The 72,089-nt window shown below is 44.9% G+C and overlaps 1 protein-coding gene and 1 long non-coding RNA gene across 2 annotated transcripts; one reads left to right on the top strand and one right to left on the bottom strand.

Moving 5' to 3' along the window:
• Positions 1-37,767: 37,767 nt before the first annotated feature.
• On the bottom strand, positions 37,768-52,823 carry GDF6 (growth differentiation factor 6). Its single transcript, XM_045006147.1, has 2 exons — positions 52,496-52,823; positions 37,768-40,230 (listed from the first exon to the last, which is right to left on the bottom strand). Exons 1-2 carry the CDS (start codon positions 52,821-52,823, stop codon positions 39,332-39,334), a joined length of 1,227 nt encoding a protein of 408 aa, XP_044862082.1. The 3' UTR covers positions 37,768-39,331.
• LOC123364226 lies at positions 44,591-48,213 on the top strand. The gene is made up of 4 exons (XR_006577043.1): positions 44,591-44,696; positions 45,147-45,255; positions 46,828-47,018; positions 47,983-48,213. It is a non-coding gene; the product is annotated as an uncharacterized LOC123364226 (long non-coding RNA).
• Positions 52,824-72,089: the final 19,266 nt, after the last annotated feature.

Genomic DNA, 72,089 nt, shown 5'->3' with positions numbered 1-72,089 from the left:
CAAAGGCCTTTTAATCACTGCCCAGAGGAATGGACATTCTGTAACACAAAATGAATCACATTTCAAAGTCCTTGGGGGTCAGACACAGCTTCTGGCAAATCACGATGATGTGGACAACAACTCTTTACAAGTGACCCCAGAGAGACTGTAACGCTGATGACTCCGATCAGCTAGTACCCCCAAAGCGTTAACCATGGTCCTGTATAATGACTGATTAATGTGATGCATGTGATCAATGATTCCACAGGGACAGGGATACAGACATCATGGTTATTCTTACTATTAACATGCGTGAAGAAGGGGGAAGAAACCTCTTATAAATACTCCTATTTAGAAATTATTAGGATGCAATTCAATCTATCTGGTGGCCAGATTCTTTGGTCCAGGTGAGTGTGCATGGCTCAAGAATAGGTGGGCAGGGGGCAAAAGGTGCTTTAGGTGCCGTCTTTGCAGCCATATGCATCTCAGCCTGTTCAGTGACAGGCTGGTCTCCTAGCTGTGCTGGCTACCAGCTGCCCTACGCACTGTACTGGCAGCTGGGCGACACTGAACCTTGGAGAGATAAAGCCACCCTTGATTTCCTCAGACACACCCCCTGCACAGAGAGGGAAGTTAGTGTAGGAGCTCTACTACTTTACCTTTTATCAGGCTGATGTAGGTGGGTCCCAAGATCCAGGGAGCTGCAAACCACCACAACCACACACAAACTCCATTCTTGCACCACTAGAGAAGACCAGTGGATTTGGACCAAAAGCTCTAGAAGATTGTGAACTGCCCATGTTAATCTCAGTGGGTTAACGCTGAATTTACCGATGGCTATTTAAATATCCACATTTTTTATTGCTGATAATTTTAACAGATATAGCCCACTGCAACAGTTCCCCCCTGCTGGACCTCATCAGGTTGCTGTATTTGGGTCCCACATGCTGGACCCATGTGCTTTTTGTTGGGATTCTTTCCAAGATCTTTTCCACTCAGCTTATCCAGAACACCTTGTCCAGTTCTGGGAGAAGACTTCATCCAGTTCTCTGGGATCCAAAAAACTCAGTTTAACTCCAGAGTTTGTCACTCAGGTTCCTTTATTTGGACACAGCAAAGCATGTGAGTTGATCAGACTCAAGCATAGAGAGTGGGTATTGGGTGCACCGCACATCCAAGGTTACACAGAAAACCTCTTCCTTTGTATACATTTACACTTGCATTGCATCACACTTTTTTTGGATTGGATTGATTATGATACAGGAACCAATCCCTGTATAGCACGCTCTGTCCATGTAGAACCTGATCTTTACATTCCAGGTTTATCTTGTCCATTGTCCCTAGCATCTGAGTATTCCTGCTTATCTTAGCTGGCTCCAGCATTCTGTCTTTTTAGCCTACTGCTTGTTAAGCCCTTATTTACAATTTAACCTTCCATTCACCTTCCCAATCATTCCCACTAAGAAATGAGGCAAGTTACTTATGTCAGGTGAGGCCTACCCTTTTAAGCTTCCATAGGTCTCAGTAGCCTCAAGCCACTGTCTCTGGCTCCAACCTCTTTAGTACAGCTTACCCCTCACAGTAGTGGGACATAGCAATCCAGTAGCCCTAGGTCCTCAGGACCAGTGCTGATACCCCCAGGACACCCCAGTTCTTTAAGTAGAAGAAATACAGCTTTATGGGCACTCTGGCTTACAATTTAACCCTTCAGGGACATGTGATAGTGGACACACATAACACAGAGACTTTGCAAAGATTTCAAAACTAATCACTCTACTTTAGATAGCACAAGAGATATACATATCTAGACAAAACAATAAATCACCTATACACAGTTCCATGCCTCAGTTTCCTCACCACTCTTCAGTGTTCCTTGGGCTTAGCTGAGAGTCTTCCAAGGAATCTAGGATCTCCCTTCCTGCATGTGACATCTTTTCCAAATCATGGAGTCTCTCTCTCCTCGGTGGCCAGCTTTCCTGCTTCTGCTTCTGGTCTGCTCTCTCTCTTTCTCTAGCAAATGGCCAATGAGAGACCCTTTCTCTTATACCTCCTGTTCCTGTTGTCAGGTGACCCCCACCCCGATCAGTATCATCGAGTGATCCAAATCCCCCACCAAGTGATCCATTGCTGAGTGACCACCCCCATGGAGTTCAGACTTGAGAAACTGATTGGCCCTCGATGGCAGCCATTTCTTCATTCAAGGATACTCCATTTGAATGGCTCATCATGACCCTTCATTGTTTAATGACCCTTCATTGTTAACCCTTTGCCAGAATTTCTCCTGCCACTTCCTGTGGGCTTTAACACAATATGGAGTAGAAAGGCAGCTGATAAGGCAGACAACCCCCACATTCCAAATTGAGTTTGCCATATGACCCAGACACACATAAAGAGTCCCCAAAATCTAACAGAATTCATAAGCTGTACAAAAGCAGATTCCACAAACTGTCACACCAGCTAATGTCTGTATCCATTATGGTTGGAGAACACCATTTTCCTTCTCTAGAAGTTAGAAATGGAAAACATTACGAGAGTGCTATGTCTGTCTGTCTGTCTGTCTATAAATAATGAATGGAAAGTGTGATAGTAGGTGGCATTCAGGAATATGGAGCATTGTTTATGGCTTCCTTTGTGCTGCTCTTTACATCAGCTTTTAAAATACAAGAATTTGCTGGTCCCTGCTCCACACCCCACAGCACCTGAACTGCTCCCAATTATAGTATATCAAGAGACGAGACGAGATGAGAAGAGAATTTCTGTGTGTGCCCTAAATAGTTTGACCTGATTTGAGGTCTTATCAGAGCAGCAGCAGACCTTATTTAAGGGTCTGAGCAGCTCAGCAGCATCCTCTGGCGAAGCTTGCAGAAGGCTCATTCTGTAGCTTATCCTGGATGGTGGGACTCTCTGCAAGGCTGAATGAGGACTCCCCTCTCAACAAGTCTTAAGCCCCTTCTTGACTCTCAATAGCTGACAAAGCATTACTTTCAGGAACCTTAATGTATTAAACTCCGCCAGAGAGCAGGACCTTTGTGAGCAGCTGCTAGGGGAGCAGAAGTGAGCGGGGACCTTCATTTGCAGGTGCTGTTGGGTCTTTGTTTGTAGTTGACAGAAGACTACAGGAAAACAGAGTCCGGTGCTTACCAGAAGCCCCAAGGGAGGAGGCCTTTGTCTTCACCTCCAAGAGGGCTGGGGGGTTATAAATCTTTCTTTGCAGCTGCAAGCTTCATCATGGACAACTTCCGCAGAAAGATCTTTCCTACTTGCTAATAAATGCTCAAGAAACCGTTCCTAATTATTCTGAATGAGATAAGAAACTTCAAGATTTGTTTGACTGACAGCTCAGAAACTTCCAGAGGAACAAATTAAATGTTCGTGATGTCTGCAAACTCATTTTTGACTGAACCCAAAGAAGATAAGGACAATGCCCAGTTAGAATGGATGTGATCCACTGTGCTGTCAAGTGTCAAGAAAGAAACTGATTTTCTATAAGCACCTGCAAAGTGACAGTTCCCCTGAGCCATGTCAGAGGGTTGCCATTTGTGTAAACCTCATTGGAAGCACTTATAGTGTGAAGAGACCTTTTGTGGTAAGAATCTCAACAACTCAAACCACTGCAGTTGCCTAACAGACTCACACCATAACACCATTGCTGATAAAGCAGCATGCTTATTGATCCTTCTTTCACTGTAATAACAAGAAACCTCGTTTCTCTTTTCTCTTCTATGATGAAAGTGCTGAGTATGATCACAGTGCTCTATCTATAAATAAAATAGTGACCTGTGTGTGGCTCACTAATTAAACTCCTGTTGACAGTCACATACAAATTACATGTGGCCCTGAGTCTTTCAGCAAATTATCAACATCTCCCTGGGTGCTGAACCACGGCTGAAAACTACTGACTATGTAGTACGTAAACGTCTCAGTTGGGTAGTGTCCCAGGCCTTTTCCCTGTGAAGATTTTCTGAAATGGCAGCCTTTGGGCAGCAGTCAGAAGAGAATAAACAAGCACAAAGGATAGAAAAAAACCATGGTGCTTCAGTGAAGCCTCTTTTAATTCCTTCTGCTATTAAGGGTCACCATCAGAGGCTTTCTCTAAAAATGGCAGAGAGATTTCTCCCCTTCACTTCAGTGCTGGCCTCTCAGAAAGCCTTCTGCAACATGTGAGGATTTCTACACAGGAACAGAGGATTTGCTCTCTTCGCAAGACTGTGTGGGAGTCAGTCAGCTCAGAAGGCAGAATGAGCCGCAGTTATTAGTGTACTGAGGGAAGACAAAGGGTCCTGCTCTAAGCTTGCTGTAGTCTTGGATTTGGATTGGATGTTCAGGGGAGCTGAGCTGATGCTGACCCGGTGGGAACAGACCAAGTATCGGGCTAGAGATGGAGGAGAAATACAGTTCAGTACTACATGGCAAATGCTGGATGATATTTTGAAAGAGTAGCTATGATAAAAATGCACGTGTATAGAAAGAAAGGGCCATTGGTAAAAGGAAGTCAGGAAGCAGATTTGGCAGCCAAAGACGCAGTGGTAACTGGACTGCCCTGGTGGCAGGACACCACTTTAGAAGCCGTTCCAGCCGCACTGGTCACCCAGGGCCAGCAGCAATCAATACAAGCTAAGGCAGAGTGATTGCAAAGCATCCAGCAGCAGAAGTCAGAGTTAGATCCGCTAGGGAAGGAAGCTCAAAGCCTGGGAGTAAAAGTGGATGGTCAGTAGTTAATACTAGAGCAGGGGCGCTGAGAGTAAAGTCAGAAGATGATTTGGTATGGGTCCTACCAAGGGGTATGCAGAAAGATCTCTTGACATGAGAATATGGATCTACTATGGGTGGTCACCCTAAACAGAAGGAAGTTCAGGAAAAATTGGTGAAAATACGGTGGTGGCCCAGATGGGAACAGGATTTGAATGAACATCTTAATTCTTGCCTATTTGTGCTAAATAAATCCTTCAAGTAGAAAGTACAGAGGGGCACTCATGAGACAGGCTTCCAGAAGACCTTGGGAAAGGATCCATATCAGTTACACTGGGGAACTACCCTTAACCCCCTGAGGGAACAAATATATAATAGTTGTAGTGGACATATTCTCACGCTGGGTGGAGGCATTCACCAGCTAAACATATGGCTGCATTGACAACAGCTAAACAACTATTCCATCATTTGTTCAGTCGTTGAAAGGGTTCCTAACGTAATTGATTCAGACAATGGTAGTGGATTTGTTGAATCAGTGGTCACGAAAGCATGCACACTGTTGGACATTGATCAGAAATGATGCATTGCTTATAATCCTAAAGCAATGGGGCAAATGGAAAGAATTAATAGAACCATTAAAACTGAACTCCAGAAGGACTAAACAACGTGGGTAGTAATTGGGATGAAATGTGATGGGTCTTTATGCACATCAGAGCAAGAGAATGTAGATCTGTGGGGTTTTCCCCATATGAGGCCTTGATGGGGAGACCAATGAGATTGTGGGAGAATATGATGAACTCTCAACCAGGCCATTTGACTATGGTAGCCTTGTCAGAGGCCTGGGTACAGGACTTGCAGAAGCAGAGTTTACAGGTGCAAAAAAATGTGGTGCCTGTGACATTGTCAAACCAGGTGCTAGCTCATGCCAAAAGCCCAAGTCAAATGCATAGCTTGAAACCAGTCTGGCTTATCTAACTGTGGGTTAGTATAATTAAAATAGATGTTAGTGTTATAAGAATGTGTTTAGTGTTTAGACTTTGTGGAATGTTTGTAAGATGTTGCATATATTCATCCTACTTACAATATCTGTATCCCACGGTATAAAGTTATATTGAGTGTTTGCATTGGAAACCTCTGTCATTGTGTAACTCACCAAACAGGAAAAGAAGCATTAATTTAGGTGAAGTGCTCATCCTGCAAACAAGATGGCCCATGGAAGGCAAATGACGCTTTGGGTAGCATCAAAGGACAGAGACCTTGTTGACTGCACTCCTCACTCCCTCCAGGAAGGGGAAGCCTGCATATGATCTCATCCCATCAGCTTGGATTCTGGGGTGAAGGGGATAAAAATCCTTACAAGGAGAAACTGGGATCTTCATGATGCCTGGACTCTGAGGAGCAAAGTTTCCTAAACATAAGCAAGAGATTCCCATTCTGCTTGACATGGGTCAGCCCTAAAGGCCATATAGAGGTGCTTATTATAGAAGTTGATATTGCCTTTTTAAACCTAAGACTGTAACTCATTTGTGTGCGTATGTTTCCTGTTTTAACCTTGTCAATCTCTCTAATTTCTTTTCTTATTTAATAAATCTTCAGTTAGTTGATTACAGGGTTGGCTACAGGCATTGTCTTTGGTTTGAGATCTGAGTACAAATGACCTGGGGTAAGTGACTGGTCCTTTGGGACTGGGAGTAACCTGACTATTGTGATTTTTTGTGCAAAGTGACCATCTATCACGTAGTCCAGCTTGCTTGGGTGTCAAGCTAGACTGGAATGCGCATGGTAAGACTGTTAGAGTGCTTTAGGAGTTTACACTTGTTACTGGGTTGGTGAAATCTAATTATAGAACATACCACCAGTCTGGGGTCTCTTCCCAGCTTTTTGACAGTCTGCCCTGAGCTTGACACTCACTGTCGTGAGCGTGATAGTGGCAACAAAGGAGGCGGAGATACAGAAGATCGAGGCATGGTTCAATTAACACAGCCGGTTTAGTAAAGAGAAACAAAGAGCAGTTGGTCCCCATTACCCAACTGCTAGCCAAGCAACAGCAAATTGGGGACAACGCCATACAGGCTCTGGAAACACTCATACCAGAGGAGGTGAGCTTGCACCCCTGCTGCATACACTATGTTTAGTCTTAATGGGAGTTCAAATAATAACAACTGTTGGGTCATGGGAATGTGTTGCTGGATAATAAAATTTGAAAAGCAAAGCTCAGAGAGAGAAATGTGATGCAAATGAAACAAATGCTAACGTAAAAGAAAACGAAAAACAGTGGAATGTAGGACAGGCTTAGCTGACATGAGCAGGCCCAAGTTAAGACAAGACGAGCCTGAACACGTAACTGCTGATCAAGCCCCAACAAGTAATTGCTGAAACAACTAACTATGGTGAATATGTTTATAATAAATAGGGGACACAGAACCTAATTAAACTATTGTTGGCATGTTTATCGTAAATAAAGTATTCAGGAACATCCTGAACTGAACCTTACTCAGTCTGCAAAGCAATTGACCCATATGCAATCTGCAAAGCAATTGGTCTTTATATGCGAGAAGTATAAAGTAAATTGAGTAATGAGCTGGAGTCGAACTGAGTTTTTTGGAGCCCCCCGGAACAGGAGGAAGTGTTCTTCCAGAACTGGACAAGGTGTTCTGGATAAGCCGAATGGAAAAGGTCTTGGAGGGAAACCCAATAGATTGTAGCTCACATCCTCTCCTTGTGTACTATTCAACCTCCTTGTCTTCATTCTAATATCTTCATAAAACACATGGCTTCCACCACCCCATGAGAATTCCCCCCTTATAATAGGTGATTTTAAAAAAACAACCTTCTCTCTTGCACTGTGTTCAGTCCAAGATTTTCAAAAATGGATGCCCAAAGTTAGGCTTCTGAGTCTGTATGCAGACACGTCAGAGGCTTCAGTAGGAGCTGCTGGATGCTCAGCAGTTTTGAAAATCAAGCTATTTGTTTGGGTCTCTACATATAGTCTTTGGAGCAGGAGTTCATATTTAGGTCACACATTTTTGAAAATCTTGGCTTTTGAATTTAGTTTTTGTGCTTGAAGTATGTTGTAAACATCACAAGGCAAGGACTATGGTGCTCCCTAGGTCAGAGACCACAGTGCACTGACAACTTTCAACTAATAATTAATTAATGAATTAATTAATTGAGCCCAAGCATAAGGTTTGGTTCTTGGAATTTAGTTCTTAACTGACCCAAATTTGTGAGGAGCTGGGAATCCAGGCTTTTGAGGTAGACAAACCCATTCAGACCACTGATGCATGAGTTCCCTTGTCCTGCTTCCAACAGTGACTTTGTGCTTCAGAAGAAAACGGGGGAAAACATCATGGATTTGCCACTTGGGCAACACTATACATAAGGGGGAAATTCTTTCTAGATCACTGCAGACAATCAGCATGCACCCTGAAGCAAGAGATCTGATTGCCTCGATATTAGCTTGCATAACTCCCAGTGTGATTAATTGTCATATAATTACTCAGCCATTTTTCAAATCCAGCCCCATGCTATATGAATCAGTGACCTCCTGTAGTAGTGAATTCCACTGGTTGACTACATGCTGTGTGAAGTAATATTTCCTTTTATTTGTTCTCTATTCATGTACTGGTCATTAATTTCTAGCCTTTGGGAAATCAGAAATATGCATGATCATGTTGAGGATCCACAGCCACTTGTAGTTTTGCCACTGTGTGGAACAGATATTCATTTAAATTAACTTTCAAACTTGCTCAGCTTTGACATGAACAGTAGGTGAGACAGGGCAGAAATCAATAGGAAGAGCAAGAAGCAAGCAGGCAGGTGTTAGCTGAGCAAATGAAGAACCTATAGAGAATCCCAGGGCTAAATTTTGACCCCAATTACATCAGCGTAAATCTAGAGTAACACAACTGAAATCAAAATTACTTTAGAATCCTGGTGTAAATGAGATCAGAATTTGGCACCCAATTTATAAGCCATGGGCTCCATACAGCTCTCACTGATGCCAAAGGGAATTTTGCAGTTCATAGATACATAGATTCAGAGATTATAAAGCCAGGAGAACCACTCTGATAATCTAGTCTGACTTTCTGCATAGCACAGGCTATAGGCCTTCCCCAAAATAAATCCTGTTTGAAGTAGAGCATGTCTTTTAGAAAAACATCCAATCTGGGTTTACAAATTGCCAGTGATGAGAATCCACCATGATCATTGGTAAATTGTTTCAGTCGTTAACTGTCCTCACTAAGAAAAAGTTATGCCTTATTTCAAGTCTGAATTTGTCTAGCTTCAACTTTCAGCTATTAGAGCTTGTTATATGTTTGTCTGCTGGATTGAAGAGCCCATTACCAATTTTTTGTTACCCAAGTAGAACTGTAGGACTCATCTACCCAATGCTTTAGTGCACACCAGATGGGTATGAATTCTAGTGTGCACTAGTGTATTACACACTAACTGGCCCCTGTGCTACTTATTGGCACACTCTCAAAGTTCCCTGGTGCATGTTATTGAAGCCCTGTTTCAAACACAGGCCAGTGAGTGTGCAGCACACTAGTACAGGCTAAAATTGACACTCTTGTATAGACTAAAGCATCTTATAGATAAGCCCTTATAAACAGTGATCAAATCACCCTTTGACCATCCCTTTGTTAAACTGAATAGATTGAGCGCCTTGAGTATATCACTATGAGGCATGTTTTCCCAATCTTTATATTTGAGTTCAGTGAAAACCGGATTGGACCCAACTCCATTGTCCTACAAGTTTTTCAAACATTTCTTCAAAAAAAGACCAAAATCCCAGCAATTTTAGCAACATTTTCAAGTGGGGTTTACAATAATAAGAAAGGTCCACAAAGTTTAGTTTCAAATTCAAAGATTTCAAAGCTGAAGTACCTTGCCACAGCTAAAATTGTAAGTGTCCTTTGTATCTGTAATTGGTCCATTCACGTGTGTCACAAATTTCTACTAAGTATCAGCCAGTCCCAGCTGTGGTAATGAATGTGATGGGTGGGAAATGGGAATGGAGATCATAGGAAGAGATGCCAGGACTGAAGGAGAAGCAGTTGCAAGTGCTCTCACCAGAAATGCAAACACTCTGTCCTTGGTCTTTTCTTTCTTTTAATTGTCTGTGTATCATACAACAAGATGGATGCAAGGCATTCATATTTCAACTGGAATATGGCCTGAACTGGTACTGCTGATTTATGTAATAATGTGGTGTTACAAACCAGACAGTCCTGAAAAAGATATTACTGCTTCCCTCATTTCTACTAAGTCCCAAGTTTCATTTTTAACACATACTATTTTATTGCTGGCGTATTTTATACAAGACTTGTTTAATTTGCGAGAGTTGTTCTGAAAAGTTTTTTAAACAATTACCATGCAAAACATTCTGTTATTCTGGGACATTTAATTGAAATGGCATCATCCTGTTTTAAAGCATTGCAGTGTTAAATAAACTTGACCTGTAGCACCAAAGCACTCATTTTTCTCCAGCTACATCATACAATTGAAATGCATATGCACATATATAACAGTCTGGCTTCTCCATCTGCAAGACGAAAGTCAACCCTATTTAAAAATAATTAGGACATTGCCTTTCCTCTTGAAAAATACACCGAAGTATGAATGACAAGGAGATTCTAACAAGATGAATGTTTCCATCTGAATTGCCGTAGAAAAATGAGATTGAGCAAGACGGATAGACAATTTAAATGTACAATCCTCTTTACAAATCCTGCACCCATTCCTGTGCCTGCAGTGATCTGCTTGGCACCAGATTTGGTGTAATTCAGCTGGGGAGAGAGGGAAGGGGTGGGTCTAGCTAGTGGTGTGTGTAACATAGGACTGAGTTTTGTGGGGGCATCTTACCAGTGGCGGCGTGTCAGCCCGGGCAAGAGAGACCCAGCCTGACCAAGAATTCCCAAATGCCACCCAATACATTTTCCATGTTCTCCTTAGTTTAACTGATAAATGTATACAGATGTCAGGACAAATTGTGATTGGATTTAAATAGCATGACTCACTTGCTCCAGAAGCGAAGCACAATGCCAGCAAGTTCAAAGAGTGTAGTTCCTCGTGAGGGTCAAATCTTGGAATGGCTACTAGTGCCTCAGAAAGCTGCCTTGATACCATGGTGATTTACCGTACCGTGTCCCTTTATAAGGGTGTGTTGTGGTAACCACTGCTCGGTGAGGCCATAGCACGATTGTAGCAGGTAAGCCCAGGCTGCAGGGTGAGGGGAGGTTTGCAGGGGGTGGGGTTAGGGCCTCTGGCCTGAAAGCTGCAACTACCTGCCCCGCCCCAACCCCATGAAGTGGGCCCCATGCATAAGCCTGAGGAACTGCCACAGAGCCCTGGAACCACCTCATGCTCTGCCCCCTGCACATGCCCGGGTAACTCCGGCTCCCGGCTCCACCTGCTGCTACTTTGCTATCAGTAAGATAAGCTTTTCATAGCTATTGATTGATACATTGGGTGGGGATGGCAATGACTATTTTGTGATTTGTGCCTCACCTGCCAAAAGAGACGCGAATCGCCACTGCACCTTATGCAACAAGGGGTTGATCAACCACCGCATGGATCTCATGGGCCTGCCTTCTGCCCCCTCCCACAGGCTGGTGAAAATGGGGGGCACACAGGGCTTGAGTAGCCTCCTCTGAGCAGCTTTCCAGCTGCCTCAAGGCCTGGGAGGGAGGATTTTTCCTTGCCCTTCCCCCCACATAATGCAGATACCTAGTGGCTTCCTAAATCTAGCCCTTTATGCACTTTTTTGGCTTAAAAGAAAAAAAGCAGCAGCAGCGGCAGCAGCTCAGTGAAGTTCCCCAAATCACATAGCTATGTTATGAGAACCAATAAAACTATTAGCTGCTGGCACCGAGCCAAGAATCCATTAATGGCAGACTGGTATCTCTCCAGGAATGTAAAATGTTTTACTAAATAAACATTAAAGCAGGAAGCATTCAACTTCTGTCACTAGGTAAAACTCCAGTGTGGTTCTATCCCAAAGAGGAATAGCTAGGAGGTGGGCAAAGAAACTGTGTTTCACTGATAAAAAAGCTCTTTAGTACCAGGAGGAACCAGCAAGACATATTTTACAATGTCTTACCAAGCATGATGTATGAGGTTTGATACTTTTATTGGATCAAGTCACTGGTGATAGGTAAAGGAGAGAAGAAATCTGTTCAGAAGGCAGCAGGGTTAGCCGCACTGAATAATACTTTGTAATTAAACTGCAGAATTTGGCACCTTTTCTTGGCTATCAAAGCAAAACTTGAAGGTTGATGGAAATAGAAGCTTAACCCAAGGATTTGTTCTTTGGGGATCAGAGCAGTTTGCTTACATGGTTTCGCATGGGAAATGATCTAGAAAGGAAAATGTACAATAAATCAACAATCAGCTCCCTCATAGTGTCAAATGTTCAGTAATATAATGCTCCAGAATGAAGTCCTAGAAGTGACAATGGGCCAGATACTCTTGTCTTTACTCGGGATTGTAAATTATTCCTCCCTGTGCCAGCCAGCTCCCTGGACCCTAAAGAGGCAAAAGATGGCAGAGGCAGTGTGGCACCACCAGTGCCCTCCTTTGGGATTTGCTAGTGAAAAAGATCCCCCTGACTTTAGCTTAAAGTTTAAACTGGTGAAAAAGACCCTAGGGTCAAAAGAAAGGAAATTAAAATCCTTAGAGTCAGCATGGAGGCTACCTAACCACACTTAATAGAACTACAGAAAGAATGCATGCTTCTAAACACGAGAGAAAATAGGGAGGCAAGAAAAAAATCATAAAGTTAATGACAAGGTCCAAGAGGTTGTTCAAACCAAGCAGGTATCCTTCAGAAAATGGAAATTCAATCCTAGGCAAGGCAGTCGAAAGGAAGAGAAACTACCACAGGTAATATGTATAATGGAAATTAGGAGGGCAAAGGGGCATTTTGAAAGACAACTAGCCAAAGACATAGAAACAAGTCACAAGCAATTTGTTAAGTTTATCTGAAGCGGGAAGCCTGCAAGAAAACAAGTGGATTCTCCAAACTACGATGGAGTAAAGGGAGCAATTAAAGAGGATAAGGTGACTGCAGAGATGTTAAATAATTTCTGTTCCCCACTCTGTGGGTATGTCTACTCTACGAAATTAGGTCGATTTTATAGAAGTTGATTTTTAGAAATCGATTGTATACAGTCGATTGTGTATGTCCCCACTAAGTGCATTAAGTTGGCAGAGTGCATTCTCACTACCATGGCTAGCATAGACTTACAGAGCAGTGCACTATGGATAGCTATCCCACAGTTCCCACAGTCTCCGCTGCCCATTGGAATTCTGGGTTAAGCCTGATGGGGCAAAAACATTGTCGCTGGTGGTTTGGGGTACATGTCGTCCATTGCCCCTCCCTCCGTGAAAGCAATGGCAGACAATCATTTCACACCTTTTTTCCTGGGTTACCCATGCAGATGCCATACCACGGCAAGCATGGAGCCCGCTCAGCTCACCATCACCACTGCTGTTGGGGGCAAGTCTACTGTGGGGGCTGCTGTGAGCCGAGTAGCCAGTGCAGTCATTGACGTTCTGTTATCAAGGGTAGTGACTCTGGGAAATGTGCGGGCCTTTTTAGATTTTAGGTGCATCATATTCCTGTCCTTTGTCGCTGGTGAAGAAGTCTTGCAGCTGTACATTCCAGTCCGGTCGGCGCTGTAACGCCCCATTGCACTTCTGTGGTTGACACACGTAACAGCTCCAGGGCTCTTGGTCTTTTTCCTTGGTCGAGGTACCTTGCCCTACTCGGACCTTCAAGCATTCAACACAGAAGCACCTGCAGCAGCTGGCGTTGCTACACAGCAGCAGCTCCTTGCCTTCGCAGCAGACTGTGCGGTAGGACTGCTAACCATCGTCAACCACCGCTTCCGCTGCAACTCTGCTCTCTTGCTTTCCAGCGACGAGCTCAGGGGATCCATACTGGTCCTCCTGGGTGCTGCTGGCAGCAGACAGTGCAGTAGGACTGGTAACCGTCCTCATCGGACATGTAGCTTGGCTGGGGGTTCTGGGAATGTCTTCCCTTCCCGGCTCCTAGCAACCTCCAAGGCATGGTGTATGGCTCCATCACTTCCCCTGCAACTCTGTTCTCCTGCTCCCCAGCGACGAGCTTGGGGGGTCCGTTCATGAAGCCTGGACAGTATTAAGGAGCAGTTCCACTATAGGCTGAGCAAGTGCAGAATGGTGGTAGAATGTGCCTTTGGACATTTAAAAGCTCGCTGGCACTGTTGGTCAGACCTCAGCGCAACCAACATTTCCATTGTTATTGCTGCTTGTTGTGTGCTCCATAATAGGAGAGTAAGGGGGAGACGTTTATGGCAGGGTGGGAGGTTGAGGCAAATCACTTGGTGTCCGATTTTGAGCAGCCAGACACCAGGGAGATTAGAAGTGCACAGCAAGGCATGCTGCGCATCAGAGAGACTTTGAAAAATGGTTTCATGACTGGCTAGGCTTCGGTGTGACAGTTGTGTGTGTTTCTCCTTGATGCAAACCCGCCCCCTTTGTTGATTTTAATTCCCTGTAAGCCAACCACCTTCCCCCCTTTGAAATAAAGTAACTGTTGTTTTGAAACCATGCATTCTTTCTTTATTAATTTTTTTAAAATGAGATAACGGACAAGGTAGCCCGGATGGGGTGGGAGAGGAGGCAAGGACAAAGTGACATTGCTTATTGTAGCCACACTAAAAATCAAACGGTTTGAATGACAGCCTTCTTTTGCTTTGGCCATCCTCTGGAGTGGAGTGGCTGGGTGCCCGGAGCCTCCTGTCCCCCACCCCCATGCCCAATGTTCTTGGGCATCTGGGTAAGGAGGCTATGGAACATGGGGAGAAGGGTAGGCGGTTATACAGTGGATGCAGCGGGGATCTGTGCTCTTGTTGGCTTTCCTGCAGCTCCAACAGACGCTTCATCGTGTCCGTTTGCTCCCCCATTAGCCTCAGCATCGCGTCCTGCCTCCGCTATTTGCACTCACTTAATTCTTTCCTGGCCTCTGCCACTGAATGCCTCTGCGCATTAAACTGTGTCCTATCAGTGCAGGAGGACTGCATGAGCTCGGAAAACATGTCATCGCGAATGAGGTTTTTTTCGCCTTCTAATCTGGGATAACCTCAGGGACGGAGATGATAGAGGGAGCATAGAAACATTCTACACTCTACGATTCTGGAGGGACTACATGATCACCTGTGCTGCTTAGTTCGCCACGCTGACCAAACAGGAAATGAAATTCAAAAGTTCCCAGAGCTTCTCCTGTGTACCTGGCTAGTGCATCAGAGTTCAAAGTGCTGTCCAGAGCGGTCACAATGAAGCACTCTGGGATCAGGGGCGGCTGTAGCCATTTTGCCGCCCCAAGCACGGCGGCACGCCACGGGGGCGCTTTGCTGGTCGCCGGTCCCGCGGCTCCGGTGGATCTCCCACAGACGTGCCTGCGGAGGGTCCGCTGGTCCCGCGGCTTCGGTGGAGCATCCACAGGCACGCCTGCGGAAGGTCCACCGGAGCCGCCTGCCGCCCTCCCAGCGACCGGCAGAGCGCCCCCTGTGGCATGCCGCCCCAAGCACACGCTTGGCGTGCTGGGGCCTGGAGCCGCCCCTGTCTGGGATAGCTCCCAGAGGCCAATACCGTCAATTTGTGTCCCCACTACCCGTTATTCGACCCAGCAAAGTCGATTTTAGTGCTACTCCCCTCACCAGGGAGGAGTATAGAAGTCGATTTTAAGAGCCCTTTAAGTCGACGGAACTGGTTGGTTGTGTGGACGCATTCATTTTTAAATTGACCTAACACGGCTAAATTCAACCTAACCACGTATTGTAGACCAGGCCTAACTGTTGAGGAGCTACCTACCCAAGATGTATATGTTTCAAGTCATAAAGCTGAGTCACTGTCAGGTGTCCAAAGAGTCTGTGCTGGAGCTAATTGACAAAATGAAATAGCTTTGCTGGTAAGAAAAATGTGCAGCCTCTCATTAAAATCAGCTACTATATGATATACAGACAGAAGGAGGGTAGCAAATGTGGTACCTAGCTTGAAAAAAAAGTGATCCTGGGAATTACAGAGCAGTGAGCCTTACTTCAGCACCAGGTAAATTGTCTGAAACAATAATTACAGTGAGAACTCTTAGATTCTCAAGTCTGGTCTACACTTAGAACTTATACTGTCAGAGCTATGTCAGTTAGGGGTGTGATTTTGTTACTAACATAGCTATGCTGGTATAAACCATAGCGAAGATGCACTTATACCAGTATAAAAGTGGTTTTGCCAATATAGAATCCTAGAACTGGAACGGACCTTGAGAGATCATCTAGTCCAGTCCCCTGCACTCATGACAGGACTAAGTATTATCTAGACCATTCCTGACAGATGTTTGTCTAACCTGCTTTTAAAAGTCTCCTATGATGGAGATTACACAACCTCCCAGGGCAATTTACTCCAGCTCTTAACCACCCTGACAGTTAGGTAGTTTTTCCTAATGTCCAACCTAAACCACCCTTGCTGCAATTTAACCCCATTGCTTCTTGTCCTATCCTCAGAGGTTAAGAAGAACAATTCTTCTCCCTCCTCCTTGTAAAAACCTTTTTATATACTTGAAAACTGTTATCATATCCCCTCTCGGTCTCCTCTTCTCCAGACTAAACAAACCCAATTTTTTCAGTCTTCCCTCATAGGTCATGTTTTCTAGACCTTTCATCACTTTTGTTGCTCTTTTCTGGACTTTCTCCAATTTGTCCACATCTTTCCTGAAATGTGGTGCCCAGAACTGTACACAATACTCCAGTTGAGGCCTAATCAGCGTGGAGTAGAGTGGAAGAATTACTTCTCGTGTCTTGCTTACAACACTCCTGCTAATACATCCCAGAATGACGTTCGCTTTTTTTGCAACAGTGTTACACTGTTAACTCATATTTAGCTTGTGGTCCACTATGACCCCCAGATCCCTTTCCGCAGTACTCCTTCCTAGGCAGTCACTTCCCATTTTGTATGTGTGCAACTGATTGTTCCTTCCTAAATGGAGTACTTTGCATTTGTCCTTATTGAATTTCATCCTATTTACTTCAGGCCATTTCTCCAGTTTGTCCAGATCATTTTGAATTTTAATCCTATCCTCCAAAGCACTTGCAACCCCTCCCAGCTTGGTATCGTCCACAAACTTTATAAGTGTACTCTCTATACCATTATCTAAATCATTGATGAAGATATTGAACAGAACTGGACCCAGAACTGGTCCCTGCGGGACTCCACTTGTTATGCCCTTCCAGCATGACTGTGAACCACTGATAACTACTCTAGTTTATGTCTCTCGGGGAACTGGTGTTAACTATATTGGCAGAAGCAGCAAACAGATCCAGACTAACACGCCTACCCCTCTGATACTTGTATTGGCAGAAGCATTTTAATACTGGTACAAGCTGTGTCTATACTAGGAGGGTTTGATGGTATAGTTTTACCAGGATACCTATGCCAGCAAAACTTTTCTAGGGCAGATCTATACTTAAAATGCTGCATTGGCACAGTTGCCCCGGTGCAGCTGCACTGCTGTAGGGCTTAAGTGAAGACATTCCTGCACCAATGGGAAAGCTTCTCCAGCTGGTGTAGTTAATCTACCTCCCTGAGAGGTGGTAGCTATATCAAAGGGAGAAGCTCTCCTGTCAACATAATGCTGTCTAAACGGGGGGTGAGGCAGGTTGGTATAAGCACGTTGCGTAGGTGGTGTAAATTTTTCACACCCCTGAGTGACATCGTTATACGGATAAACTTCTGTAGTGTAGACCTGGCCTAAGTATATACAAGGCCTTATGGTTTGTCTACAAGGAGACACTCAGGAAAGTTAATCCAAATTAACTTTTAAAGTAGATTAGTTAAACTGCATTAAACCACTGTGTGGACAGTCTTATTCAGAATTAAAGTGACCTTAATTTGGTTTAGCTAAATTGCATGAAACCCCTGTCTGACACACTTATTCAGAATTAAAGTGGCCTTAATTCAGTTTAGCTTAACTCATTTCCAAAGTGAATTAAGATAATAAGATAAAATAAGATAAATCTAACTAAATTAACTTTAATTCTGAATAAGAGCATCCACTCATGTGTTTAATGCAGTTTAACAAATCCACTTTAAATTCACACAAACCTTAGGCCATGCGTACACTACAAAATTAAGTCGACCTAACTTATGTCAGCATACAGCCACCGCAGTAATTACATTGCTTGTGCCTATCTACACTTTGCTTCTTGTGTCGGCAGTGTGCATCCTCACCAGGAGTGCTTATATCAATTGTACTGTCAGTGTGGAGCATTCTGGGACAGCTGCTGAAAGCCAGTAAGAGTCAGCAAAGCAACACAGTGTCTACACGGACACTGCATCAACCTAACTATATGGACCATTACTCGACATCGCTCGTAGAGGTTGAGTTATTAAGTTGGCGTAGTGGGTCAGTTACATAGACGGGAGTTAAATTTAAGTTTAGACACTTACACAGGGTATGTCTACACTATGAAATTAGGTCGAATTTATAGAAGTCGGTTTTTTAGAAATCGTTTTTATACATTCAATTGTGCGTGTCCCCACACAAAATGCTCTAAGTGCATTAAGTCGGCGGATTGCGTCCACAGTACCGAGGCTAGCGTCAAATTCCAGAGCGTTGAACTGTGGGTAGCTGTGGGTAGCTATCCCACAGTTCCCGCAGTCTCCGCTGCCCATTGGCATTCTGGGTTGAGATCCCAATGCCTGATGGGGAAAAAACAGTGTCGCAGGTGGTTCTGGGTATATGTCGTCAGGCCCCCTGCAATGGGGCAGACAATTGTTTCGCGCCTTTTTTCAGCGCAGAAGCTGCAAAAGCAAAACCAGGCGAGGAGGCAACAACAGCGCAGTGACGAGAGTGATGAGGACATAGACATGGACATAGACTTCTCACAAAATACAGGCCGGGCAATGTGCCCCAGCAATGTGCACATCATGCTGATGAGCTCTGCATGATCACCTGTGCTGATCAGCTCACCGCGCTGGCCAAACAGGAAATGAAATTCAAAAGTTTGCAGGCCTTTTCCTGTCTACCTGGCCAATGCATCTGAGTTGAGAGTGCTGTCCAGAGTGGTCACAATGGAGCACTCTGGGATAGCTCCCGGAGGCCAATACCGTCGAATTGCATCCACACTACCCCAAATTCACCCCGGAAAGGCTGATTTCAGTGATAATCCCCTCGTCGGAGGTGGAGTAAAGAAATCGATTTAAAGAGCCCTTTAAGTTGAAAAAAAGGGCTTCGTCGTGTGGACGGGTCCAGGCTTAAATTGAGGTAATGCTGCTAAATTTGACCTAGAATCATAGCGTTGACCAGGCCATAGTTAGGGTGACATAAGCTGCCTTGCATTGACCTAACTCTGTAGTGCAGACCAGGCCTTAGGTTCTGGCCCTCTGCCTGTTTCCCCATCTGTAGAACTGAAATTCAAGGACTTCACTACCTCACAGAGGTGTTGTGAGAATGAACTAGTTAAAGGTCCAGAGCACTTTGAAGAGGACAAGCACTATGTGAGAGCCAAGGATAATTAGAAAGTTTGCATTAATTACTTTAATATTAAATTTGACGTCTCAGTTTTCTATTTCGCTGATACAGATCGAAAGCTTTACAGAGATGAACTGACGGCTTTGATCATGGCTATGTACATTCAAGAACCAGACAGTCTGAGCCAGATCCTCAGCTGCTGTAAATCGGAAAGCAATGAAATTATGCCAATTTATACCAGCTGAGGAGCTGGTGCAATTTCTCATCTAAAACTGTTGTACTAAACTAAACAAATATAACATTCAGTAGCTCCCTGCCTTTGCCTCATTTTTGAGCGCTGACATTTGCCTGTAACATAGCTTTTGGATCCCCGTGTCCTTCTACCTTGGGAAGCCAAAGTGAATATTAGAACGATGACAACGTAGGTGAGGTAATATCTTCTATTGGGCTCACTTCTGTTGGTGAGAGAGAGAAGCTTTCAAGCTACACAGAGCTCTTCCTCAGGTCTGGGAAAAGTACTTAGAGGGTATGTCTACAGGGGTATAAAAACCTGCAGCTGGCCCAGGTCAGCTGATGGGGGATCAGGCTTAGGCTCCGGGAGTGAAAAATTGCTTTGTAGTGGTTTGGGCTCAGGCTGAAGCCCAAGCTCTGGGACCCTGCGAAGGTGAAAGGCCCCAGACTTTGGGCTCCAGCCCAAGTCCAACGTCTAAGCTGCAATGTTTAGCCCCACAGCCCAAGCCCTTCAAGCCCAAGGTAGCTGATCCAGGCCAGCTGCAGCCCTGCCATAGAGCTTTTATCCCTGCGCAGGGCTACACTACAGACCTTGCTGCTGCACTCGTGTAAAGTCTCCTGTGTAGCTGCTCTATGCCAGCTGGAGAGAGCTTTCCCACCAGCATACTTAAACTACCCCCAATTAGCGGCGGTAGCTATGTCAGCAAGAGATGTCAGCAAGAGACCCGCTCCCGCCGACACAGCGCTGTGCACACCGGTGCTTTGTCCCTGAAACTTATGTCAGTCGGGGGGGGGTATTTTTCTCACACCCCGAGTGACAAAAGTTTTGCCAACAAAAGCGCTAGTGCAGACAAAGCCTGAGGCCTGGTCTACACTAAGAAGGGGGTTCGAATTAGGGTACGCAAATTCAGCTACGTGAATAGCGTAGCTGAATTCGAAGTACCCTAATTCGAACAACTCACCCGTCCAGACGCGGCGGGGTCGAACTCCGCGGCTCCCCCGTCGACTCCGCCAACTCCTTCTGCCGAGGTGGAGTACCGGAGTCGACCGCGGCGCTTCCGGAGTTCAAACTATCGCGTCTAGATCAGACGCGATAGTTCGAACTCCAAAAAGTCGAACTCTCCGCGTCGAACCGGCAGGTAAGTGTAGACGTACCCTAAATGTACCCAGAGTGTCACAGCTAAATACAAGGTGGAACAGATTGTTTCGCACAAGTAGTTAACACGTATTGTAAGAGACCATTCAAAGTGAAATGGCCCGTTAAAACCTTTGCAGTCATAGGACAGTGGGCAGGGCTGTCCCTAGGGGGCGCGTGGGGCCCTGGACAAATCAGCCTGTATGGGCCTCCTGCTTAACATTTTTTATACAGGTGAAATCTGGTGTGGGGAGGGGACACCAGTGCTGGGGGCGAGGGATGATGGAGAATCACGGGGTGGCACCGGTGCTAGGAGCAAGGGGGCCCCCTGTGCTGGGGGGTCCAGGAAAAGGGAGAGGTCTAGGGCGGAAAGACCAGGGATGGGGTCAGCCTGGCACTGGCATTTCCGGCGGTGCTAGGATGCTGGCAGCCGATGCAGCAGTGGGCAACACTGGGAGCCAGCGGGGTGGAGTGGGGTCGCTGCTGCTGTTGCTGGAGACTGAGCCCGGCAATGCTGAGCAAGAAAAAGAAATACAATGCACGCTTCCCACTGGTGAGTGCAGGCCCGACTGCCAGCACCAGGCCCCCTGCTAAGTCCCCAGGCTGGCCCCCAACCCCCTCGGGCTGGCCTGGCACCTCTAACCCACCCCACCCCCCGGGCCAGCCTAGCGCCCCCCGCATGACACACACACTGAAGCATGGGGGCCCCCAAAGCGCAGAGTCCGGAGCAGTCGCCCCATTCGCCATGCCCAAGGGACAGTTCAGACAGTGGGTTACAGATTGTTGTAATAAGCCATAAGTCAAGTGACTTTGTTGAGACCATGATTTTTAGTATCTAACAGAGTTATGAATTTAAGCTCCCAGGTTCATCTCTTGAAGGTGTTGTGCAGATTTCCTTGGAGGATGAGGACTGGGAGATCAGATATGGTGTGATTGTTTTGTGAAAAGTGTTTGCCCCCGGGTGATAGGGTGTTTTTGGCTTTTATCATTTGTAACTTGAAAGCTTGTCTCTTTCACCAACAGAAGGCGATCCAATAAAAGATATTCCCCTACCTCACCCATCTTGTCTCTCTAATCTCCTGGGACCGACATGGCTACAACAGCACTGAAAACAATATATGAAAGCATAGGCATATTCCATGCCACTTGCATGGAACATCATGTAGGAACATCCTTTTAACTTTAGAAAGTGAAATAGAATCTTAAACAGTCTGAGCGCTGCTGTTACACACACAATCTGGCAGAGAAGCATTGCCTAGTTTGAGATTTAAGGCATAGCTCCTTAGACAAACAGGTCTATTTACTGAGGTAAGAACTCTTGATCCATCATGCAGTATATAGTGTCCCCTTGCATATACAACCTAAGACAAAGACAGTCTGAATTATGTTACCCTTACCGCTCAAAAACATACAAATCTAGGGGGTCAGAGTGTGCTTTAAAAACACTCACCTCTTATGGAGGCTATTCAAAGCTGCATTGCCTTTAGGCACAATCTCTACAGAATCTCCCTAATGTACAGGGGAGTTCATGGGCAACATCATCTTGTAGGATGCAGGCCATTGTGATGCTGGTTGGCACAGGGGATGGGCGGATCCATGGTCCTATGTCCTCCCCAGATCTTTTTGAGGGGCAAAGCTTTAAGACACCTTTCTGTTCCCCTGATCCTTTGGTTTTCTGGTGGCTGCTTCAATCCCCAGTGCAACCTAGAGCAGGCTCAGGGCTTCTGTAATTTATGGCCAGCTACCCAGAGCCCCAAGGGACTATTTCAAAAGCCAAGGATTCACAGGACATAAGGATGTCTTATCTACACCCTTCTTTCCCTAGCCAGATCCCCTATGCTGAGGACAAGTAGGAGGTGTTATAAAGGCTTCTATGGCAGCTATATGAGACCAGAGGATTCTCTTTCACAGAGGGAACCCTACATTGGTTGATTAAGCCAGCTTTAAGGCTGCTTTGCATCATTAGAATGGCATAATGCAGCCTTAATGGGGCTGAGAATCTAACCCCAGGGATCCAATTCAGGCTACATTAAGTTTAAAGTGATGGCAAGACATCCGAAAGAGACGTCAGAAAGACAGGCTGGAATGTGGGATTGGATGGAGGAAGCGAGATCAGGAGTGGAAAGGCAGAGTAACGGGTCATTGTGGTTTTTTGTTTGTTAATTTCTTGTAGCTTTCATTCAAAAAGATCTCTGTTCTTTCCTACCAGATTTCCAGGTTTTGTTTCTTAATTTTGTTGGCTTCAGGCTATTGTTTGCTAAAGTTACCGCACACACTACACACAGAGGCCTAATTTCTCCATTAACCTCAATGGAAGTGAAACCAAAGTCCAATTATGTTCCATCAGATTTTCTTGTTTTTGCAGATTTTTTCTCTGTATCGACTTTAGCCGGTTTAGCTCCTGCCTTTCATTTCAGAACACTACCATCTTTTGGCAATAAGTACCCAACCATTTTTCACCACACAATGATATGAAAAAATATCAACCTCACCAGCGGAATAAGCACTGCACAACTGCTTGTTGAAAGGACAGGATATGATATACTAAACCGGAAAGCAGGAAAGGTAGTTGTTGCTATAGAAAGGCAGAAGAGGTAGTTGTTGCTATGGAAATGACCATGGCTTCCACCACAATTTTGTCAGCCAGGCAGCTGACAGTGCAAGCCCCAGTGGGCAGCCACTCCGGGCTGACAGTGGGAGCCCCAGCCATCAGCCACTGACAGCCAGGGCTCCCACTGTCAGCTCTGAGGGGGCTGGCAGTGCCCCTGCAAATGTTCCTCCACCACCCCACCCATCCCGGGCGGCGCGGCACACACTTTGAAAACCTCTGATCGAATGGTCCATCAAGCTCAGATGCCTGTCTTCTGACTGTGACCAGTGCCAGATGCTTCAGAGGGAATGCACAGAACAGGGCAATTATCAAGTGATCCATCCGCTGTCATCCAGTCTCACCTGCTGGCAGTTGGAGGTTTAGGGACACCTAGAGCATGGACTTGCTTCCTTGACTATCTTGGCAAATAGATGGCCCTATCCTCCATTAACTTATCTAATTCTTTTTTGAACCCACTTATACTTTTGGCCCTCACAACATCCCCTGGCAATGAGTTCCACAGATTGACTGTTGTGTGAAGTACTTCCGTTTATGTTTTAAACCTGCTGCCCATTAATTTCATCAGGTGACTCCACGTTCTTGTGTTATATGAAGGAGTATTCACTGCCCTATTCACTTTCTCCACACCATTCATTATTTTATAGACCTCTATCATATCTCCCCCTTAATCATCTCTTTTCTAAATTGAACAGTCCCCATCTTTTTAATCTCTCCTACTACATAAGCTGTTTCATATTCCTAATTATTTTTGTTGCCCTTCTCTATACCTTTTCCAATTCTAATATATCTTTTCTGTGATGGAGCGATCAGAACTTCATGCAGTATTCAAGGTGTGGGCGTAACGTGGATTTATATAGTGGCATCATGTTTTTTTCTGTTTTATTATCTATCCCTTTCCTAATGGTTCCTAACATTGTTAGCATTTTTGACTGCCAGTGCACATTGAGCAGATGTTTTCAGAGAACTATCCACAATGACTCCAATATCTCTTTCTTGAGTACATGCAGCCGACGAAGTGGGTATTCACCCACGAAAGCTCATGCTCCAATACGTCTGTTAGTCTATAAGGTGCCACAGGACTCTGCTGCTCTTTCTTGAGTGGTAACAATAATTTAGACCTTATCATTTTGTATGTATAGTTGGGATTGTTTTTTCCAATGTGCTTTACATTGTACTTATCAACATGGAATTTCATCTGTCATTTTGTCTCCCAGGCCCCAAGTTTAGCAAGATCCCTTTTTAACTCTTCACAGTCAGCTTTGGATGTAACTATCTTGAGTAATTTTATATCGTGCAAATTTTGAGAATCTCTCTGTTTACCCCCTTTTCCAGATCATTTATGAATATGTTGAATAGCGTTGGTCCCAGTACAGATGCTTGGGGGACCTGGCTTTTTGCCTCTCTCCATTATGAAAATTGACCATTTATTCCTACCCTTTGTTTCCTATCTTTTGACTAGTTACTGATCCACGAGAGGATCTTTTGTCTTATCTGGTGACTGCTTAGCTTGCTTAAGAACCTTTGGTGTGGGGCCTTGTCAAAGGCTTTCTGAAGTCCAAGTACAATATATCCATTGGATCATTTTTGCCCACATGCTTGTTGACACCTTCAAAGAATTCTAGTAGATTCATGAGGCATGATTTTCCTTTACAAAAGCTGTGTTGACTTTTCCCCAACATATAGTGTTTAATCTATGTGTCTGATAATTCTGTTCTTTACTATAGTTTCAATCAATTTGCCTGGTACTGAAGTTAGGCTTACCAGCCTGTAATTGACAGGATCATCTATGGAGCCTTTTTTAAAAATCAATGTTACATTAGCTATCCTCCAGTCATCTGGTATAGAGGCCGATTTAAGTGATAGGCTACATGCCACAGTTAGTAGCTCTATAATTTCATATCTGAGTTCCTTCAGAACTCTTGGGTGAATACCATCTGGTCCTGGTGACTTACTATTTTTTAATTTATCAATTTGTTCCAAAACCTCCTCTACTGGGACAGTTTTTCAGCTTTGTTACCTAAAAAAAATAGTTTGGGTGTGGTGATCTCCCCCATATCCTCTGCACATGAAGACCAATTAAAAGAATTCATTGAGCTTCTCCACAACAGTCTTGTCTTCCTGGAGTGCTCCTTTAGCACCTCAATCATCCAGTAGCCCCACTGACTGTTTGGCAGGCTTCTTGCTTCTGGTGTACTTAAAAAAAAATATTGTTAGGTTTTGTGCCCTTAGCTAGTTGTGCTCCACATTCCTTTTTGGCCTAATTATACTTTTACACTGACTTGCCAGAGTTTTATGCTCCTTTCTATTTTCCTCAGTAGGATTTGACTTCCAATTTTTTAAGGATTCCTTTTTGCCTCTAACTGCCTCTTTTACGCTGCTGTTTAGCCATGGTGGTATTTTTTTGGATCTCTTACTGCTTTTTGGGGGTGCGGGGGATATATATTTAGTTTGAACCGCTATTCTGGTGTTTTTAAATAGTCTCCAGGAAGTCTGCAGTTATTCTGCCCTTATGACTGCTCCTTTTAATTTCCATTTAACTAGCCTCCTCTTGTTCATGTGATTCCCCTTTTTGAAGTAAAATGTTCCTGTGATGGGTTTCTTTGGCAGTTTTCCCCCTATGAGGATGTTAAATTTAAGTTCATTATAGTTGCTATTACCGAGTGATTCAGCTGTAGTCACATCTTGGTCCAAATACTGTGTGGTACTTAAGCCTATATCAAGAATTGCCTCTTCCCTTGTGGCTTCCAGGACTAGCTGCTCCAAGAAGCAGTCATTTATGGTGTTTAGACATTTTATCTCTGCATTCTGTCCTGAGGTGAAATATACCCAGTTAATATGAGAATAGCTGAAATCCCCCATTATTATTGTTTTCTGCCTTTGTAGCCTCTCTGGTCTCCCTGAGTATTTCACAAACACTGTCACTGTCCTGGCCAGGTGGCTGATAGTATATTCCTACTGCTATAGAGGTGCTTCACAGAAATCTCAGCTCAGGAGATGGAGGGGATATGATGACTTTACACAGCCTTTGAACCTGCAGGATTTTGGGTCCTGATAGGGCCGTGCCTCACCTCTGTAAATTACAGCAGCCCTGTGGTCACTCCCCCATACATCCCTGACGTGCACCTTCATGCTTGGGCACCACCCAGTACACCCCTATACCAGGGCCGTTCCTGCGGCCACAGACAGAATCCTCTTGCACAAGGATATTCCCCTGGAGCCAGTTAAACCAGCTTTGTGTTCCCTCTGCATTGGCTGGGATGCCTTAAATGGGGCACAGCAGATCTAAAAAATCAGGTTTTATGTCTTCTATCGATATGATGCCTCCCTCTACTTCCCCTCTGTTTTACAATGCTATAATTTAGCCTTTTGTATCACTTGAATGAAGGAGGATTTAGAAATGGAAAAGAAAAGGATCTCTTTTCAAAAGGTTTGCAAATGATAGGAGCAAGTGTTCGCCTGGGACCTAATAGCTACACATAGATAATTAGTGCATGCAGCTGATCTAACATACTAATGAGTGATGACAAGAATCCAAAGGTAACATAGTCCCTTTCTATTCAATAGCGATAATATTGTCTCTTTGGTTTCCACATCTGGGCCAGCAGTTACACTTGTGTGACCTTTCAAAATTAGTGGAATTTTTAGTGAAATACGCAGGCAGCAAAATATTCAGGATTGTGAAGTTATTGTGGGCTATAAAATATTATTTGCTTATCACAAACATATGATTCAAGACAGACATAGATGTCAGAAACTTGGCTTGCATACCAAACTTGTTCACATCGATACACTGGCTCTATTATTCAAAAGGAACATTTGTTCTACTTAAGGAACATAGCCAGAGCCATTTTGGGGTGTACAAAAATTCAGCTCTATTTATCTATCTATTTATTTGTATTTTTTTCTTAGCACTGTGGCATCTCAGTGCCCGAGTTCAGATTACTCCTCGATCTCAAATGATTTCCTCAAGTGACAGATCCTTTTCCTGTCTCACAGCACAGTTGTGGAGTTTTCCTGGTGACAGGCACAAGCAAAGGACAGATTAGAATTACCTACCTTTGCACTTATTTTGTCCTTTCCATCTGAAGATCTCAGAGCTCTCTGGGTGAAAAATCACCACCAGGCTGGGGAACAGCACAAAGCCTATTTATTAATTAAGCCCCACAAAAGTCTTCAAAACAAGATTTATGAGGGACTTCAGTGATGCATGCCTTGTGTGCTGGCTCCCTGCACAAGAGTGAATTTCACCCTTATGAATACTATGTACTGCCTCCTGATTATCCCAGAAAGAGGCACTGGGAGCCATTTTGAAACATATCCTATTCAAAATACAAATCCTATGATGGCCAAAGTTTTCAAAAGGGATTTTGGAGCGACCAACTTGAGACACCTTAATGTGTTCTGATTTTCAGCAAGTCCTGAGCACCCACGTTCTGAAAAACAGGTCTCTGTAACATGTCTCAAGTTGGGCACCCAAAAACTGAGGCATCCAAAATCACTAGTCACTTTTGAAAATCTTGGCTGAGGTTGGGTGTAGTTTGCTATGAGACTGTGATGGTTTTAGTATCCTGTGTATTGTGCTTAAGAACCCCTTCCCTCGTCTGTGCAGCATTCAACAGCTATTTTTTTTCATGGTTGCTCTGTATTGTAATAGAGTAGATCTAAACACTATGCTCTCTCACTGAGGCCTTACTTTTGTTCTGTCTTGTGGCTGTTTTCTTTACTCTGAAATAGAAGTCATTTAGTCATTAGACAGATGGGGCCTGTTTTCCTTTTTGCACATGGAAACAGCAGCAGCAGCATGATACTTGGTATTTTTCATCTTCAGAGAACGTTACACAGTCATCTTCACAGCAGCTCTTTCAGGTAGTCAAGCAAACTCCCTTCTTTACAGATGGCAAAACCAAGGCAGAGGTGTTTCCTGACTTACCCAAAAACAGAGAGCGAGTCACCGTCAGAGCAGAGATGAAAACCCAGGCGTTCCTGCTCACAACCCTGTGCTCACTCCTCTAGAGAAAGGGACAGATTATCAGATGAAACATGGCCTCTTTATGCCACTCAGAGGATCCAGTATGAAGGACCCAGACTTTGGCGGCAAAAGCAAACAGCTAGCAAGGAATGCCTGTAGTGTCATCTCCACTCAGTGGAGGGGGCATGTTGGGGAACGGCAGAGGCCTGGGGGGAGGGAGAGGCCTGGCTGAGCTCCGCCATGCTATGCCTGTACTCCACTGGCCTCACAAGGGCCAGAACCAGAGCAGACTCAAGGAGCTGTAACCAGCTCCCTAATCCAGTGGTTCTCAAACTGTGGGTCACGACCCTGTTTTAATGGGGTCCCCAGGGCCGGTGTTTGACTTACTGGGGCCCAAGGCTGAAGCTGAAGTTCGAGCCCTACTGGCCGGGGATGAAGTCAAAGCCTGAGCCCCACCACCCAGGACCAAAGGCCAAGGGCTTCAGCCCAGGGCGATGGGACTCAGGCTTCAGCTTTGGTCCCCCCGCCCAGAGCAGCAGTGCTCGGGCAGCTTGGGCTTCAATCCTCCTGGGGTCATGTAGTCATTTTTGTTGTCAGAAGGGGTTCGCAGTGCAATGAAGTTTGAGAAGCCCTGCCCTAATCCCCTCTCCTGTGCTAAGTGGAATTCAGCCTCAGAAGTGAACCTGGCTCTGAAGCTGAGCAGATAATGCCCAACAAATTTAATAGACACCTTTCACCTCTTTTTCTGATTACTGAACATCTTTAAGCAATCACGGTTCCCTCCTATTTATTCAGCTTTATTTCACTGTCTTTTTTTTAAGTGTTTGGCTTGATGACAAATATTTGCAGTTGGATCTCTGTGACTGAGCTGCGATTGGACAGATAAGTCATATGCAATTGTTTCTTTTCCCTGATTAGTTGGAAGTGAAATCACTTTTAGCATAGACACCTGCATGTAGTAAATTTAAAATGTGGCTCCCGTTAATACTTATACATGCAACTTTGGCATTAGCTTTCTGCACATCCATGTCTGCGCGTATTGAACTCAAACATTGCAATATTCACAGCTAGCAAACACAAAAGGGGCAGGAACATGGTTACAGTGAATTCATTACAAATTTCTAATGACTAGTCGGAGAAAACATGTTGCATTATTCACCCCACTACAGATTAGACAGTCTCTCTTTGTATAAATGTTCTAATATTTACTGCAATATGAAAGACCCTTTATAAATATTCATTACTGTTATGATATTGCTTACAGTGAGATACATTGCAAGATATGAGTGACAGAGAAATACCAACAGTTTCTTCAAAGAAATCTAACAATATAGAGCCATCTCACTCTGCTCCGCCAAGTCACAAACATATTTCTCCAACCTCTGCTTTCTACTGCCTCTTTGAATATGTGGAGACGCTGGAGCAATTGCACTATGCAAGCTGTTTCAAGTTAGGTCAAATAACAGCCATGATAGTATGCAGGAAAAGCCAATGTACCCAATGCATTAGAATTTTATTTATTAATTGATATGCATAGTCAGTGTGTGCTTGCCCTGAGGAGTTTATGGTCTATGGCCTGAATCCTGCAATTGTTTCCACCTGAGTGGATCCACATGGCCACATGCAACTTTGAAATTTGCTTTCTGCACCGTTAACCTCAATAGATCTACACACTATGCTGGTTGTAGATCAGATTAGATCAGACCTAACCATGGAGGTATTTAAAAGAATGCTTTTAATTCCAAAAAAACTAAGTTTCCATTTATTCAAAAAGTTTCACAATTTCTTTAATTTGTTTTTTATCTAAATATTTTTCAAAACAAAATGAAAATTTTTAGTTTATTTTTTAAAAATCATTTTGAATGTTTGGTTTTTTCCTCTCTTTCTTTGTCCTGGGGAGGGAAGAATTAAGAAGTGAGAGAAAGTGGGATTTTTGTCTCACCATGTTGCATGAAAATTTCCCCAAAAAACTCTGGCTTTTTTCATTTGAAGTTTTGTCAAAAGTGAACAATTTTCCCACAAAAATTTGTTCTAATCAAAACCGCATTTTTCCAATGAACATTTTTTTTCAAAGTAAGACATTTTGACCGGTTCTACCTAAAACCACAGACACTGAAAAGACAAAGTGCATTGGGAAAACAAGTCTTTTTAACTTGTGAGGTTACGATTTTTTTATCATCTCCATTATTTTCTCAGTGTGATGCTGTGGGGGAGGAATCTGATTGACATGAGCTAATATTGGCCAGCCTCTTGAAAAAAATGATTATTAGTTGTGATTTGAATGAAGAGAGATGTGGGGACTGGTGCATGGGGAATGAAGAGTCAGTCTATGCGTGAGGTAAGTATGGAGAAAGGCACAAAATTGGGAGAGGAGATAAAGAGGTTGAGAAGGCTGACGTCATTGGCAGAGCAAAGGAGAATGCAGTAAGAAGCAATATGCAAGATACAGGCAGGACAGGAGCTGTCCAGAGCTTTGAAGGCCAGGAAGAGAAGTTTAGTATTAATACAATATGGAAGCAAGGGGAGGGAGTAGAAGAGGAAACTGACATGGTCGGAGCAATGGGTGAGGAAGATAATTGTAGCAGCTGCCTTTTGGCTGGAGTGGAGCAACATTGTCATTTGGGGGAGCAAAGAGGAGGTCATCTGGCAGGTGACGGTAAGGGCATGGAAAGACATGGATCACATGTCAGCACCTTATAATTGTGTCATTATTTCAAAGTAGTCAGAAGAAGTTACTCATGACTCTGACCGCTAGGTATTTAGCAACCCATAGAAGAAATCTCATGCACAGCCCATCTCTGACTTGCATAAGACACAGGATGTTGATTAATACAGCATAAGGCACATAACAGCCCATGTCTAAAGGAGACCGCTTTCTTGTTGGGATATCTCTCCTGTTCATGTGTGGCCTGTACAGGCACAGTACAGGGAAGGCAGTAAGCAGGCTTCCCCACCTGACATGACCCACCTAAGAGCCAGCCAAGATCGCAGCTACTACACTCAGAACGGCACCGGGCTGCTACCCAAATGCTCACCACAGGTAGCACAGCATCCCAGATGGGCTGGGCAGCAGGTGGAGCATGGCTCTATGCTCTTCTCCTAGTCCAGCCAGCAGAGCCAAGGCAGGGGAGGCATATGCTGAACAGGTCAAATGGGTGCAGCAGTTTATGCCCTCCCCCAAGTCTTGAGGAGCTCTGGGAGACATCCTGCTTCACTGAGGCCCGCCACTCTGCCCACAATAGAGAGCTATGCTGCAGGCACAATCTATCCCTTCAGCAATCAGCTCTTCTTTTCTGCTATCAGCAGCAAATAGAAGAGCTGTGAATGCCAGCCTGAAGACTTTGCTTTAGCTTACGGCACGCTCAGCACACGTACTGTCTGACCTGTGAACATGTGTTTTAGGGTATAGCATTAACAGCAAAGGCTTTTCTAGTTGTGTCCTACAGTTGATGCCAAAGAGGTGTTTAATTTTGAACAGTCCTGTGAGAACAATGAGCTATGCATAATCATTAACTGATTCAAAACACCAGAAATGACCTCTTACATCCTCTATTCTAGAAGTCTACCAGAATTCAGACCAGACACTTGGCTTTCCAAATTGATGGCAGGTATCCAGTTGGAGAAATGTGGTTACCTTTGAATTATGGCCTTTGCGTCATACTATATCCTGTTTCATTACATCATATCATATCCCATCAGCACAGAACTTGACGCTGCACCAAGCAATGAGTTTTGAAAGTGAATTTTTGCACAGCTGCAAACAAAACAAGAAATCTCTAGGTATAATGGGTAAGAACTGATATGTCTATATACCATGGGGAGACTTGATGTAACACAGTCCGAGAGGTTCGTAATCAATGACAAGTGAAACCTTATATTGATATTAGGATACACAGATAAAGCAGATTTCCATGCTCAAACTCATGATAAAATCCTGAGAGTGAAGAGAGCTGGACAAAGAGATGGATGTATAAACAGATACAAAACTGTAAAAATCATGAGGTGTAACAGCAATTGTTCAGATTTTGTTCCTGGTACTGTTACGCTTTTAAGTATGGTAGAAGCCTGCTATTGAGAGGACAATGCAACACTTGATCAATACAAGGATAAATGTTTCAGCATTTCTTAATACTGTACCACTGAGCAATATGGAAAAAGTTAGCAAGCTTTCATATGCCATAAAGACAGTTCCTCTGGAACCAGTTTAATAGACTAACCACTAGGACTGGTTAATAGGGGACTGAGGGGAATGCCATTAAAAAACCTGCAGAAATTTTGTTGTTGTTTTTCATTAAAATTTCCAAATGTTCAAATTGTTCAGATTAACTCTACAAGCCACATAGTGGCCACACCTGTTTTATCTCCTAATGGCATTAACCTTCTCCAAGGAAGCTCATTTCTCTTTAGGGGGAGTTGGAAGTCAAATCAAAAGTCAGCTATACTTCCAAAGGCCCTGAATGCTAAACACCTCCACTTTCTTTTCTCGCTCCCTTCCAAAACATTGCAGCCAGATCTGCTTTATGTTACACAGCTCTACAGCTTGTTATGTCAGTGATAACTTTGCTTTCATTGTTTTGCAGCAGACCACACACTTTGGCAGAGTTCAGGTACATCTGAGTTGGGAGGGCAGGGGGACCCTGGTCTTAAAGAATGAAAAGGGACAATGACTGAACAATACTTAACCGGGGTAATAAAATATCAGTCCTTATTAATGAAAATAATTTCAAATCTTCTTTGTGTTAGATATTACCAAGCTGTTATAGGAAGATATTTTAATGAATTCCTGTTCTAGCTGACAATGTTAACTTACTTTACACTAAAATAGAACAGGGGATGTATCATTTAAGTGGCCATGGCATACCCGATACTGTAGCTGGTCTGGTAATGAAACAAATGGATTTGTGAATGAATGAATTAATAAACAACTCAAATTCAATTCAATGCTGTTCCAAGGGCTATACTGAAACAAATCTGTGAAATGATCCATACAAAGTTTGCAGGATCTGGGCTACAGGGTGTAAGCAGGGACCTATGTGATAGTACATTGCCTATCACAATAGGGCCCCAATTTCACCAGGAGCACATGGGCACTACCACAGTACAAATAATAAATAAAACAACTGAACCAATTAATTTGTAATCATTCATATCAGAAAAAAATCTACAATATTTTGAAAAGTATCATAGATGTACCATATTTGTGGAATCAACTGCAGCAAACAAACAGTATCCTGCATAGCATATTCACTGTCTGGCTTAGATTATTAGTTTTGTAACTCATTAGACACTTGATATCAATGTCAGCAAAAGATCAAAGTCCAGAGGCTTCATTAAAAGTCATCAGACTAGCATAATACCATTTGTACTGTGGTGGCATCAAGAGACCCCATCCAAAATCAGGGCTCTATTGTGCTGTACAAAGAGTCCTTGCCCTGAAGCTAAATAGATGAAAGGAAGTACTCTTATCCCCATTTTACAGACAGGGAACTGAGACAGGGAGAGTTTAAGTCTTTAGGGCCTAATGATGCAAATACTGTAGGTGCCTATGGGATTGTCAGAAGACCTCAGCACTGAACTCCCATTGCAATCAATGTCACTAGGTGCCCAGCTGCACCTTCAGGTGCCTTAAGAGCTTTAAAAATCTAGCCCTGTGTGATTTGACCAAGGTCATATACAGCTGGAAATTGAAAACAGAGCTGAGAACAGAAACCAAATTTCCTGAGTTCCCACCCAAAGCCTAAACCACAATCATTCCTCTCCCTTCTTTTGTTTGAGTATTTTTTCTATAAGACTAAACATACTGAAATTCCTCAGAGACTAAAAAATGATGGATTCTTAATTAACTGCTCAGAGACTGGTTTTGCAGGGTGAAAATGCTCCTCAGGGTCCTTTCATGACACAGGGTCAGAGGTCATGGAGTCTGTAGCTAGCCCAATAAAAGTGTGGAAACAGCTTTTAGAATATCTGTCTAGGAAGCTGAGCTGGATAAAAGCTCCCCAGACTGTTTTAGATGTCCTGCTTCCAGGGAATGTATTTTCGTCATACAAGTTAAAGTACTTGGGAGAACCATTTCCAACACTCAAGCAATATTTAGGATGACCAGACATCCCAATATTATTGGGACCATCCTGATATTAGGGGCTTTGTCTTATGTGGGCAATTCTACCCCCACCCCTGAAAATGAAGTCTCCCCATTTTTCACTCTTGCTATCTGGTCATGCTAGCAATATTGTATGCTAAAAGAATGACATATTTTAAATGAATCTATCAAATTGATCAGGGAAGGGTGCAGACCAGTTGTTTCCTCTGTCATCTGACAGAGAGGCCAAGGATGGAGGCAGGGGAGGGGGAGGTGTGGTGCCAAATCTCCTCCTTCATAGTAAAAGAACAGCTGGACTGTATTAGTGTTTAGAGTTGCTTTTACATTATAAAGAAATAGGGACCACAGGTATTTGGAACTATAATATTAATGAGAGACTCCTATAATAAATTAGTATATTCCACACAACATGCTTATCTTCTTATGAATATACTACAGAACCAGGCCCTATGTGTAATTAAACAAATTAGACTTTATTGAAATCCAATTTTTGTTGCCTAAGTTCTGTACCATTAATTCCCAAGCATAAATGTAGGTTACGCAAACCTCTCAAATACCTGAGGCCTCAAATGGGCTTTTAAGACACAAAATGAGAGGCAAAATAAGAATTAATAATAATAATAATAATAATAAATGTGAAACTTCACAGTACCTGTGGTCAATCCAATAGCCTAAATAATATTTGGCCTAGTTCTGATCTCCGTTATGTCAGTGTAAAACATAACTGTTCCACTGCTTTCAATTGATTTATACCTAACTGGTATAAGCATAAGGAAGAGAAAAATTGGGCCTGTTGCCTACAGGCTTAATATCTTGATTCAGCTTTTCTGATGTAAACCACTTCCAACCATAAAAATGAATTCCCAGCAGGTCTGTGTGGGAGGGAGATAAAACTGGATCTAAAATGAGAAACATCCCTTGTAAGGCAAGAAAGTGTTTTGCAAAGTTTAAGAGTGTGATCATCCACGTGTTTAAGCCTCTGTACATTTTTATTATACAAATACCTCAGGTTTAAATGCTCTGTTACATAGCTAAGAATGAAAGGAGTTTCATTTTTTACAATGCTATTATACAATCCGTGTTTGATGAGTTGTGCTAGTAACTGTTTCCACAGCCTAATAGATCCTGCTCCCTCTTCTGGCCAGAAATGTAATAAAGAAATCATTGTCTCCCTCTGACTATGGTTTTGAACATGGGGCACTGAATATAGGAAAGAAAGTCCTTTGGCAGCGTTCGGAAATGTACTTCCATTCAATTATCACATTAGGGTTCGTTTGCTCTGTACTAAGGGCTTTCAGGATTCATGTTAAAGAGCCCAGAAAACATCCACCAACAATCTCTGTCCAGCTCACTGGTTAATACTTTTTTTTTGAGGAGGAGGAGGAGAGGAGGGGAGAATGAAAATGTGTCGGCCTTGCTGGATTTGTGCACCTCCTCTCGTTGCCTTCTCAATTTCATACAAAGAAAAGGGACACGGCAGAACTCAAAAAGGAAATAAGCAGAAATACTATTCATTGGCAATAGGGGACTTGCCAAAATTTGCCCAGAACATGTCGTATGAACTATAGCATCCAAAACAGATGCATAAAAAGATGAAACAGTGGAGGGTGGGGAGTTAGGACAGGGTGATAAGGTGCCAAATAATTACTTGATTACTTCTAACCAGCCTCCACACTGTCACCTCTGAGACATTCCAACAACTGTTGCATGCATATTTACAATAAAGTTGCATCGAAATACATTATATAAAGGGTATTACTATAAGCAAAATCCTTCTTATAATAAAGAGGTTAAGATGATTAGCATTGAAAAGTATACTGTGTTTTTTTAGTTGGAACAATAGCTGTCTGTACATCTGCTATTTTGTTTGCTAGTTAGACAATAACAATTGAAAGAGAAATAACTCATCATTTAAAAACTTCTGGAATGTGCTCTTTTTGTAGAATTTGAGGTTTGCATACAATGGTCATTTCCAGTTCATGGTGTCTTATTCCTTGCTCCTCTTTGGGTACAGACACTATTATCTTCATTTAAGCTATAGATTTTTTTTTCCACTTTGCCTTCCCTCAAGCCTATAGTAGAAGACTGATCCACAGTAAAACACTCTTAAAAGAAAACTGTACTAATTTAGCTCAGAGCAGCAATCAAAGTTCACAAGGGAAGGAACACCTCTTGCCATATACAACCAGTGAACTGTGTTTTGAAACTAAATTTTCATATTAACGATGCTATTTCTGAATCTAATATTAGCAGAAAACATGTTTAAACATTAAACATGAATATTTTCTTGAGATTAAAGCATATTACAGCAGGGCTCTTCTATTGGGCTTCTACCCTCCTGGTGTCAAAAACTATGGGCCCAATCCTGCAGTCTTTTATTCAGGCACGTTTCCAAATGAATGCAAATTTGCAGGACTAAAATCTGTCAAGTAGGTCCTGTGATCAGGTAGAAAGCCTCCTTCCATGAAAAGAACCTTATTTGCAAATACATTTAATGGTTTCTACAAGGTGAGAAGTTCTTTCAACTCTTGTGCATATAGATTTAAGTTTTCTTTGAAAGGAATCATATCAAATGCACAGTGTGCTACTGCTGTTGTCTGAACACCATGTCATAATAAGAGATTGGAATTCTTCTCTTATTGAAACAGTTAATCAGTGAATAGCTCTTCATTATCTAAGAGATAACCAGGAAAAAAATTTAATAAATATTTTACCCATTGCATCAAAAATAAATATCATTTATAAAACATCCAGTACTTAATGCTTCTCATCATAATACAGTGTATAGAAATGTGTCCAATACAGATGATATTTACAAACGTTCATCTGAATCTTTCCATTTAATGCATTCTTCCAGTTACATTAAAGTTATATAAAATCATAATGTAGCTTCTCTCATAATTATACCATTGATGTATATTAAAGGTAAAACTAAAGCTCTTATGAGACTACAGAAGGGTTTCAAGTAGGAAGAATGGCTTTTAATACTATATTTTTAAGTGGTGTTTATTGGAACTTAACACTACATCATTTTAGAATTGCAGCCAATGTTTGAGAGGAATTTGTTATTACTTAACCAAATAATAGAACATATAAAAGCAAGCTGACTTTTTGAAAAAAAAAAGTTTAATAATACAGTAATAGTTGTAGTATCGTCCAGTAAAAGTGTACTGTAAAAATGTTCTGAATATTAATTTACCTCAAATAATTTTAGAGTTGTAAATACTTGTATTATAGTGAGGTAGACAGTAAAAAAAATCTCCATTATTAACACAGAATTTAAATCTTGTAATAATATTTTAAGGAAATGATATCTTTAAGGAAGAATGAAATATCTGATTAATGCTTAACTCTGTACAACTCAAATATAAACTTTAAAAAATATTAGAAATTATAACATTTTGAGTGCATATAATGTTTTGTACATTTAAAAAAGAAATGCATGTTGTTCACTTCCATTTTGCACTTTTCAGTCTGTTTAAATAAACAAATATTTACAGCTTTAATATGAACAACAGTGCATCCAAAGCAAAATGTGCATTTTAAATTATTGCTCCTGGTCGAGTCTTTTTATTATTATTATTAGTGTTTTATATTATTAATTAATTATTATTACTCTCATCTTTTTTCACCAGTTTGAAGCTTTGTGAAACCAGATAAGCTAACAGCACTAGAATTCCAGGGGGGAAGTCTAAACCTATAAACATACAAGTTAAAAATAGACACAAAAAGGTTTAGGCCTGCTGAGAAGTGCACTTTCCCTAGGTAAAGCCATGTTTCAGACTAAAGGTGGGAAGGAAACAAAAATCTTTATAAATGCTTTTTCCAGCACCATATTTCCATATAATACTGTTGCAGGTTGATAGAGCTACCTATGGAATTTGTTAATTGAATAGTTACATGCTTTTTCTTGAAATTTAAAGGAGCTTCCATTCCAAATCACCCCTATTTGTGTTTTCTGTAACACTTTGCTCTTTTCACAGTTTTTCATTACTAAGTCTTAAAATATAACCTAACTGGTAATTACAATCTGGAACAATGTTTTTTTGGGGGGGAGGGGGCCGTAGGCTATTTCTGGCTGGTAATTTTGCAGGAATGTGAAAGAGAGAGGGCAGAAACGAAATAACTCTTCTTAGGGAAACTTCAGAGGCAGGAGTCATTCTGCTCTCTGGCTTTGATTGTCTTTATACTTGGTAAATTGCCTTTACACTTAAAGCAGGTATAGATCATCAGATAATTCTAAGGGGGAAAGTCCTTGGAACCAAAACTTTATTGGGGATTTTTTTTTGCCTCCTCTGCTTGCTAGTCCCATTACTCTCCGCATGCCAACCCATGAAAAGAGTCGTGCCTGTTGCTTTCCCTTAATCTTAAATGGGCTCAGTTTGAACAGGTGCCTGTCGCTGCATCTTGTATACACTGGGGAGAAACATCAACGGAGAAGGCGCAGCAAAATAATCCTTCTCCCTCCAGACGTGACTCCCACAACCTGATCTGGAGAGTGCTGGTTTCCATCAGATCTGAAGAAAGCTTTTGCAAAAGTGTCCCCCTCTTTCCCTCCCCCTCCCACTTTCCTGCTTCCACTTCCACCCAGTTCTTGGAAGGAAGGGGTGGCCTTGAGTCTCCTTGTGTGCAAAGCAGGATCTGGAAGGTGGGCTACTCAGTGCCAGCTTTCTCCTGAAAACTGAGCAGCCCCAACTTGTTGGGTGAGGGGTCCGTGGGGCTGCCTGGGTCAGGCACGGAGCAGGCAGTTAAAGCCCACGTTCTCCTCAGCAATGTAGAGCTTCGCCAGAGGGGAAAGGGTTGGTTGGTGGCTAGTTTTAATGCTTGTTTCCAATGTGGCGAGAGCAGGGATACAGGGGAGATGGATACGCAAACTCTTCCTCACCCATTCAAGCCTATCAAGCATGCAGATCACGCCAGCCAATGCACACGCGCCGCAGATCCTCGACTGTTTTCCAGGAGCACCCAACATGTGAGAATTCCCCTCCCGTCTCATAGGTGAACTTTCCGGGACCTCAGACTCGACCAGCCCTCTCCTGTCCTTTGAGTTCAGTTATAGCTCCAAACCGCCTCGATCTGCCCCGGGAGACCGGCAAAGCAGCCTGCTACCTGCAACCGCAGGACTCGACCACCATGTCCTCGTACTGCTTGTACACCACGTTGTTGCCCGCATCTATGTAGAGGATGCTGATGGGCGTCAGTTTGGTGGGCACGCAGCAGCTGGGAGGCGTGGAGCTGGGGTCCATGGAGTTCATGAGGGTCTGGATGATGGCGTGGTTGGTGGGCTCCAGGTGGGATCGCAGCGGAAAGTCGCACACCCCTTCGCAGTGGTAGGCTTCGTACTCCAGCGGGGCGATAATCCAGTCGTCCCAGCCCAGCTCCTTGAAGTTCACGTGCAGGGGCTTTTTGCTGCACCTGAGCCGGGACTTCTTGCCATGCCTCTTGCCATGGCGGCTGGCGAAGGCGGTCCGCCTCTTCCGCCGCGTCTTGAACTGCTGCTGGGTCTCCTGCGGCACGCGCTGCGGCGAGCCCCGCTCCTCCCGCGGCGAGCCCCGCTCCTCCCGCAGCTCGGCGAACAGGTTCTTCCGCGGGGACCTGGTGAACACCACCAGCAGGGCCTTCTCCTGCTGCGCCCGGCCTCTCCGGCCGAAGCCCAGGCTCCTGAGGTCCGGCAGCGGCTGCTGCCCCCGGCCCCCCGGGGCCCGCAGCTCCAGGCACAGCTGCTTCCAGGGCTGCTGCTGCTGCAGCCCCGGCCACACGTCAAACACTTCCCAGCCGGCCGGGGGAGCCTCCCGCGGGGCCAGCGTCCGGGCGCCCAGGAGCCGGGGGGAGAGGCAGGGGAAGAGCTGCATGGAGGACAGGCCCGGCGGGGCCCGCGAGAGGCGATGGCCGGGGGCCTTGCGAAAGAGCCGCAGCTCCGCTCCCACCAGCTCCTCTTTGTCGGAGAGAGTCGATACATCAAACAAATACTTCTGTCTCCTGAGCGGGGCGGGCGAGAGATCGTCTGCAAGATAACACATAATTACAGTCAGTTTCACTCCGGGGGATCTTCCCGCGGCCGACGGGAGACAGGGCGGGGAGCCTGGGCTCACCCCTCCAGCGGCCCTGCCTGCCCCAAACCGCCCCCCGCGCCCCCGGCCCGGAGAGCCAGGCGCCCGCTCCCAGGGAAGCACCGGGGTGGGCGACTCTCCGCGGGGCTTCTCCTGCCATGGCTGGGGGGGAGGAGGCAGGGTCGCTGCGGGGTTAGATGTGTCACTAACGTGTTTTCACTGGGGGGTGTCTGGAAAGGGGAGCCCGTTTTTTAGTGGCAGGATCAGCGCAGAGCGAGAATCGCCTCGCTCCGCGACCAAACTGGCTGCAGAGACAGGGCGTGTTCTGACAGCCCCCGCTCCGCGTACATTTCCTCACCCCGTCGGCTCTGCTGTCCTCTGCGGCTAGGGTCCGGAGGGGGAGGGGAGGGAAACGGAGGGGGGCTATTTTATTCCGCTCCGAGAGAGAAACCTGGACTTCTTTTTTGACACATTTGTGTACGAAGTACAGCACGAAAAGCAAACCAGATTCCCCCGAGCTGCTTTCCAATAAAATGTTTACAACCCAGCAAATTCAAAAATTCCCAAAGCCCCTGGGTCTCCCCAGAAGCTAGTAAAGTTTGTGTATATTTCAATAGTAAAAGTGTCATTGGAGCCAGCGTTCACCAGCCCCTCGCAGCATTTCCAAGCTCAGCTTGCACCAGAGGTAGAAATGGAGACTAAAGAAATATACAATCCCTGTTATTTGTTGATTTCAGAGGTCATTGCTATTTCTAATCAGTGTGTTTCACAACCTAAGGTCCAGCTGAAAATTCTGGAAGAGGGGAGCCTGCTGAGGCGCGGGGGAACAGCCGGATGATTTATGGAAGCCAAGACCTCCAGACTTGCCAAATCGATGTAAAAATCAATACGGATTGACATACAAGACCTCAAAAGTCACTCCCCATTGGCTGCTTTTGCTTTTTCCCCCAAAAACGCAGATAATAGGTACTGTGTGAAATTCAGTTGGAATCGCGTTGCATAACCGGGACACAGTGCCCAGGCAATATTCCTCGAGAGATCTCGGTTCTTTCGTAACAGAGACTTCTTAGCAACCATGCGCAGAAACATTTCCTAACAAATCCACGAGACGAGTTTAGGGACCCGGTCGAAGCCCACCTGGGTGGCTGCAGCGAACTACCCTTTTACCGGGTTTCCATCCCTCTAGAAAATGTTTCTGAGGAGCCTTCCACCTTTGTTCGGGGCACGGTTACGTTTCCTGGGGCCGGGGGGCGCGGAAGGCAAAAATATGTTTTCTTTCCTTGGAAATGTGTATGTGAGTCATAGATCGGACCTGGAAATCAATTATACATTTCCGTGAGTGAGGAAGATAAAAGATAATTAAGACATCAGTGAAAGGGTTAATTCGTTTAAAATAAAATAGGTGTAATGATTTACCAAAGTCGTTGACAAAATGATTGTATGAAGATGGATTAATCCTGGGTAAAGCACTTGGGATTCTATCCTGCTGCCACTGAGATCAGTGGCAAATCTCCCCTCGACTTCAATGGAAATCGGACCAGCGCCTTTTAAAGGTGAAATTACATTGCTGATTAATTTCAAGTGGGTAGCCAGAGGTTTTCAAAAAGAAGAGCACCAGGGAGCTCAGGCCTATAATACTTCCAAGTACCCGTAGGTTAGACTCCTGTAACGCAGTTTCTACCGAGGAAGAAATATTCCTTTTCCATAATGAAGATTAACCAGAACTAATTAATTCAAACTGCAGTTGTCTCTTCTGAAGAGCAGCAGCAACTCAGGGATAACTAGACAACCCTGCCTGAGATACAAACCTACTTCAGTGGGAATTACCATAGAGCCTACAAAAACAAGGTGACAACGACAGCTGTTAAAACAATCTGTTTAAATAAAAGTGAAATATAGCAAGTGCTGCCTGTTTGCATTAAAATGACTTTAAAGTGCTGTTGGGACCGCTCCACTGAGAGGAGTGGGCAGGATCCGGCCTATCACTGCAATTTGTACCCCTGTTTTATCAGCCCTACAGCTGGAACAAGGTAAAATGTGTTGTGTTCGCCCAGCTTGTTCTTCAGAAACAAGTTCGGAATGGAGCCATAGTTCTTTATGGTTTCATTTGTTTCTCTATTGTTTTCCACACTGGGCCTGATCTACACACCCCTTCCGCCCGCCCCCATGCCTAATACACCCAAATCTCCTCTGTTGACTTCAGCAGGGGAGTGGGGGGTTCTGAGTGCACAAGGACTGCAGGGTGGGGCGAATAATTCAAAAAAGTAAAGCTCTCAAACAAGACTCACCCTGCCAGGACTGTGTCAGTTTCACGAGTTTTTCCTCCACTTTATGTGGGGGCATTGGGTCTGCGATGCGGTGTAAGTTTCAGGAAAAGATGTACGTTCCAACAGCAAGAATGTGGACGATTCGAACAATGGCCTGTTTACTTCGGCACATTTCACTTTCGCTATCCAGAGCGCTAAATTCATGCTGCAGCCAGAGCCAGGGCTACTTTGGTTTTTCTCAGTGCAATTTGAAAACGTAGTTGGATGGATCCTTCTAGTAAGTGGCTATCTAGAACTTAAGGCGCGTACAGCAAGTTCAGCGGCAGGCGGCCGCCTCATTCCTTCATTAGTCTATTTGGGAATGGTTCTGTAACCCAACTGGGGAAGAGGATGGGAGGGTGATCTGAGCTATGGACTTTTGAACAGCTCTCTCCTCCTGGGGAGGGGGGGCAGGTAAAAGGCAGCGTTGGCCGCTGACCCTGCGCTCTGTACGCTGCCAGGAGCTGAACGGTGTCTGAGGCAGGACTAGGAAAGTAGGAGCTCCATTTATTCGCCCATGGGCGCTCCCGCAGTGCTGCCAGGGTGTCTGGCTGCCAGGTCTGCTGGGATCAGAGGGGCTGCAGACCTTCTTCCCCATGCCTGACTGGCATACGCCAACACCTTCCCAACCCTACTTACCAGGCGACCAACCCCCTCCCCCATCTGCCCCTGGTCTTCCGGGCCAGGGGAAAGCTGGGGCTCTCTAGTCCTGCTTGAGGGGCGGGGGAATTGCATCTGAAGCCCAGATGTGTCAGGAGCCCAGTCCGGTGGGACCTTTGGGCCTGGATCTGTTTGGTTCCAGATTCCTCGACCCTGGGGTCCCCACAGTCCTGAGGTCCCAGGTTTACCGGTCCTCAGAGTCCCTTCAGATCCCCGAAATCTTGTGCCTAGCTCCCCGCTTCCTGCTCACCGCTTGCCAGCGCGTGCTCCACCCCAGCAGGCTGGTGGCATGCCGAGAACCCGGACCTGAAATAAGGGTATTCTCCCCTCCTCCGCCTTTCCCGGGACCTGTTACCCGACGGAGAGCTAAGGGAGAGGGTAGTGCTCCCCCATCGCACAGCCGGGAGAACGGAAAACGCTGGGGCAGTCACCTGCTTCATAGGACTAACCCCTTTCTATGGGGCTTTAGCTTTCAGCTGATGGGGTGTGGGGCTGCAGGCACATTTTTCAACTGAGCTACCCCCAAAGAGAACTGTGTGGATCGCCTGAAAGAGGTTTGAAAGCGGGGGAGGGGAGCAAGGCTCCATTTTCCCACGTGAGGACAAGTGAAAGCGAAGTGTTTCTGATTTTGATCAGTAGGGCTGAACATTTAGTGGCTCCGGAATGTCGCGTGGAGATTTATGCCATCAAGGGGCAAATGTCAAGTGTATTGTTAAATGGCAGTTATATGCACTAAGCAGTAATGGGGAGGAAAATGCGAGATCCCATGTGAGTTTCTAGGGTTGAAAACGGCAACTTGAAGGTTGTAAATTGTCCGAACAGTCTGTGTTTATTCCGTGGTTATCTTCGGCATTGTCCTGCGGTTAACGAGATAATTCAACTCTTCCAGGCATGGGCAGGACGATCTGGGATGTGTGGGTTTCAAACAAGAACACATATTTTGCTCCTCTAAGTATATCTGAGTCCGAACTGGCTTCATATCACATTGGACAGGCACGTCAGAAAGGGAGAGGAAATATACCAGGTGGGTAAGAAGATTTCAAAGGACGGCCACATCTCGGCACTTCTTGTGTTCCAGAAATTGTTCAGTCTAAAATCTTTCATCAATTGATAAAATTGCCAGTTCTCGTTATTCCATCAAAGGGGCCAGGGCACCGGTTATTTCAAATAAGCAGCTTTGAATCCGATCAGATAACGTTGTTTGCTCACTCTTGTAACCTAATAATTACAGATGAAGACATAATCCTAAACCACATTGGCTTGCTCCCAGTGCAAACAGTCAAGAGGGTGGGAAAAGCAGAGGAGCGAGGGAAGAGTGTGGGGGGGAACCTATAAAAAATCTAGAAATCTGAGGAAGATGGATCCTTTTTTAGAATCTTTAAGTCAATTTGTTTTCCGTTTCACCGTGCAAAGAACACAGTAACCGTGATAACCCCTCTCGCTCACCCTTTGCGGTAGGCTCTTACGGTGCTTATTTATTTTCCTTGAAATCAAAGAAATGGGTTGGGTGAAATCTGTGTCGTCAAACCACACATTCAATATCTGCCTCCTCTTAGATTATTGTTAAGATATTTCCAGAGCTCGACAAACGTACTGTATTTCTAAAGTGCACAAGTGGCTGCTGGAAACACTAAATGATAGAAAATTCCGTATGGAAAAGTCAGCCTCCAGGTACCTTTGTATTTGGAATTTAAATGTACCTACGTTATTGTTATATTATTATTTCGAATGTCCTTTGTTAGATTTCTAGAAGCTAAAATACTTGGGGGTGGAGGAAGACACAGATCTATCTGGAATTTAAGCATGTGGCACTGGTGGGGAAAAGAAGCAGCCAGATGTAGACCCTGCCCTTTCAAATGTGCCCCGGGAAACGAATATGCTCATCATCGTGTTTTGTCTTGCAGAATTTTGCCTATGCCACCTTCATGTCACGGCTTTAATAGAAGAGTCTATGGGAGAAATGCAAATTGAGCTGGAGCTGGAAGCGTTCCGTCCTAGGAGCCCTCGTGTTATGTACATTTCCTTCTCTTTGTGGTTATGGTGGTTTACCATCTCTAGGGTTAAATTAATTATTTGCATGGGATGTTTCCTTTAACTCCCTGTATTGAACGACTCCTGCTTCCCAGCTTCACTTTCTAGCAGGCAGACCTGAATCCCGAGGAAAGGCTGGGATTAATGAAGGCTACACAAAGTTTCCCTTTTCATGGCAGATCAGGTACTGGGCTCCCAGCCAATTCATTAGGGCTCAAATCTTAACTTTACATCACTGCAAATTATACCAAAACCGCATTCAAGGAGAATTTTCTCTTTCCCCATTCTCTTTCAAGCCATATTTAAACTCAAAGCAAAAGCACATTTGCAGTTTAAAGACCATTTAAAGACTCTCGTTCAACAATAATCTGAACGTTAAAACATATATCCTCAGTAATCATGACAGGCTGTGTACACGTTGTCTGCACAGTAACAACACTGACAGGTAGTACTTTCTAAGCATGATGTGGGCTATAGAATAAAGAGTCCCCATGTGTGGCATTTCTCCAGTTTGAATTCCACATCTCTGAGCGCCTTGCACTGGCTTTTTATTACACGGTGTGATTAGATTTAAACGTTTCATTCGCTCACTCTCAGGTAACGGGGAAAGACCACACCTTCCTATAATCTGTTCCTAATCCTGCCAAAAATTGAACAAACTCATGGTGACAATTTAGTGCATATTTTACAGTCGAAATGCCCATAGCTGACCTGGATTTATTTTCCTGATCATTTTCTTTACTGAATCTATGCCTGCAAATACTGAATACTAAATCTTACATTTTAGCCCTCTCCCTCTGCTATGGCAGTTCTGTTCTGGGTTTGTCGTCAGCCTCTTCTTTGCTCTCTCTCTCGTTCTCTCTCTAATCCATAAACAAACTCCAACAAAGTGACAAAACAGACAAGTGTACTCTCGCCACAAATCTAGTTATCTAGTCAAACAGGAGTGGATAATATAGTCCTTATGCAAGAAAAATCCAAAGCGAGTTTCGCATGGGATTTAGTGCCCTTTTATATAATACATTTAACAAAGCTAAAATCGCCCTCACTGCTTCGTAGAAAAGTAGGCTGCATGCTAAAGCGAAACGGCTTCTCTCTCATAGCGAGTTAAGCGTGGTCCCTCCCTATGTTAGTTTGAATTATTTTCTTACCCTAAATATTAATTTAAATAATCCCCCAAATCCTAAAATATTCCTGTCCCAAAATTATTTCTTGTATAGATTTTGAATGATTTCTGAAGCGAGATACAGAAGAGTAGAAAAAGGAAGTTGAAGACGAGAAATGTATGTGTGATAAAGATCAGCACTCATTTCAGCAAATTCGGGGCTAACATATCCGCCCATTCTTTAGCTTACCACTTAGTAAAAAGTAAAATGCCCCCCTATAATTTGGAGACCATCTTTAAGTCATGTGGACAGGGAACAATCGGAGTTCCCTATTGGCGAGGCTGACTAGCTCCCAAACCTATTGCTAGTTTGTTGCAAAACGCCACTGCAGGGCATGCGAGGAAACAAGCGTTTCCACGTCGCCTTTTCTCTCTCTTTTTTTTTTTAGGATTAAGAAGTAATGAGGAAAGTAATGAAAGCGATGCGGCAGATCGCCTGATTAACGTCCCCTTTCTACCCCGTCGCTGCGGTTACCCTTGCTCTTAGTTCGCTAGTGACAAACAAAGATGTTGCATTCCCAATCTAGTTTGAGCGTGGCATGGGGAGACCTCACTCAGCTCGGAATTCTAAAGGGATCGGGTACGTGTAAACTGTCTAACTAGCAGGCAGGCGTGTGTGGATGGTGAGATTTCGTTCTCGATCTCCTGGATCAGTTCATATTTTTCAGGGCAGGATCCTATGGCATTTTGCTGTGACCGTAGTTTTACACATTATGGGGAAGGGGGCAAGGAAAAGATGGGAGCTTTCTAAACAGCAATAACAATTCTGAAAACAAAGAGCTCGATCCTACAGTTCTTACCCAGGCAAATCTGTCCGTAGGAAACAAGGGGAGGGTTTTTTTGGGGTGTGTGTTGGGGGTTAAGATTGTGGTATCAGGTCCAAAATAAGCATTCGGAAGTACTTTAAATCAGTGGTTCTCAAACTTTTGTACTGGTGACCCCTTTCACAGAGCAAGCCTCTGAGTGAGACTCCACCTTATAAATTAAAAACACTTTTTATATATTTAACCCCATTACACATGTTGGAGGCAAAGCAGGGTTTAGGGTGGAGGCTGACAGCTTGCACCCCCCGTGTAAGAACCTTGTGACCCCCTGAGGGGTCCCGACCCCCGGTTTGAGAACCCCTGCTTTAAATATTTGGACTCCTTCACTTTCAGTTTGCATGGGCTGATTCCTACAGGCTGCATCGGGCTTTAAAGCGACTCCGTGTAGCATTTAAGATGTACCCGGGCCTTTTTATGAGGTAGCGACTGAGGTCAACAGAATGAGGTGGTAAACGGTTTTGTTTGTTGTCCCCTATGAAATGAATGGCTAATGGAGGATTTATAGATCCGAATGCAGGTTGGTTGTTTTGCTTTACCTAAATAAAAAATCCTATCCAGTATCAAGAATAGATGAAGTGATTTTATGGATACAGCTGTATTATCGCTGCAAAAGATTGGTGTCTTATTTAAAAAGACTCAAAAAACAAGGGACTGTTCGGTGGCAATTGCTTTGCGACTATTTTATAACTTCTCTGTGCCCTCCCACTTCTTCTCTCCCAGCTACCGTCCCAACAGCTCCCAGCTCAGTTCCCAGGACTGACCGAGGAAAAACCACATCAGCCAAAGAAAATGGAACAAGCGGAATTGTGGCTGCGCTCCATCCACGGGAACAGAAAAGCCTCCCCCACCTTCTAGCCCCAAATCTAGTTCCTTTCTCTCGCTCGTGCCAGTCGCAGGATCTCTTTCGAGCCCTTTCTGTTCCTTGTGGTTAACAAAGAGACAAGATGTCCCCCACCCCAGTGGTGGAGGGTACTGCAAGCACACACCGCCTTCCAACCTTCTACCACCGCCAGCCCCTCCGCTCTTTCCAAGGCTCTGACCAGGGAAATAAAGCGCAGATTGGAACCTTCTGCAGGCTCCCTCACTTTGGCCGTCTGGTCTGCATTAGTGTTTTTATAAGGGGCTCAAACAAATCGAATACAAGGTCACCAAATAATTAACAGTTGTGAATTCCCTCCTTCCCCATTAAAATACTTCCCTGCTTATATTTCATTTTCCTTTTGCCAACGACAACATTGCCTGGGCAAAGGCTCTACACTGATCACACTGCAGTGCAGCTTTAGGTCCACCCAGAAACCCGCTGTTTTGCATAAACATGCTGCACAAAATGAACTTCAAGTGGGATTTACATTCCTTTTCTTCTGCCACATGAACAGCCGGGACATTTTCAGATTTTGCACGTGGACTTCCCTCCCACCCCCAATATAAAATGGAAACAACACAAAATTACAATCAGATTCCTGTAAACTTCTTAATGAACTATCTTGCAAGCGTAACACAAACTGGGGGAAACGAGACGGTCTGTATCACTTTCAAATCCAGCAATAATATTCAGATCTTACTGTTTGTTGCGTAAAAACTCCTCCTATGTAATAAGGATTCTCTCTTGTTTGGAACCGACCTAGAAACTCTGCATCCAAAAGGGAAATCTGACATTAACCTAAGGGCCAATTGCCTGCCCCCCTCCCCCTCGTTATTGCTTGGGAAAAAGCTCTCCCTGACACTGCCTTTGTGTATGAACCATTCTGCATTTCTTCCTCTTTGCCAGTTTCCTTGTTGATTTCTCTTTTTCGCAGCTCCCTTCTTCTCTTACTTTCCTTCTGCCTACTGAGTCCTTGCAGTTCCTAATTGTCCTGCTTTACTGTGGAGCTCCAATGCTGGGGGTCCTGAGGCCAGCGAGCACCATCTGCGTTTTAATGAGTTACTTCATGTGCCAACAGTAATTTTCCTACATTCAGCTAGGTCCTGTCTGATCTTGCAACCGTAACAAGCGGGGTGGGGTGGCAAAATGAGGCGGGGGAAAATCACAACCTATTCCTCACTTTCTGAATTATTTTGGACGCTTGAAAATAATACACTCTAGTGCGGCTTCTTCCCCTATCAAACTGTCCCGAAAGCGATCTCATTAGTTTAGGAGAAAAACGAAAGCAACGCGAGGAGGAGGAATATTTGAAGATTTGATTTAACCGCTCTACCCTTCTTAACTAGTTCCTGAGAAGACACTGGTGCACTATTTCGGGTGTGCAATGGACAGATCAGAGGCTGTGTTCTTTGGCTGCAATTCCATGCATTAACCCAAGGACATGTTAAAAAAAGAGTAACTGCAGATCATCCAATAAGAAAGTCTCTTACTCCTGTTAACTCTTCTTGAAATTCTCCTCCCGGAGAACAGGTTTGGGAACCTCTTTATGTGGCCAAAGGATTCTTTACACTCCGCCCCAATTGTTCTCCTTATGAACCCCTGCAATTAACAAGGTCATGTGGGCAGACAAGGTATGGCTACCACTGTCTCCTCCAGAATTCCTAGTTAGGTAAATAGCAGCCTATCTAATTGGGTCAATTGGGGGGCTATATTGTCTGCAAATGAATTGACAGAAACTTTTCTGAGCAGGAACTGTTCAGCAGCAGTACAACTCCAGCTCGGCAATTAACTGGGCGAGGAGCCCACAGGGAGGTGGGCAGTAAAAAACCTACCACTTCAGAGGAACGGAAGTTCTCTTGAAGTTTTTGGTGATGTGCCATTGGCTGGTCCACTTCATTATGGGAGACTAGACAATATTTGATATGTTATGACATGAACACTCAATTAGATCACTGAATTGAAATACTCCAATCAGCGGCTTGATGCTAAGCAACCCACAGAAGGTCCAGCACAAGGTCACAGCCTGTGACACATCAAATCAAAATCAATGGGGGAAAGTGAGGCTTTTCCTTCATCAAACCAGGACTTCTGTTCGCAAATCACTTCCCCACAGAGTAGAATCCTCCATGCAGCAAGATGAGATAAATTTGTTAAATTAACTGTCTTTCCTCTGGTGATCAAGAATAAAATGATCTTGAAAGTGGTGTTTTTATGCGGCTTGCACTGTTTTTCCTCTGCAAACAAGTTGGCAGTAAACCGAGTGGGGTAATTGTTATGGCAGGGAAAGAAATCTTAATTTCAGAAAGCAAGTTTAAAAAATATTCACAACCGGGTAACGAAACTATTTCTCGGTTTCTGTATTCCTAGAAATCCTCCTACCCGTGACCTGCGGGTGTTTCTGACACACACACACACAGAGGGAGTAGTTACAAAACAAGCAAGCAACAAAACCCACTACGCCTTTACTGGCGTGTTTTTCTCCGCGTCTAAAATCGTTCAAAGCTCATCCCAGGCATCCTATTCCTCGAAGCGATTTCAGAGTGAGCAAATGACTTCGGACGAGCGACGCTTTTAAAATTAGCTCTACAGGGGCCAGATATAACGGGCTACGAAAGGGGAAAATGTAGAGTTTGAGAATACATTTGCCGTTCACCCGCCTCAAACTTTCCTTCCTTGCCCATATGAAAACAAACTGGCTCAAACGTTACCGCCTATTGTCCCAGGCCCTCTTGGCTGTGTGGACCCCGGCTCAAGAGCAGCGTGTGAAGAAAGGCGCTGGGACTCGGAGGAACAGTTCAGGTAGGAGATAAAGGATGTCCCTCCGCAGATCAGACAAGAAGAGCGTTAGGGGCAAACAAGTCTCAGCTGCTTTTTGGTTTTGACTGAAGCCGGGGACTAAAGAACCAGCTCATATAACTACAAAGGAGCCATGTGGCTTTTCAAGGCTGAGCTTTGTCCGAAAAATCATCAAATGTAGTACGTTCCTTTGCTTTTCAGGGCTTTCATCAGCTAATGAACCCCGCTGACCCGGCTGAAGTAGCAGCTTGCTCTTCCTATAGCTTCAGAGCTGCAGGCAGGTTGTAGTGAGCAGGTTGGGGCGGGGGGATCCTAAACAGGTAGGGGGGAAGGGAAAGAATTTACAGCCCTCCTTAGGAACCAGTTAATGTTTCTGTCACTAAGAGCTCACAAGCCAAGGTAACCACTCTCCGTCCCAGCCCCAAAGGAGCCTCAACTTCACCGTGCCCAGTATAAGGACTGGCAAAGAATCACTGGGAGAGGCAGTAAAACAACCTTGAAATGCGAAAAGGGCGGAAGATCTGGATCTTCCCCCCGGTAGACAGGTAATGGTCGGGGCGAGGGAAGAGGGTGAGATAAGTGATCGAGAACACGGCGGTCTCAGTCTGCCCGTATGGATCACTCCGGTTCTATCGGCATTTGTCACGTTACCCTGGTGCGGTGGACGAGGCTTACAACACGGGGGGAGAATGGCTGATGCTCGTGCAAAACAAAACACAAAGCAAAAGCGCGAGGAGGTGCAGATCCTGCACCCACTGAAATCCACGAGGATGGGGTTTTCCCCCACGGGCTTTAATGGAAGCAGGATCAGGCCCAAAGAAAAGCAGGAGCAAATCAAAGCACCTTTCAATCCTGAGCTGGCTCCCCGCTAAGAGTTTTGCGCCTATCAGCGAACGCTCTGCTATAAGACTTTCCTGAGTTTAAACGTGCCACGACCTAACCAGCACTTCTTTAGAAGAGCCCAATTAAATGCTGCTTCCTACTCTGAGTGATTTCAAACGGAGCTGGGCTTGTTGCAGGCAATCTTGATAAAGCAATCCTGATAAATTAGAGCAGCTTTAGGCAGTAAATGTTTGCCCTCAGTCGGTTTGAACTTTCTGTTTGCCTTACAGTTGACGCGATAAGAGGGATCCTTTCTTTGCAAGAAGGACATAAAAAGAAGAGCAGTTTTTAAGATTGCGTTTACACTCAAGAGCGCTTGCATCTTTTTAAAATATCCCTTGCGAGTTCAGCGATCGTGCATGCCTCACTCATGTAAACCCGCGGTCACTGCAATCCGGATGGAGTTGCTAATCTTTTTGCTATTAAAAAAAAATCCACTATTTAGTATAAGATCCACCTTCCCGATCTTTCGCTCCTTTTTACAGAAAAATCCAAACCAAATACTCTCCAGAGATCGGCTGCAGAGAAATGCAGCCTGGCAAACAAATGATCTACAACGCGTGGCTGTATTAAGAGCGCTCCGAAGGGCTTACTCGGGATTTGGGCTCAAGGCGCAGGCTCCCTTCTACACACACGGGTACCCGGCGGCGGCAGTTTCGGGTGGGTTAGAGGGATGCGGCTCTTTGAACTTACCTCGTCCCCTGTCTACAAAACTAGTGATAGTATTGGCGGATTTCGATGACTGAAAAAAGCTGGCATTGATCCCCAGTTTCTCCGCTATGGAGTAGGTCCTGTACAGAGACAGCATGTACTCGTGGGGCTCCGCTCGCGGCTGCGCTTTGCCCCCCGGCCGGTGGCTGGCCAGGGCGGGGATGCCTCTGGGGGACCTGGCCACCTTCGCCTCTCGGCGGCTCCTCGGGCCCTTGGTGGAGGAGCCGATGGAAGCCAGCTGGAAACCGGGTAAATCCCACAGGAAGCTGACGAGGAACACGGCGGAGAGCAGGGCCCGGGCTGCGTTCATAGCGAGCGGCTCCCCGGAGCAGAGCGCACGGAAAGCCCCGGCCGGCGGCAGACTGAGCGAGGGCGGCAGCGGCGGCGCCCAGAGCCCGAGCTCCAGCGGCCTTGGGTGCTGGGATGAGTGCGAGCGGGCAGAGCCGAGCGGGGACTGTACCAGCCCCGGGCTCGGCCCCGCCTCCCTCCCTCCCAGCGACACGCCCCTCGCAGCTGAGAGGGGGGCACCCCTCTGGGGGCGGGGCCTCTGCCCGCCCGGGGGCGTGGCTGCGCGGGTGAGGCCGAGGCAATCCGGGGGCAGGCCCCGCCCCCCAGCAGCTGGGCAGGTCCCCCCAGAGGCAGCTCCGCCCTGGCCAGGGTTCGGGCACAGAGCTGGGCCTGGGGAGATGCCCAGCCCGTGGCGTCCGCTCAGTGCGGGAAGGGCTGGGAGCAGCCGCACTGCTGTTAGCTTATGCCTTGTAGCCAAATGCTGGTCTGTGTTCTTGTGGGACGCCCATCACCCGGGTATCTGAGCCTGAGACCAGGGCACTGGGAGCTTCAGAGGGAAGAGTAAGCAGCAGCACCTTCTGCTGAAGGGAGAGTGCAGAGGTCAAATTGGAAACATTCCTCACACTGGTACTAGGGTTGCCTTCCCTCCAGAATTGTTCTGGAGTCTCCAGGAATTAATTAAAGATTATGTCATGTGATGAAAACTCCAGGAATACGTCCAACCAAAATTGGCAACCCTAACTGGTACCCTGCCAGGCTGTGCCCCCACTAGCCAAGCTCCATCCCCCTGGGACAGCCAAATGAGACAGCACTATGTGCAAATGTGCTATGATCATATGTACATTGCTGGGGCACCTAGACCTGAGCCCAGCTGGCAGAGTTTGAGGTACACAACTGAGCCCTACTGTGCTAGGCTTTTCTGGGTCAGGCTGGAATGGACCCTTGGTCTCTGTTCCTTCTCACCTGCAAGATAGATGGGGGCAGGGGGGGGAGATAAATGGTGTTACTCTCCCAAGTGCTGCCTACTTGTGCCAAAGTGAGCTGTCACCCAGAGTGCGCTGTACACATCCATATAAGAAAATTGTATTTCTCCTTTGTTACATCCTTTGATCAGCAATGAAGTAAGTAACAATTTTGGCATTTATATGGCGGTTCTCAGCTCTCCAGCTGTCGTTTCGGGTTGTGTGCAAACTCAGGCAAGTATAATGGTATTGGTTACAGTTGGTTCCCATTTTCCATGTTATCTTTGCAGCCATAAGGGCTAAATAATTCTCTTTTTTAAATGAAAGCTGAGATTCCAGAAAAGAAAAAAAAAAGAGAGAGAGAGAGATACCAGCTTGTCCAGCAACCCTGAGCCAGCCCAGTGTGACTCCTGAAAGGCTGAGAGGGAAATTACAAACACTTGTGCCCCCCAGGTGATTTGTATTCTTCTAAAGTGTAAGACCACCACTGAGGGCAACACTGGGGCAGGCAGCTAGCACCAGGCCAGGGCCTGGTAGGGAGCACAGGCAGGCAGGCAGGCGGGAAACACTAGAGAAGGGGAAGTGGGCACCAGGAGGCCCTGAGCCAGGAACAGGCAGGAAAGCCTGCTGATGAGGCACAGATTCTGCACTCTGCTCTTGCCACACTGGACACTTCAGAGTTAAAGGAGAGAGCAGCAGCAGCAGCAGCAGAGAAGGATTCTTCCTGCCCTGTTCAGGGTCAGTGGATAGGTTGTTCCATACAGTGACTCACAGGACATCCCAGCACAGCTTCTTAACGCAGAAGAGCAACAAACCCACTTTACCCTAAGCACCCACTGCCTCTCCCTCCCCCATTCCCTCCTGTTGCTTTCCTTGTCCCTCCCACTGAATTCCATGCTGCTCCCCTCCAGCTGCTCCTCAACTTTTCCATTCCTCTTCCAGACACTCCTGTGGTACCCAGGCTCCCCTCCTCCTCCCATTTAGGGTGACCAGCTGTCCCAGTTTTATAGGGACAGTCCCAATATTCAGGGCTTTGTCTTATATAGGCACCTATCACTCCCCACCCCCATCCCGATGAGGGGAGCTGCTGTAGGTGGAGGGCAGTATGTTGTCCAAAGGTGGCCCATAGACCATCATTTAAAAGGTAATCTCTCCCTTTCCACAGAGTGAATTTGACCCCCTGTCCTATGATATCTATGCAAGCACATAAGCTTCTGCTCTTCTATGAGCCATGCACGCAGTCTCTGACCCTTAGCCACAGCACAGTAACACTGTCTAGTACCTCAGCCTTCCTCCCGGTTTCTCATTTTCCCATGCAGGATGTGGCGGCAGGTCAATACCAGACCCCTGCACAAGGGAGGGAATTCATATCTGATCTCCTGGTGCTCCTGACATTACTCCAGGCACATCAGCAAGAGGAAGCAGACATAGCCACAGCAGCATGGAGCAGAGGTGTGTCCTGTTTGTCCACGTTGGAGTTCAGCCTGGCCCAACAGCTTTTGGTGCACATTTGAGAGAGACATTCAAGGCCAGCTCCACAGCTGGTGTAAACTGACATGGTTCGAGGGAGTTCAGTGAAGTTTGGCAAGTTTACACCAGCTGAAGTATTGCCTCTGTGTTTTATTTGCTCATAAACCAAGCACAAACACAGTCTGTTGCCATTTGCCACATGCTGTCCCCATGTGCCCTGCACAGCTCCCGTCCCTCGGTCTTGTTCTGTCGCCTCGTATTCCTGTCCTCAGTCCATTCTTTCATCAGCCTTCTGCTCTACTTTCCTAATTTAACTTCTTGGGCTAAATTCATTCCAGGAGTGACTTAAGTGGCTTCCCTGGTATTCCACCAGGGATGGATTTGGCCCAGTGAATTTATTTCCCTTTTGCTGCAGCCTTCCTCACTCACCTGTGGCATCCGTGTGTGGGGTGACCAGAACTCCCAGAGCCGGTCACACAAAGAGGCAAAGGAGGGTGAGCACAGTCTGAGGACACAGGTGCAGGAATTATGGGGTGGGGGGAGGGAATATGTTGTTGATAGTGGGGGGGGGGAAACTAGTCACAAGTGAAGGAATCACCTCACAAAACCTAGCCTCCTCATTGCCTTCCTCTGCCACTCTGCCCTGTGTTTCCCTTGCTATCATTTTTCCTCCACTTCTCTTGTTCTCAAGTGCTCCTCCCTTACAACAGTACCCCAGCTTCACAGCTCCCAGTCCCCACTACTGCTTTCTGCTCTGGTGCTGTACTGCCATTCCCTCAGCTTCACCTCTTCTACTGCTGCACCTCTCCACCTGCTGGCTTTCCCCAGCCATGCCTCCTGCTAGTTCCTTGACTCATCTTGCTACTTTGTCCTGCTTCTACTTTTGCCCTTTCTGTCTCTGCTCCCCTCCTGACTCCTCCATCCCTCCCACTGCTCTTCCATTAGCCTTAGCACTACTTTCTGGTTCCTTCTGCCCCTTTGGTGCTCTCCCATCGTCCTTGCAGTTTCTCCTGTCCTTCTTGCTTCTCAGATGTGTTCAACATCTTCTTCTCTGCTATCGTCTCATCTCTGTCCCCAACGATGGTCCACACTGCTTCCCTTTTCTCTCTCACACTGCGTCTCACTGACCCCACTTCCTTTCCATGGCACTGCTCCTTTTACTACTTCTTCACTTTGCTTCTCTATCACACTTCTCTGCCCCCTGTCTGCTTCCCACTGCCTCCGTTGCTGGCCTCCAGTAAGTCCCTCTTCCCACCTTGTTTGCAGTTGGCCTTGTTCTCTGCTTCCATCAACCTCAGCCTTATAGACCTTCTGAGTGTACCTTTTCTGCATGTTGGCCACTTGGCCAGCCCTCACCATTGCAATCATCTTGTTCTCAAGACTGCAGCTTGCCAGGATCATCCAAGTATCTCCTTGTTTGTGACAAAATCAACCCAATGGATGTTAAGAACAAACATAAGTCTGACACTGAAAATGGTTTTGTTTCCTCTTGTCAGCTGTGTTAACGGCCATGTTTCTGCTCCATGCAACGGAGTTCTCATCACTGCCATGTTGAACCCTCATATCTTAGCTCTGACGCAGACTTCCCACCACCCAAAGAGAAGTCTCTAAGGACACTGAAATGCTACTGACACAAAACTGATCCAAGGTGTGACTTATTTGGGTATAGAGCCTCCTGCTATCAGCTGACTACCTCCTCAGTAAATTGCAACCAGGTTCCCCATCCCTTTTTTTATAACCAATTCATGGCTTATTTTAGCATGAATGATACATACGAAATTTTACAAAAGCTTCTTCTTTTAGTATGAATAGTCAAAATACTAATTTCTCTTCATCACAGTAAATCCTAGAAGGATTTATTAAAATCAGAAAAGTACTGGGCAGGGGATTTTGCTGGCAAAGCATTTAGGGAAAAGTTTTCTTAAGTTTTTAAGTAACTTAGAAGCCTAAGTTCCATTTTCAGAAGTGGCTCAGCTGCTTAGGAACCTATGTTCCATTGATTTCCAGTTCCTCAAAGATATTTAGGTGCCTAGCTCCCATGAGACTAAGTGCATAAGGGTCACTTTTGAAAATGGGACATAAATTCCTAAGTCATTTAGGCACTTCTGAAAATTTTACCCTCAGTCCATAGTAAGAATATTCATGTTCCAGAGATTTATTTTCACCCATAAGATGCTCTCAGTTACGAAGATCCAGCTATTCCTCCAAGGAAATGGACTAACTCCCCCGTCACCTTCTGGCAAATTGTTCCTGAAGGCACTTGGCTATAGCGAAGGAGAGTTTTAGGATGGATTGTGCTTCCATGCAGGGGGAGTGAGCATGCTGCACTATTCTAAGGGTACGTCCAGACTACCCGCCATATTGGCGGGTAGCGATCGATTTATCAGGGTTCGCACTCCCCGTCGACTCCGGAACTCCACCAGAGCAAGCGGTGGTAGCAGAGTTGACTGGGGAGCCGCGGACATCGATCCCGCGCCGTGAGGACGGAAGGTAAGTCGGAATAAGATACTTCAACTTCAGCTATGCTATTCCCGTAGCTGAAGTTGCGTATCTTGCATCAATACCCCCCGCTGGTGTAGACCAGGCCTAAGTGATGGTGTGTCAAGCTCTCAGTCCACAATGTGGCTTGACTTCCACCTTACTAAAATATTTTTTAAATTACAGCAAATTATACATTACTTCTCAGTATATTTGTTTCAGTCTGTTCAGTCTCCAGTTTGGTATTGTAAACCTCTGGAGTTAGTGTAACCGGACCAAGAATTTTAATGGGCAAAACTATGCCATATGAACTAGCAGAAGGCTGAAGTACTCAGACTGCACCCAGAATAACAGGAAAATCTGAATCAGCTTTCAGATGTTCAGTTCATCTGATATAGGACCACCAAGAGCATTTCTGTTTCCTTTTCTAACCATACTGTAATTAATTTGCATTTCTCCCTCCATCTGAGCCCATAGTGATCTGAGTCTCTCTTCAAGGGTGAGCATGTGTAGCCTGGTCTCTAGAGGCATTTGCACAGTACCAAACAGTCTCAGACTTTTAGTTCTTTTCGTTTATGTTTTTGTTTGTTGACCATTTCATAAGACAAGCCAGGGAAAGGAACAGAACTAACCTTGTTTGACACAGTTGCTTTTTTCTCAGTGTTTATGTTACCATGAATCAGTGACAACAAAGCTTTTCTGCAAGCACTCATTGTTTTTGTCCCTGTCCTAGATTAGAACCATACTGGACCTTGCTTGCGGTTATAAACTTAATATATGGCACTAAGTGTGAAACCAGTCCTGCATTCGTCACACATCCAAAATACACACTGACATCAGTGAAACAAAATATGGCATGCGGCGTATGAGAAAGTGAAGATGTTTATAATATAGGAATGGTTTTTATTTTGCTCAATTTGGCACAGAAAATTAAAATTATATAGGAAATTGACTTTCCTGTTTAGGATCAGATTTGTTTTTGAAAAATTACTACCAACTTTGTAAACATTAAAATAGAAGCAGTAAAGATGTGAAATTTCACACAGGGGATCTACAATGTTTGGATAATTATAAGCATATGGTTACTTTACATGAGGTCTCTGTTATACTTTTATTTACTAGTGCTTTGGGAAAACAGGGGTTCTCAAATTCAGTGTTTATTTACATGTATAGAGAATGTCACATTTCCCATTAACCTGTCATAATCTGTATTTCTGTTTCAGAACTCCAGCTATATAAACTGAACCACTACTTTTACTATGCTTTACAATTTGTTCAGCTATACTGCTAACACAGACAGATTCGATTGTTTCTAATAATGTACAACCTGCTGCCAATTCCAACATGGAGAATGACTTATAGCCTTGGTGTATGAACAACTCCACAGAACTAATTTCAACAACTGGGGGCCTACAATCCAAAGGCTGCTGCTTTGCTGCAGTTCAGTCAGTTTTTAAATGTTTGACTGCAGTCTAACTTGCTGTGTTCTTGTGGGGTAGGTCCACACTGCGATTAGATATCTGTGGCTGGTCTGTGCCAGCTGACAGGGGCTCAGACTAAGGAGGGACTGTTTAATTGCACTGGAGGGGTTCAGGCTTAGGCTGCAGCCGAAACTCTGGGATCCTCCCACCTTGCAGGGTCCTAGAGCCTGGGCTCCAGCCCACACTCAAATGCCTATACTGCAGTTAAACAGCTCCTTAGCCTGAGCCCCGTGAGCTTGAGTCAGCTGGCATAGGCCAGCTGTGTGGTGTTAATTACAGTGTAGACATACTCTTAGTCTGTGTAATGGCCCTCACTTGGGGTCTGGTATGGAAGCGTGGCCTAGTTGTCAAGGCCACAACCCATGACCAGCAGAGGGCTTGTGGAGAGGGGAGCCCGGGACCTCCTACTCCACCAGGCTCCAGCCCAGGGCCCTGTGGGCTACCAGTGGTCTGGCAATCAGGACTGCTTAAGGCTGCCCTCTCTGGGTCACTTCTTCTCATTACCTTCCCCCCAGTCAGCTTAGTTCAGGGCTTTCCACTGTTGGGAAAGTCCAACTCAAAGAAGTAAGAGGGGATTACCACTGTCCAGGATCCACAGGCAGGGGGTGGGGAGTACGTCCCTTCTCTGATTGTTTCTGGGGCTGGTCCTCCCTTCTCTCAGGGAGGGCCCTTTTGGGGCAGCTGTATCAGAGACTCTAGGCTTCCCGCTGTGCTGCTGGAGCTGTGGGCTGCAGGTCTGCTCTCTTCCAGCTCTGCCACCCAAATAAGCTGTTTCCCTGTCTTTTAATTGCTCCATCAGGTGGACTGTTTGCTACAGGTGTGGCGAGGTGGGGCTGGCTGGGCTCAGAGTAATCCCTTAATCCCTTATTGCCCAGTGTGGGGTTGTACACTAAGATCAGTCCAGGGAGATGCTGTGCACTTCTTCTCAGGTGCTGAGAGCCCTCAATTCCCTTTCCAATTCCTGCAGGATCCCCATCCTGCAGGATCAGGCCCTGCATTTGCAGGCTGTACTATGCAGCCTGCAGTCCTCAACACTTAGGCCTGGTCTACACCTAAAACTGAGGTCAACCCGACCAGCTACATCACTCAGGACTGTGAAATATTTCATGCCATGTCCATGGGCCATGCATATAAGAGGCTTGGGGAGGCTAAGCCTCCCCCCAAAAGACTGGCCACACAGGAGGGCAAATGCCGCGGATGTGCTGCAGGTCACCTCCCCTTGGAGGTAGCCCACCACCTTTGGAGCACCAGAAGCAAAGCTCCCTAGAAGTGAGGAGGCCACCAGCACCTGGACCGTCCGTGGCCCCACCTGCACTCCATCCAGAGGCCTCACCCCCACTCAGCCTCTTCCCCTGAGGCCCCACTTTCACTCCACAGAGAGGAGCGAGCAGTGGGCAGGCAGGGGGTCTCCGGGGAAGAGGCAGAGAGGAGCGGGCGGGGGGACGGGTGGGAAGGGGAAGAGAGAGGGCAGGAAGAGGCAGAGTGAGAGAAGGCCTTGGGGAAAAAGGTAGAGCAAGGGAGGGGCCTCAGGGGTAGGGCCATGGTCCAACACCGGTGGCCCTCTCCACCTCTAGGGAGCTTCTGGTGCTTGCATGTAAGCCTCCCCAAATGGAAGACTCACACGCCGCCCATGGCCATGTGCGATGCAGTTAGGTCGACCTCCCCCATTTAGATACAGCTGGGTTGACAGAAGAATTCTTGCAGTGACCTAGTTACTCCCTCTAGAGGGGGTGGATTTATTACAGCGATGGAAAAACCTCTTCTGTCTCTGTAGTCAGTGTCCACACTATAACAGCTGTACCTCTGTAGCACTTGTAGTGTAGACAGAATCTTAGTAAGCATGCTCCGGTGACTGCTTACTTCTTTGCAATGCATTCCAGAAACAATTGATGAGACATAACCTTTGATCTTTGAGAAAATGTTGAAACCATTTCCAACATTTTCTTACACTTTTGCCATTTTAAGTATGAATATTTGCCTGCCTGGTAAGTCAATATTTTGTGCTAAATATTTCAAACCAGACTTTCAATATTGGCTTTGCGAAGGCTGATGTTGTGAAATGCTGTTCACCCATACAAATGCTCATCAGTCTGCCTGCTATCTAAAGTATAACAGAGACAAATGAATGCAGCTCCTTTTCATAACATCTTAAAAAGTCCTTCTAAATAACTGCATCATCGCAGTTTGAACTAATGATGCAGGAGGATTTTTTAAAGCAATTTTCTATCTTTCTCTGCTTTATAAACTTTTCTTTGGTTAACACCCTCATTACCTGGATGTTGCTTGAGCGCTTATAGCCAAGAGCCTGTACTGTTCTCACAGGCCTTGTCTACATGGAGAATTGTAAGGAGTTCTCTCACTATTGAGCTAGCACTGGTACAGCTCAGCCGGTGCTAGCAAGAGTGAGCCCACCGAGGGAGTGACGGTTGTCTAGGAGAAGGGCAATTGACTGAGATTCAAGAGACTTGGGTTCTATATTCTGGTCTCTACTGCTGCCTACTGTGGGACTTCAGGCAAGTCACTGAACCTCTGAGTGCTGCTGTTTCCTCTCTACCCTTTGTTTCTCTTGTCTATTTAGACTGTAAAGTCTTCAAGGCAGGGACTGTTTCTCCCTCCATAGGTGCTGACTTTGTGGCCGACTCCGTGGCTGGAGCACCCCTGGGGAAAAAATGGTGGATCCTGAGTACCCACCGGCAGCCCCCATCAGCTCCGTCCCACACCCCCAGTGTCTCCCGCCCGGCAGCAGGCCCTGAAGGTCAGCACCTCCCACTTGCGCTCAGGCCCCAGCACGCCAAGCGTGTGCTTGGGGCAGCATGCCGCGGGGGGCACTCTGCCGGTCGCCGGGAGGGTGGCAGGCAGAGTGCCTTCGGCGGCATGCCTGCGGAGGGTCCATTGGTCCCACGGCTTCGGTGGACCTTCCGCAGGCACGCCTGCGGGAGGTCCACCAGAGCCACGGGACCGGTGAGCGGCAGAGCACCCCCCACGGCATGACGCCGTGCTTGGGGCGGCAAAATGTCTAGAGCCGCCCCTGCTTGCGCCTCCCACCCATCACAATCAGCTGTTTCGTGGCTTGCAGGAAGCTGGGAGGGAGGGTGGAGGAGCGACGAAATGGCGCACTCGGGGGAGGGGGCAGAACTGGATGGGAAGAGACAGGGTGGGGATGGAGCGGGGGCAGGAAGAGGCAGAGCGGGGTGGGGCCATGGGGGAAGGGGTGGAATGGGGCAGGGCCTGGGGCAGAGCTGGGGGTCGAGCCCCACTCTGGTACTTTAGAAAGTTGGAGCCAGTGTCTCCCTCTATGAGCATACAGTGCCTAGCACAATGGGACTCTAACCTATCTAACTACATGGGTTGTCATAAAAGCGCCCATCACCATGGTAAACTGACTATACATAAAGAGATCTCTTATGCATGGAGGGTGCAAATTGAAACTATAGAGGAAAATGCTAGTTTTTCTCTAACCTCTTCCAGTTATAGTAATTTTAAGACTTGTCCACACTAGGATAAAAGGGAAAAAAGGTTCAGCTAACATATTTTAAGACAAGGGAAGTTCTGTTGTAATGTGGTAGCTGGTCAGCATGAACCCTAAGTTTGACCTCAACCAGCCAACACATGTTACAATACAAGAAGCTTTCTCTATATTAGGGTTTTAAATTATGTTAGTTAAAATGTGTTAACTAATTAATTTTAAAAAATCCTTTTACTCTAGACGACCCCTGTAACAACAGCAGGTAAAACATGCTCAAGAAGTGTGGTCTTTCTTTGATGGTTCCTCCCCATCTGGACAGACATCATCATTCACATCACTTCAACCTAGTGGGCTTGAGTATCAGGTCGCCCATTCCTGCACTTGTGCTTTAAGCTTCCTTCGTGCTTCCTGTCTTGCAGGCTATGCAGGTACCGGGTTGGCCCTCAATCTAAGAGCAAGCACAGATTCAGCAAGCTTTGCCTTAGGGCCAAATGGATAGGAGCAGGCCGGAATGCCATTCGGACTTTCTCTATGGCTTCATCAGTTCATACAAACGCTAAGCTTTTTAAAAAAAAAATGAAAATCCTTATGGTTGCAAAGAAATCTTCCATATCCGAACAGATACAGTGCTGTCTTCATAGTAAACATTATTATTAAACTATATAATTAATAATTATTAAACACTAATTATTAATAATAATATGACAGAAGGCAGCCTTAAACAATAGCTTGGAGAGTTACGAACTGCTGTATTCATCTCTGTGGGCTGTTAACTGAAGTCTAATGATGACAGTTTAATTGCAGACATTGCTAATTCCTTTGAAGCAGATCACTTTAGTTGAGTCTAATGTGGATTTTTTTCCAGGGGGGTTTGAGAGCATAGAAATTAGAGATGAAAATACCTATTAGATCATTTTATCTATCCCTGGAGTGTACAGGAAAGTTTCTGGTGCTTGCTGCAGTCCAGGTTTAAAATTCCCAAGCAATGGTACTTCTGCCACACACCTTTGGAAACGATTCCACCGTCTAATAGATCAGTCACTGCTAGGAATTTTATTTTGATTTTTCCCAGCTAATTTGTTTTCTTAATTTCGTAACATACTCCTAGTTTTACCCAGATCTCTCAAAGTGAACTACCTGGAAAGGGGGAAAGAAAAGAGGGAAACGAGGACTGACAACCCATGGAGGAAGAGAGAAAGGTTAAATGAGAGAAGCCACCAGAAGAGAGGGCATGGAAAGTAGATCATGACCAGAGTTTCATCATTTTTCCCCCTCCTCCTTTACCCATATTCCAAAGTGTTATTGGATCTGGTTCTGCAAAACCAATCCTTGTCTCCTTGGTACATTTCTCATTGATAGATAGATAGATAGATACAGAGATAGATAGATAGATAGATAGATAGATTCTTGAGGGAAAGTGTTAAATAACAAATTCTGATACAGTGCAAGGTTTTCAAGTAATTCTTTTTTGTTCTGAAGTTAATTGAGTTCTTTTGCTATTTTATAGATGGTTAAGAAGATAGTAAGATGTTCTCATTAGAGTCGTCACATTGCATGGATTCATTACTGTAAATACTGCCATAGTGAGTGTACAACTTACTTGAGTAAGTATGTTAACAGGCTAATGTTTCCTTAAACAGTGCCCATGAAATGTGGGAGCTGACTAAAATGTTTACACAACCAGATCAGTCCATCTTAAATTAACAGTGATTGCTTTATAATTAGCAAAGTAACACAGTTATTCTTCATATAAACAGCATAATTAAATAAAACTAACACCCCAAAACAATTTCCAAAGCTATATATATTTTTCAACATTACAACAACTATTAATACAAAAGAGTGTTAACGTCGCAAAGTGAAGCACTCACAAGTCAGGGGATACTGAAGGTTCTGCACTGATTTCAGTGGCATCAGGATTTAACCCTATATTTATTCCATGAAAGAAAAACACATACGAAAATATTAAGGTTGCACAGGCAAACATTCAAATACCAGGAAATGCCAACCATCACTCTGCTCTGTAATGATGCCATGAGGGAGAAAAATATAGAAAAAATTAATAGGTATATCCATACTATGCCATGTTTGGATTTCTTTTCAGTTTAATCTGAAAGTTGGATTTCCTGGGTTTATAATGCTTCTTTGGGGGATAATTGCATCATCCCTGTAATGTTTCATAACCTTGATAGGCACTCTCTACCTTAGCTATTTCTTGATGTAGGTATTTTTCGAATAATATACATTAACACCGGTAGCAAATCACAGTAGTACAGTACTAGCCAATGGTAAAGTAATGTCACCAGCACAAAAAGAATAAAGCTGTCTAATGAAGTGCAGTGTTGCCTAGTGCATAGTGCATGGACTGGGGCTCAGCAGACCTGAGTTCTATTCTTGGTTCTGTCATTGGCTTGCTGGATGACCTTAGGAGAGTCATTTCCTTTCTTTATGCCTCAGTTTCCCTATCTGTAGAATGGGGATAATGACACTGCCCTTCTTTGTAAAGCACTTTGCGATCCACAGATGAAAAGTGGCATGTAAGAGCCAGGTATAATTATTATAAAACAAGACCATATTTACAGAAGGGTCCTCTAACTTTGCACTCACTAAATTGCATAGACACACACTTGCCCAAGTGAAATCTGCATTTTCACATGCTGCTTACATGGGCAAACACAGATTTGGCGAAAGTGCAAATACAGAAGTTGACTAAAAAATATCTCCAAGAAAAGAAAAGAAAATGTGTCCATTCCTGTTTATTATTGTTCCAAAGGGTGCTTTGTCAAAGCCAATTGTCTTTCATAAATACATTTAACTGCAAAAGAATCATTAAGACGACCAATTTTAAGCTACATGATACTGATAACCCCCTTACTCATTGTGAATTAAATAGAGAATAAACGCAACGCTTTGTGAAACCCCTTGGCTTGCCTCTGGATTTCAGAAGCCCAGAGAGGTTTATTTGGGGCCTGAATCCAAAGCCAACTGAAGTCAAAGGGAGTCTTCAATGGGTTTTTCATTGGGCCTTTTTACAGCAATGTTACAATGTGGGTATCAGAAAATAGTGGCTTTCTTTTGAGACTACTTCCCCTTGAAATGTGGGACATATACAAGTGTAACGCTCACTAATATTAATGAGAATTATCATTACTGTTTAGCTCCCTTACATGCCAATGGATCACAGAGGCAATGGCCCATCTATATGTAGAACTTATTCATCCTTAAAGCTATACAAGCTTCTCTTTCTAAAAGAACAGTCCCTCTCTAAGAACAAGCTGTCGGCAAGGTATTTTACTTACTAAACTTTGGAAAGAAAATGGAACTGAAAAGAATACAACTGCACATTAAATTACATGAAGTGGTCATGACAATTGGAGATCTCTACATCATATAATTGTACCAGCTGGATGGGATCAGAGGGGATTTTCCATATTTCTTTTTTGTTAAACTTTGATTCCCTTAAATGAAAAAGAAAAAGGAAAATACACTTCATTTTATTCCAGGGGGCTCTTTTACCCAGCGTAGCTTTTTATGCTTAATATCAGCATGTTGTCTTTTGATCCCTGGCAATCTAAAAACTGTCCATCCTCTTATAACACACCACTTGGGATAGGGATCTGCACAGGTAGGAAATGTTTCACACCAACATTAGAGGTGAATGGGACATAGAAAAACCTACCTTACTTGGGGACCTTCCCTAGAAACCTTAGAAACTTAGCTATCGCCAAAATCATGAGGTAGATTTTGTCTAACCTTTTGTGGGGTTAAAGCTGTGTAAAGCACCACAATATGTCATAAGCATTGATTATGTGTGGAGTGTTTTTAAATTAATTACTAAGGCATATCACTGAAATAACATGACTATTTGGTAATATATCTTTTAGTTCATCATAGATCAGTGTAAACTGGATTTCACCTTGTGATGTTTATTTTGCCCTAGCTCAGTTCCCTCCTCATTGACATCAACCCCCCTTTGAAATATTTCAACAAATATTTCACAGGCAAGCTTCATCGGAGATGTTGACATGGAGAGCATTATCGAGTGTGTAATGGTCATCTCGCCAAAGAATTAATACATATAGGGCCAGTTTCCAATACTCTTACTTCAGTTTAGTAGCCCCATTCCTTTAGTAGCCCCATTGAAATCAAGGGTATGACTTGTGGAGTAACACAGTACTCAGATATATGACCCATGATTTGATTTTTCTAGGTTTGCCTGGGTGACCTCCTAACTAACCTTCCTCCTCATTTTGTTGCCATTTGTTGATATTTCCTAGGTCAGTTCAAATAAGAACCAACTTGAGCCTTTGTCCAAAACTCGACTAGAAACATTTCCGACATTTGTAAAAATTAATTAAATCTTTTATTGGTTATTATTTACATTTACTGATTCCAGATGAAACCTGAAGAAAAACTGCTGATGTATCTCAAGAAAGGCTACTCTTGCTGTATTTCCAGCCCACATATAAACAGGAAGTGTGACAAGAAACCTGTCTTCACAAGATTTCCAGGCCAATTTTCAGAAGAAAGAGGTTCAGATAAGGTTCTGGATAAACCCCTAGGCCTCAGTTTTGAAAGTCATGGAAGCCCTTGAGTCTCATCCAGGGAATGCAGCACCTGCCCCACTCATCCTGAAGATGATCAGGGAAACAAGGTAAGGGATGTACAGTGGCTGCTGAGATGTTTTGTGAGGGTGACTTGCTGAGGCCCAGAAGCAGGTGGAGAAGATAATTTATATGATCCCCTAATCCCCTGGGCAGGCTACCATAGATCTTGGCTTTTTTGTCTCTCTCATGAAAACCCAGGCTCTGGAGGCTACTTTAGAGAGGCCCAGAGATGAGGGGCTCAGTCAGAGTCGAATATAAACATTAGCAGGTGGTGGTTGGAGAATGAGAGGGAGCTCTTCTGAGTTCCATACCTCAATTGCCTTGGAAGAGGGGTATCTTCAGGCCAGATGGACCCCTCTTCCTATCATCTGCAGTAGTAATACAGGCCTGAGCTCTGCTAGACGGTGGAGCATTGGCCAGACTACTGAGAAGCAGAATCAGGATTTGGCCTCTGAACTTTTGGGAGCTTATCTGAACTGGACCAACACTCTGCACCTTTTGAGGTTGGTCTGTTACAAAGCAGGAGAATGGAGCCTACTGAGAAACTTGTTTCAGTTTTAACCTTTTCTAAAAGAAAAGTGAGTTGTTGTTGAACAATGTCCAGAATACGCTGCCAATGCCATGGAATGAACCATCAGTTGGCATTCAGAAAACCCCAATGCAAAATAAAATTATCCAAGGGGAAAACCTAAGAGGAATATGCACATAATAAAATCAGTTAATAGTGGGGCTGAAACCAGAGGCCTGAATACAGGTAGTGTGATCTAGAAGTGAGTGCAAAGGACTAGGAACTGGGAGGGATTTTTCTTTTATTCCAAGCTAGTTATTAAATCACAGTGAGACAGTGGGCAAATCACTTAGCCTTTTTGAGCATCAGTCAAAGCATTTGCAAAATCAAATAGCAGGACCTGAGAGAAAAATCCCATCTGCCTGTAAATGAACTGTTCTGGGAAAATACATTCCTTAAAACTAGGGGATCACATCCTCAGCTGGTGTAAATCAGCAAAGCGTCAGTGACCTCAATTCCACTAGCTAGGCTCTGGCCCCCAATTTATACTTTTTACTCACAGTAGGTGTGGACTACTTGTGACACGTAATAGGAGCATGGGGGTTTTATTTTGGACCAAATGGTGCCTTCCCCTTGATCCAGGACCAAGCGGGGAGGAGTGAAAACAGCCTTCTCTTTTTGTATTGGATCTGCAGCATGCAGGCTTCCCCTGTGCACCTCCAGAAAGGAAGCTCCCCCCAACCCCTGCCCACGAGCCAGCCAGCAGAGCACAGGGCTCATTCCACTAGAACCTGGGAAGCTCTTGGAGACACAACCTGTCCCCGAGGTCCCACTGTGGCATCTCAGCCCAACACCACTGGCAGCACAGGGCTGTGCCTTACCACTGCGCAGCACTTACCTATTTAGAGCCAGGATATGGGGTGCCTGATAGTAAATGTCTTTACAGTCCAGCTAAAAACTGCCAGCCTGTTCATTTAAAGTTAAAGCCCTTGTGCTTTATTGGTACTGGGGCTTCTGTTCTTTGTTTTACCACCACAGCCTGGAGCTACTGGAGTTTTAAACTCTGGCTCAAGCTGATGTCAGAATATTTATTCATCTTGAGATCTCTGGGCAGAAATAAATGAACCCCGGGTTTATTTTATTACTAGTGCGCTAAGTTCAAAAGAAGGTGCAAAGTGCTTTGCACCTGGATATAATATTACTTTTTTATTTTATTATGTAACACCTGTCAGGATACATTTCTGCTTGGCAGGGCGGCACAGCTGGAGGCTGAGGCAGGTGGGCTCACAGCGCCATCTTGTGGAGAGAAGGAAATTAAAACCTTCAGTAGGATAAGCTCCTGAGTAATGAACAGAAACAATACAAATGAGCAATTGTTAGGCCCTCACTCAGAACCTACTTCTTGATGTTGTGTGTATCCCTACCTATCGCCCTGTCTTGGCTATCGTTAATATGATCCTGACCATTTTGGAGCAAAGTAGTTGAGAAGGTGAAAATGAGACAGCTTTAGCAGTATCTCCAGTTCCTGGCCGTCAGGTTGCAGACCAGGAAATTGTGCTTATTTCATTGATCGGTGATCTCCTGTAAGTGATAGACCATGCAGATTCTTTTAGCTTTGCCAACAAGTTTTTGTATTATTAACCACCAGGGTTTGACTGGATTGTGAACTGTGGTAGAAGTAGATGGGGGTCACCAAGTAATGAAGGGTTTCATTCTTAAGTCTCAGAGGGATCCCACAGTGTCAGCAAGTGTCTGACCTACAGAACAATCTCTCTCTTTTGTTGGACCTTGTCCGTGTGGTACATTTGCTTTCTCAGGGCCTGCCTGAGATAGGGAGTTTGGTAAGAGGGAGCTAACGAAGGGTCATGCCAAATAGGAGGGAGGTGATGCGGACTGACTGGGAGAAGCATCCTCTAGAGAGTGTGCTGGCAGTGACTGAGAAGATCTGTCCATTCTTTGTCAATGAGGTTCACGTTTAAGAGTACTATCTGGACCCCAGATTGCTCCTGGAGTCCCAGGCAGTGCCTGGAAGTGCCTTGCTTCATCTGGTATGATGACTGCAACTGTTTCTCTCACAGCTTCAATGTCCCCCATGTCTTCGTGACCTCCAGACAGTATTGCTGAAATGAGAGCTGCATGGGGCTCCTTGTCTTTCGTAAACTGTAGCAGCCCACTGGTTAGCAGGATTGACCAGAGTGATCCCATTACACAAGGGCTCTGCTGACCACACTGGCTTCTTGTTAGCAATGTAAGGTGTTTCTGAAAGCCTGATATAAGATGCGTCCCAGCTCCCTGAGAGACTGCCTCTCTCCTCCTATGACTGCCCAGCACCTGGGAGCAGCTGCTATGCTCTGGCTAATACTCCTAGATCTCAGTGTTTGGAGCCTGGAGACAAGGCAGTTGCAGTGGTGGCTCTCAACACTGAAATTCATTTGCTCCATTGGTCTGACAGAGCCAAATAGACTATCCCTACAAAATCTGGGCTTTTGATAAACAAAGTGTGGTAACCTTTTTGATAATGATTTCAGTCACATTTTTGACACACAAAAATGATTTTAAAAATTAATGAAATTAAAAATAGGCCTATTGTGAATCTAGCAAAGCAAATCTTTGAATTTTTTGGGAGGGAAATGTTTTTTCTGGTCTTTTGATCAGGTGTACTTCATAGGTCATGTTGGGACACATGCACATCCTAAATGCACCAAAACTGAATCAACCCATCTGAAATGCCTCTTATGGACTCCTGAATTTTTAAAAATAATTTTGGGGGTAATTGCACAAGGTTTTTTATGAGATATATTTGAATTTGGCATTACATTGCTCATACATTATTTTTTTTCTTTGGAACATCCTATCTCAAGAATGGTTCAGCCTAGAAATGCCAAGTTTGGTTAATTTGGACACCATCAGCAAGGATTTTTGTCTTTATTTATATTTGGGAAGTTTGGGCTAATTAATTTTACAAGTTGTTCCATCTTTGGGGGTGGGGGATCTACCACTTGATCAGTGAAGTCTCATGAGAAGGTTGTAATCTCTTTGAAGTGCAATGCACATATTTCTGTGTCCATCAGCATCGATTGCAGACAGTGTTATAATCATTTCTTTAAGATATGCTGCACAACCTCTGTGATGCTGAAACAAAACAGGACTCTGAGGTGGCAAAACAGATATGGTGCAGGTGCAGAGAGGCCTGGGCTGCAGAAAGGAAGAGGTGCGATATTGCAATCAGTGAGCTGCCCAACGCAGACATTACAAAAGCTGCCCTATAGTCTCAGGGGTGCTGAAAGCCATTGAGTTAAACTATAAACCCTGTACACAGGGCTGGCGTTTCCATTAGGCGACCCTAGGCGGTCGCCTAGGGCACCAGGATTCGGGGGGTGGCATTTTGTGCGCTCCCCACGGGGCGCACGGGAGCTTCCAGTTCCGCTCCTGTCGCACCACCGAAGAAGGATCTTCTGTCGACGTGCCGCGGAAAACAGCGGCAGGCAATTGAGCAGCTCAATGACTGCCGCTGTCGCCTGCAGCATTTCGGCGGAGGGTCCTTCTTCGGCGGCGCGATAGGAGTGGAACCGGAAGCTCCCGCGCGCCCCGTGGGGAGCGCGCAAAATGCCGCCCCCCCGAATTCTGCCTAGGGCACCAGAAACCCTGGCGCCGCTCCTGCCTGTGCATCAAGCCAGGGGGTGCAGCAACACCCCCAGCACCTGTAGTTCCAGCACCTATGCTTAATCTAAGAGAATTGTGTACAAAGGGGTCTCAGTCACAGGAGTACTTGCAATAAATGAAAACTTTATTTCCCTAGGGCTCATCACCTGACCTAAATTAATGCAAAGGTTAATGCCCTTGTCATAGGTTAGGCCAAGACACATTGACTGCAGTGGCTATGGTTACATTGATGGGAATGATAACTATCACAACTATCACAATGATAACTATCTCACAGAGATTCAAAATACTTCAGGGACTCTTGTGGAGTTGATAAACCCTCCAAAGATTCCTACGCTTCTTATCAGCTCACCATAGACTGCTATAGTTTACAAACCCTGCACAAAGGCCTTCTGAGATTATAAATTCCAAAGGTATCATACACCGTTTATAAAGTCTACATGGGCTTCTGCAGAGGTTACAATAATCCCTACATATTTGCCATTGATGCTACGAGTAAGATTTGTTCTTTTAACTTATTGATAAATATTTCAACCTTCTCTCCATCAAAAGGAGTGTTTGGTTGGCCAATCTAATATTCCAATCAGATTTTCACAACCACAGAAACACCTGGAAAACTCACATCTCACATGCACTATACCAGACCACAACTT

This window comes from Mauremys mutica, chromosome 2 (genome assembly GCF_020497125.1).
Source record: "Mauremys mutica isolate MM-2020 ecotype Southern chromosome 2, ASM2049712v1, whole genome shotgun sequence".
Classification (NCBI taxonomy): Eukaryota; Metazoa; Chordata; order Testudines; family Geoemydidae; genus Mauremys; species Mauremys mutica.
This window is presented reverse-complemented; position numbering and strand designations above follow the sequence as displayed.

Coding starts and splice junctions, on each gene's coding strand:
- GDF6 (XM_045006147.1), bottom strand. CDS start 52,823: ATGAACGCAGCCCGGGCCCTGCTCTCCGCCGTGTTCCTCGTCAGCTTC. Junction 40,231..52,495: donor TTTTGTAGACAGGGGACGAG/GTAAGTTCAAAG, acceptor GTTATCTTGCAG/ACGATCTCTCGCCCGCCCCG.